The sequence below is a fragment of the Lissotriton helveticus genome, chromosome 3_1 (assembly GCF_964261635.1).
Source record: "Lissotriton helveticus chromosome 3_1, aLisHel1.1, whole genome shotgun sequence".
In the NCBI taxonomy this organism is placed as follows: Eukaryota; Metazoa; Chordata; class Amphibia; order Caudata; family Salamandridae; genus Lissotriton; species Lissotriton helveticus.
In genome coordinates this window covers 511,427,611-511,499,699 of record NC_136061.1, presented here as the reverse complement: position 1 = coordinate 511,499,699, position 72,089 = coordinate 511,427,611, and positions in this window count along the sequence as shown.

Below are 72,089 nucleotides of genomic sequence, written 5' to 3'. Positions count from 1 at the left end.
CTCTCGATATTAATTCTTTTAAAAAGATCATAGGCAGTATTAGATCAGGCTCCCCTTGTGATGTCCTTCCTGTCTTAATACTACAGCAACTTGAATTACCATCTATGATGTTAATCAAAGTGCTACTCAATGCTTCCTTACAAGAGGCTATGGTTCTGTCAAACTGGACACACGCCATGGTCCTTACCCTCTTGAAGAAGGCTAATGCCGATCCTGCCCAGCCATTACATTTTAGGCCAATTTCTTTGCTCCCTATAAACTATAAAATTCTGGAAAAGCACATAAACCTACAACTAACTCAGTTTATTGAATCTTCCAACTTTTTACACCCCTCTCAATCTGGCTTTAGAGACAGTTTTTCGACCGAAAAAACTCTCCTTGGAGCTACAAAAATGGTACGACAACACCTGGACTCTGAGGACATGGTGGCCCTCATATTGCTCGACTTGAGCGCCGAGTTTGACATGGTGTCTCACACCGTGTTAATTCAATCCCTGCAGTCCTTCGGCATTTCAAGCCCAGCACTTGGTTGGTTTTCATCTTTTCTTGCCAAGTGGACATTTCAAGTCTTCTCATCTAATACTACTTCTAAAACGTATTGTTCCCCACACGGAGTACCCCAGGGCTCCATTATAATCCCCTTTCTGTTTAATGTATATATTAAACCTTTGGCAGTGATCGCAGAGGAGACTGGGCAGTCCCTTTGTTCTCACACAGACGACACCCAAATCATCTTCTCCCTTTCAATGCAAAAGTTATCCGGACCATCAGTTCTTCAGGCGGTTTGAGTAACATTGCATCATGGATGCAAGCTGTTTACTCAAACTTAACTTATTAGCGATAAGGCTTAGGTCTTGATCTTGGGTAAAAATAAAAAATCTCTGAGGCCCCCAGCATTGGCCTATCGAAATGGGTACCCTACCCCAAACCACCTATCAAGTCCGCAACTTGGGATTTATTATTGATGAAAAATTATCAATGAAACAGCAGGCGGTGAAGGTGGCAACCCCTTCCCTTACCATTCTAAAATGGTTGAAAAAAATCATCTGGATGCTCCCCAGCCTTACCCAAAAAACTGAAGTACAGGCGCTTGTGACCTCCAGACTGGATTACAGGAACATCCTCTATTTGGGGGCTAATAAGGATGTAATACGGAAGCTTCAGGTGGTTCAAAATTCAGCCGCAAGATTGCAATGCCAGACTCCTAAAACAATTTCTATCTCTAGCGCCCTGAGAGACCTGCATTGGCTTGGGGTCGAAAGACAAGTTTAAAGTCTTTGTATATATGTTCAAAATCAAAGCTGGCACTGCTCCTCAATACCTCCAAAATCTGGGTCATCCCTGTCAACCCTCCTGTTTGTTACGCTCCACTACCCAAGGAAAATTCTCGGTTCCCAGAGTCAAACTTACGAGGATGGGAGGTTGCTCGTTTGCTTACTTGGGTCCATCCCTGTGGAACTCTCTCCCCATAGCGCTCCGCAGTGAAACAACATGTGCAAACTTTCATAAACTTTAAAAAAATTGGTTGTTTAATAAATAATCTTCATTTTTCTGCTCCCCTCTGTTCCTTCAGGTCGGTGCTGGGAAACCCTTGTTGGGTAGCTGTGCGCCTTATAAAACCAACCTAACAACAACAACAACAACAATAGTAGTATCTTTACGAGTGCAGATTCTCCACACACAAAAATATAACTTTGTCCTAGCTTTTTATGTGTGAAAGCTCCAGATTCGTTAAGATACTACCTATAAATTTCTCTGTAAATGCCAAATAATCATAAACGTACACAAAAGTATAAAATTAACTTTTCTTTTTCATTTTTTATTTTTTTTATTTATGCTTTTCAAATTACAGTATAGAACATTTTATAATTTCAAAATCATGTCATTGGTACATTGTACATATCATATATAATCACAGCACATAAATCACATTGCCGCAAAACATAACATCACACGTATGTAGATTGACAGACATGGTAAGAGCAGGCATCAGCCTGTTGGGCGAGGCTCAACAGGGTAGCAATATAAGTACAGTACGGTCATTACACATCTGTAAGCGACATCCGGTAGGATGTGAGTGGTCCCCAAATGTCACGGGGTTTGTATGGTAGCTCCTCTGCCTAGCATGTGAGCTGCGGTACAAAAGGGGGTGGTGATGGCCCACCCCCTTTTGTACCGCATGTGAGCTGGTCACGGCAATATGCCACGTCCTGCAACCACAGTTCCGCTGTACGAACTATTCTACTCTCCCAGCAGATAGAGATCCTGTGTTTAGCCATGAGCAGTGATATAGACATGAATTTTTTACTGGAAGCTTTTACTTTAGTCCCAATCCCCAGCAGACACAACCCCGGGTTACAGTCGAGAGTTTCTTCAATCATCAAGCAAAGAATTTGTACAACTGAGCCCCAACATTCAAGTATTTTAGGACATTCCCAAGCCAGATGGTAAAACCCGGCCCCAGGTGCACCACAACGTTTACAGGAGTCAGTCTGTCGAAGCCCAAATTTATACAGTTATGCAGGAGTATAATACAACTGATGCAAGTATTTGTAATGCACCAAACGTAGATTGCCATTTGTCGTCAGTCGGCCCAGCAGGCAGCAAATATTAAACCAGTCCTCTTCAGAGAGCAGTTCTGGCAGCACAGCATTCCATTTATCTAACGCAGTCGCTACTCCAGGTGTCGTGTCATGTTGCGATGCTCTATAGAGTTTCGTGATTAGTTTGGTCTTAGATTTATCAGTGTGTAGGAGTTGCAGTGCCTCAAGAGTTGGTGGTTCAGAAGGGAACTGTGGATTAAGCGTGCGCATGGCCGAGCGCAACCCAGTATATACAAATATCTGCATGGCGGAGGCCTCGCCCTGGGTGGCCAAGCCTTCTGAGGTTACGATTGGCCTCCAGGGAATGCATCCGCCATAATGGACAAACCCACCTTTGCAAGTGTCTTCAGTGTAGCAGCCTCCTGGGTGACTGAGATCCCTGAATGATGAGCAGCAGCATGTTAGGAGCACATAGCAGTAGTTTATGCTCCCGCTGACCGAGATCATGCCAGGCTCTGAATGTAATTTGTATCATATCGAATTCCACTTTCTCATATACCGTTTGCGAGTTCACTATCATGGCCTTAAGTGGTATGGGATGCACTGCGCCCACCTCCACCGCCACATGTGGGATGTATACCGGGTCATGTTGCCAGTAAAAGGCGTAATGCGCCTGCACACAGAGATAGTAAAGATGGAAATCCAGCACTGTTAACCCGCCCTGTGCTTACAGATGGGTGAGTGTCTCCTATTTCATCCGAGGTTTCTTCCCTCCCCAGCCTAGTGTGATCAGGAGGGATCGAAGTGTCAAAAAAGTGTCTTATGAGACGTACCGGAATATTTAAAAAAAGATATTAAAATCGTGGAAGTACCACCATTTTCATGGGTTATGCGGTCAGCAAATGATAGGGGCAATTTAATCCAACGATTTACCTGCTCTTCCAGCCACGTGATGGCGGTGCCAAAATTAGTTTGTATGACTGTCTGTTGGTCTCTATGCAACCATATTCGCCAAGTACTTGTCAACGTCTGTACACCACGGTAGGGGGTATACCATGTCAAATTGTTGGGTGCAATTGGTGAGAGTCAGCATATCGGATTTGGACCAGTTGATTCCCAGGCTGGAGAATCGTTCAAATCGAATGTCTTCTCGTATGAGTTGTGCCAAAAATTGCGCCGGCTCCTGGACATATAGCTCAATGTTGTCTGCATACATGGAGACTGCAAGCGGGCGTTGGAAAAACTGCAAGGCCGATGCAACATGGCACTGTCTTAAGATACATGCTAAGGGCTCCAGCACTAGCGCAAATAGCAACAGCGATAGTGGGCAGCCCTGCCGAGTGCCATGGTGGATGGAAACCTTTTCCGACAGTTGCCCATTAATTCTTACTCATGCCTCTGGTCTAGTATACAACAGTTTAATCCAGTTTGTGAATACAAATGGATCACCCATACGGTGTAGGACTGAGATCATGTAGGACCAGGAGATCGAGTCGAACGCTTTTACGGCGTCGATCAACACATACCACACGCACATCAGGGCATGTCCGATCTTTCACAAACACTCCACTCTGAGCACAGGTGTACCTTAGGCCTATCTTAGGGGTGACTCACATGTAAGAAAAGAGACTTGCCAGGTCAACATGGCAGCACTAGAATGCACACAGACACTGCAATGTAATGTAATGTGTATACTTGTAAAGCGCACTGTTGCCAGACGGCGTCCTGGCGCTGTATACCGCTGGGGCACCCGTCCTGGCTTTCCCTGTGGGATGGTCCCTGCTGGGAATCCCCAAGGTGGAGCCAGGCATCCCCGGCATTGATGGGGCCGTTGTGGAGATTAGGCAAGCTAATGCCCAGAGTTTGCCGAGTGGGACCCCTGGTTAGAGTAGGCACCGAGGCGAGAATTATCGAGTCCGCTGACCCTGGTCCACGACTCTGCCGCGTCGGGAATCGAACCCTGGTCCTGGGCTGACTTGTGCTTCCGGGTCTGCCGCCTCTAACCAGTGAGCCACACCACTGCAGGCCTGAGATCCTTTTGCAAGGCTGCTTGTGTGGGTGACACAATTAGTGCTGCAAGCCCACTAGCAGCATTTGATTTATATGCCCTGGCACACACAGTGCACAGTTCTAGGGTTTAAAAGTAAACCAAATAGGCAAATTATGGAAACACTAATCCATGACAACAATATACAGAGGGAGCACTTGCACTTTGGCATTGAACAGCAGTGGCATAGTGCCCAAAGCATCTAGACCAGCAAAAATGAAGTCCAACACACAGTAAAAACATGGGAGGCGAAGGCAAAAATACAGGGGAAACCCACACCAAGGTGCCAAATCTAACATATGGGGTTACACTTATGCAGAAAATAGTAAATGAGAGGGGTCCAGAAGTGAATTAGTCAACTTCCCAACTTCCTGACTTAAGGACAGAGGAATAAAGTTAGTCTGGAATGTTTTAATCCCTTAAAAATATGAACAAACCTTTCACAGAATTCAGGTGACATGGGGCTGTTATATGTAAGTTTATCACCATTTATGTAGTTGCTGCTTATACACCCTTTTTTTCCTTCAACAAGATCGAGAAAAAAACAAGGGGTTGAAGGTCTTCTCTGTATGGCTTTTAGGGGTTTGCTAGGGGCAAGAGAATATGCCGCAGACACTAACCATAAATTATTAATTTCTAAATCCTTGTCCATAACACCCGAAAGACTAGGAACACTTTCAGATGGTACTGAGGAAACCTCAGTGGGATCTACTTTGCTGCAGGCTCGGATAGTTTTGTTCCCATTTGATGCAACCCTGAAAGGTGTGATGACAGTTAGACAGCCAACCGGAATGCGGCCATTCTCTGTCAAATTCAGCTCTAGAAGAATTCCCACTGAAAGCCCTGTACTGCGGTCACAACATAAACTAATGTAATTTGCAGGAAATGAAGGTATCCAACAGAGCTTCAGCAGGTTTGTCTTTTTTGACACCAACACGCAGATTAAAATCCCCCATAACTGTGAGTTTGAGTATTGAAGGCACAGTGGGGAGGTTGTCTCATCCAGCAAGTTTATATTAGGCCTGTGCAAAAAATGAACTGCGTCATAGTAATTGGAGTAATTTCAGAAAATGTGTTTTACCGAAAAATTTAGTAAATAGGCCTGTTTGTGTAATTCTGGAGAAAAATTCCAGCATCACATGAACAGAGCATGAATGACTGCTGGCTGCTGCTATTCCTGTTCTGTTGCATTTATCAATCTTTTCTAAGCACAAATGAGTTTGCAATGAAGGGTGCATGTTTTGCTATGAAAATAGAGCTAAATGCAGGGTTATGCTCCTTACATAATTGAACATAATCTCACATAATTTTGCTGTAATTTCTCGTAATTACGCTACCGGAAACTATCCGAGTTACACCCACCCCTATTTATAAGCTCTGTTGTAGATCTCAGAAAATGATAGATGTGAGTTCCTGAAAAGCACACCATCAAGGAACGGGAAATGCAAAGCCCAAACTTCCCCCCCCTCTCAATATATCCAGCTAAAAGGAGGAACACAACAATCAGATATGCAAAAATGAAGGCAATTCCCTTACACCTTGTCCTTTCTATCTCTCTGGTGAATTATATATCCCAGTAGAACTGCCATTGCACTGTCGGTGTTAGAAGAACTATTAAGCCAGGTAAAGCAATATTACATCCAACTGGTCATCTGTCACTAAGTGAAAAATATGTGAGGAATGTTGAAGAAGAGAGCGTACATTCACTAAACCGGCCCGGACCAACAGGCCCAGAGGAAATAATAAGGGATTACTGCCTTCCTGACTAACAGCCTGAGCCTGCCACATTTTATCTAATTGAAATGGCAGGAAGCTGCAAGAATCACTGACAGAAGATAGGAAATAAAAATTATGTGTGGACATAATATTCTAAAAACAACAGTTGATGGACAGAATGCAGAACAATGTCATACATTCACCCTATTACAGTGATCTGGGCCTAAATCCATAGTATTTTTGTTCACCATTCCATTCCAGTTTGAACCCAGCCATATGCAAATCAGTCTTGACCCTGTGCCTCATGGAAACAGTCTAGCCCGAACTGCCAAGCCAGGTCCTCCCTGGACTGGAAACAAGCATCCGAGGACCGGTTTCGTGGATTCATGACACATTGAGGACAAATGACCAGAGAACAAACAGCACTGCTCCTAAGCATTGCTCAAATAGTAACAGACACAGACACACAAGTTAGAACCACTCAAAAATAATCAATTGCAGTAGCACCAAAAAACAACTGAGTCTTGTGCTCTCAGGGGAATTATAGAAAGCTTTTAAAACTATGGAAGGAGTAAAACGCTGTGTTACCTTCATTTTGCATCATACAGTGTCCAGGGTGATTTTCACTGTTTCAGATGAATTTCTTGTTAAATAGTCACTTGGTATTAATTAATTATTGTATTTATTGTGTCAGCTTAAAATCATGAGCAATATAATGTGCAAACAATGACATTCATGTTCTAATGCATTAATACGATGAAATTGGATAATGGTAAGGAACTATATGATCCTGATGAGTGTTCGTAAAAAATTATCTTTCATTAATTATTATGTTAATACATTCAAATCCTTTATTAGGGTTGAAAAAAGATCATTTCAGAGTATTCAACAAGAGTAACTGTAGGAAATTGACCTTTTCCATGTGGTCACCCCCAAATGTTCTGCCTTTTTCTAAACCCTATATATTTGCTGGCTTAGAATTCTGTGTACTTTACACATGGTAACCAAGCATTGAGCGACGGTGAGTCCCCTTTAAATATGGTTAAATTGGTTTATTCCAAATTGGCAAATGCAACTTGCTTCTACCTCCCTATAAAATGGTATTGAAAGTGCACCTAGAGGCTGGAAGTTAAATGCCACTTGTGAACTGCAGCACCTACTGTGCTATTTACAATACTAAAACTGCAAACATGGATTCGGGACAAACTTGCAGTGTGACCTGTCAAAATAGCACTTTTTGATAGGTAATGACTTCCTTTTGAAATTTGTGGGAGTCACGCCTATGTAGGCTGTGAAGCCCACAACAAGGGTGCAGTGTTATTACAAGTGGGACATGTAGGCCATTAGTTTTACCATATCCTTGCACTGACAATGCCCTGTGGCATGCCTAGCTGTCCTATGTAGAAAACCAGAGTGCACTTTAAAATAGTAATAATATATCTCTGAAATGGGACCAGGTAGGAAAATAAATATAGTTGTTTTAATAATTATGAAATATCAAGTTCAATGCTTAAGGTGGATATTTCATAAACATTATGAAAATGTAACTATTAGAAAGATACCCTTTACCTACATGAACTGTCAAAAGCTCTCAGCTTATACACCTTTCCAGGGGGAAGTGTGAATGATGTGTGAATGAAACAATAACCTAACCTGAATGGGCAGAGATGACTTAACTCCACAAAATATTCAAAGTGGGGTTGTGGTCATCCTATGACACCACATTGTCAAATTATCAAACCCTGTTTGACAGGGCTGATGAGGCACATGTAACACTCAGGGTACACTTGAAAGGGATTGAAAAGGGTGCCAAGACAATTCTTGTGGATACATTATCTCATTGCTGAAGGGCTCTGTTTTTGTCCTACTAGACATTTGTCTGGGTTTGATGTTGGTACATTACCTGCTTCAAACAAGATTTTAGTGTTAGATATGGGAGAACACTGCTGATTTACCTATGACCTTCCACACACACTCCCAGCCACCGGAGCCCAAGTTTAGTATTACTGAAGACTTTTGCCATCCTGAAAATGCCCTGAAACATGGCAAACAAAAAACACAGACAAAATGGGTAGGGTTGGCTCTGGTGACTTGTAGCCTATTGGTAATGGAGTGCCTAACAGTCACCTCCAATCACTAGCACTAGCTTTTACCAACAATAAATGTGGCACCTCCAGGCACCCATCAAAACACCTTCCAAATACGAATTAATCTGCTCTCTGTGACCCAAAAAGAGCTCTGAAGGACAGGATTTGGTCCCTCTTGTACAAGGATAACAAAGCGGACTCCAAGTGTCAGTTGGGTGGCATCCTGTGTGGCTACAAGGAGACAACAAGCTGCAAGAGCCTTTTCCTGGAAATCACCAGATGATTAGTGGCAATGGGACCTTGCCTGGACCCTGCTGTTGGCCTCTGCCTCACACCTTGTGAGTCTCTAAGATCCTCCCCTGAAATCCTGGTACTATTTAGAAATGCACTCTTGCAGACCTTTAGCCTTCCCCTCTCCTATTTTTGCTGAATTAGTTTTAGGGCTCTGTGCACTTTAATACGGATAACCTGTGCTCACTTCCTAAAGCAGGATAACATTGACTTACATCTGAGTGGCATATTTTTTTTACTTATAAGTCCCTAGTAAAGTGGTATACCATTTACCCAGGGCTGGTAAATTAAATGCTACCATTTTGCCTGCAGCACCTTTTGTGCCACTCAGGTAAGTAGCCCCTTACACCATGTAGCAGGTCTGTCATTGCAGCCTGAATGAAGTTTGTTTTAAACTGACAATTGGACTCATCAAATAACCCCTTTGAAAATCCTCTTTTTCTTTTACATATATGTCACCCCTAATGTAAGATCTGGGTAGCCCATAGGGCAGGGTGCATTGTAATTAGAAGGTTGGACATGTATTTAGTGATGGCAAATGGTCTTGCCAGACAGTAATCGATGTCTGCAGCCACATGTAAAAAGACTGAGGGGCATTTGTTCGAGGAAGTGATGGAGTGAGGCGTTAGTCATCATGGCTTAACGCCTCACTCCGCCACTTCAGAAACGCAAGGCTGCACCATATTTACAACAATATGGTGAAGCCTTGCGTTTCCCTCTGCATTGGTGCTACACATAGCAGAGCAGCACCAATGCAGGTACCCTTGCACCATAATGCAAGGGTGTCTGCTTGCAGGGAAAATATTGTTTATGTACAGGAAGGTCATCTTCCTGTACATAAACAATCTTTGAATGCTATTTTGTGACTTGTATATGTGCTGCTTAACCCATTAGCTGCTTATGTCAGCCAACCTCCGTAGAGTTACCCACGTAGTGCTGCCCACGTCCGTTGGCCAACGCGGCCCCACCCATTCTTCAAAGCCGGCGCACTGCGGCGGATTTTCGGCCGCGGTAAAGGGGTTAATGCAGCACACATTGAAGTCACAAAATTGCTTTTTTTAAAGATTATAAACAGGAATAGGAACCTTCCTATACATAAACTGTCCAGGCATTTTGCTTTTTCCATGTATGCTGCACAAGGCAGTACACATGGAAAAGGCAAAAACGAGGAGAAATAATGCATTTCTCCTCATTTCACCAACTTACGACCAGCTGCCTCCTACTAACACTGCCCTTGCAAATAGGGGACAGCATCAAAATGAATGGCTGTTGCGGTAGAAGGCCCACTGCAACACCCACTGCCCACCCCTTTCACGCAAAGCATAGTGTGAAAGGGGGCCTTATTTACAAAGCAGTGTTGAGGCACTTTAAGTGGCTTAACACTGCCTTGTAAATAAGGCAATGCACCTATCTGCATCACAACGTTATAAAAAGTGAGGTCGTGGTGGAGATATGGGCTTGTACATATGCCCCTTAGACTGATAGATTGGTCAGTGCTAGTTGAGAGGGCCGTAATTATTCATCTGCTTCAAAGAGTCTTTTCAAAGAGAATAATATTTTTAATAGAAGGGACACTGACAGAATAAATATTGGTGCATCTTTCATGAAAATAAAAAGTAAATGTCAAGCTATTGTATCAGGGAAGAATACAACAGACGACTGGTTTAATAAAGGAACGTAAAAGAGCTTTAAATTTAATTATGTGCAGGTACATGTAGAAGGTAAACCAAGAATAAAAAGAGCAAGCCATGTTTTAAAAATATGTATATAAGAATAGATTTTGGCAAAAGAAATTGGGGCTGTAGGTTATACCTGAGATTAGCACAAACGATAGGGGTTTTATATTTTACAAATGATCTAGAATATATAAAAATATTACAATAAGAAAAAAGTAGAAAACCATGGAGAATATATACAAATATTACAATAAGACAAAAGTAGAGAACCTTGGCAGCCCGGATGTAAAGCGAACCTTATTTGGGTGTGTGCAGTGGTGGTGGTGGTTGGGGCGAGGGTGATTTGGCCTTCATATATAACAGTGATTTTTGAAGAAACAGAGGTTGTTTTTCCGATCGCTGGTCAGAATGAGAATTGCAGCCAATTTTTTGTAAGTCATTGCGCACATGGAGAAAATAGACATGGACTTGTAAAGGCAAATTGATAAAGAAATGATATAGAAATTTAGGGACATATGTACAGGGACTTAATGTTATGGCGGCTAGTTTTTATTGCCTTATTTACAAGTTGCTGCTAATTACAGTTAGCTGCCCTTTTCCGGCGAAAACGTGAATTTTATTGCAAGGTGGGATTTCCCGTGCAAAAACTGCCACTAACCCCCCTTTGCAATATTTACTATTAATTACTTGTATAGTGCAAAATCCCCAAAAAAGTCTCTAAGTTCAGTTAATGGAAGTTTTTTAAGACCAGAAAATAGCTGGTCTTAAAATTGGTGCAAACAGTTGGGGCCTCATTTTAGATGTTTTGGTGTTGGACAGTGCAGTAAAGAATATTGCTGTGCTGCCCTGTGCCAAAACAAAAGTTCAGGAATGCGCCTCACAATGAAAAGTGTTGCATCGCTGCGACAAAACATTGTTGCAACACTATTCACTGTGCCCTCCTTCCGACACCATGGATACGCCATATTTATTGTAAGGCGCTCCATGTCCCAAGGATACACAGATATGTCAGTATTCCTGATGGATCTGTTGGCACTAAAGTCACGCATAGCTGCAATTGTGTCGCAAGTGTGACGCAACTCCAACAATGCTTGGGGCAGGCATATCCCTTTGCCACTGCATCACCCTTATGCCCGCTATGAGACAGGTATAAGGTTTTGATGCAGTGGCATCCTAGAATTGTCTCAGTGAAATCTTATAGATTTTAGCTCACCACTCCCGTTGTTGCATGGGAACACCCACCCTGCATACATCCTATCTGAAGCAGGTATAATGTGGCATAGGGGTCTTACAAGGTCACGCATATGCTTAGATGCGTCCCTTTGTACAGAGTCTCGTTTGGCAACCATGATGTCTGCTGTCACCTTCTCTGGCTTCCAGCGACCCCCAGATGATCAGTCCACTGACACGGAGGAGATGCCATGGTGTTGCCGCAGTTGGAGCTCCATCTGTGGAGTTTGAATACTGCGGTGTTGAAATCTGTAATTGTTGGTGGAGTGGTAGTTCTGAGGGAGTTGCTAAAAAGTTATTTGATGGACTTGATCCAGCTGCAGCTTGGTGGGGCGATGATATCGGTTGTGTACATAGGGCATGGGAAGGCGTGATATTATGATGGTCGGTCCAGGAGAGTTCGGGGTAGTGGCTGTAGTTGAAGTTCCCACTGGCGGAGAAGACGGGGTTGAGCGTGTGTCAGGCTATTTGGATTGGTGCAGTGACAAGGTTCACCAGGAGGGTGGTGGTGTTCTGGTCACTAGGGTAGTCCAAGTGTTGCGATGAGGTCTACAATGGCTTCGGTGAATGGGGTCTCATGGGCCGGGGGCATGTAGACGAGAGTACTGTGATGGGTGGGGTGGGTTTGGTCCGGATCTGGATGTGGAGGTGTTCCATGCTAGCTGTCAGGATATTAGAATGTGTGGTCTGTCAGAGTGGGCTTTTTTGGACAATGGCAATGCCTCCTCCTGTGTGCTCGGGTGGTCTGTGAGGGTGGATTTGTAGCCGTCGTGGATGGTGATGGCAATGCCCGGTCTGGAGCAGAGGTTGGTCCAGGTTTCTGTGAACAAGGCGATGTCTGAAGAGGTGGCGTTGGGGAGGTACCAGATTTCGGTTGCCTCTTTGTGAAGAGACCGCATGTTGAGGAGGATGCAGTTGAGCTTTTCTGCTGCCCTGTTGGTCAGCTGGGTAGCTGGAGGCGCTGATGTGCTGATGCGGCAGAAGGTGTGTTCGCAGTTTCGGCTGGCGCAGGGTGCAAGGAAATTCTACAGTATTGCTAGATGGCAGGTGGTGTGGCATTCAGGACTGATGGCGCGGACGGTGCTGGAGTTGTAGCAATTAGAGTGTCCAAGAGGAAGTGTCCTTGGTGCTGGGCGCTTTCCAGGGGTTGACAGGTTCAGACAGGCTTGCCTTAAGATTGCCTTTGGCACCCCAGTGGTACGCCCGCTGCAAATGGCCACGCAGCGGCCACTTTTAAGTAATGTTGTGGGGGCGACTGTCCAGCTGGAAGGTAGGAAACACAGGAAAAGACACTGTAGGGGACGAGGACACAGTGGGGGAGTAGAATTGTAAATATATATTTTTTTATCTTACCTCAATGCCGGGTCCTGCGTCTTCTGGGCTCTTGCTCTCCTGAGTCTGCTTCCAGGAACAGGAAGCAGGCAGCCAGGCTCCCTCCCCTAAGTCAATCACAATACTGCAATGCGGCGTTCTGATTGTTCTTGAGTGCCTTGACAAGGTGTTCAGCCAGGGGCCGCAGGGATGTGCATGTTCTCCCTGCAGGCTGTAATCCCAAGGAGCGACGTATTTTAAATACATCACTAACAGGGCAATAGTTTTTGGTGCTAGACTGCTGCTAACACTAGTTAGCGGCAGTTTTTGTACACATACCCCCTAGTGTAGTGCATTCTTTTTAGCGTAAAACCATTTTATTAAGCATTGCGATTTTGAGAAGACTGCAGAAACAGGAAATGTTACTGGTACACTGAAGTGCCTTTCAAAAAAAAGAATTACTAATTCAGTGTATGAAATGGAAAACCATTTAGAAGGCGAGATGAACGTTTTTATCCGTTTAGTTTTGTGATTGCAATGCTGCCTTCATGACATGTTTTGTTTAATTTTGCAACACCAGTGACAAGAAGTGCAGACAATGTATTCATGTAGAGCAGGGCAGTATGTTTTTCTAATGATGTAGATGCCCACTAGTAAGGAATTCAAAATTCAGTGGATGTAAGAAAATTCGGTCCAGACCGCAGAAACGGGGTGCATTTTCCCTAACAGTCTATTTTGACTGAATTGTGTAAAGACTGGAGTTAAATCCCAAAACGCATGTGGAAAAGCAGGCAGATTCCACACCCAGAAGAAACTGAAATCAAATTAATATTCAACGTACTGATTTTTATGAAGGCGATAAATGCATTCGTTAGTAAGTGGAAAGCCTTTTATTTTGTTTATCATGGTTAATCAATTTGATCAGATTGGTTATTGGAATTAAATATAAGGCAAACTTCCTGCCAATAATTAGACCTCATCTGGAATTTAAAAAATGCCCTCATGGCTGAGCTCTGAGATATCTTTAAGTTGAGATTTTCTGGGGAGACAAAACTGATACATTCCTTTGAAAACTACAGGATAAACTGGATAAATTTGGCCTACCCAATGGAGAATTGAATACCTTTTGAAACAGAATAGCTCTGTCTAAAATGAGGCTCACAAATTCTTTAACAGAGTAGACTATTCTCTAAGGATATATATCAAGAGGTGTGAATAGTGTAACCAAAGCACATGAAACAGTTAATAAATCATCAGCTTTGATCTTTTCAATCTAAAAAGTAATTTCAAATGGTATGAAAATGGACCCTCTCTAATGAAAAAAAGCAATGGGAAAAGATAAAAAATCAAGGACAGAAATGCTCCTGTGCGGTTCCTGACGTCTTAGGACATATAGGATGTGAAATGAATGCCTTCAGGATAACTGTTTGAACTTCCAGGCTGAACCTTAACCTTTGCCCATCTTTGAAGAGTAGGGGCTCTATTTTGATCTGAAGTCTCAATTGAGATTTCTTGTGAACTGGGCTAATCCATTAGACTGACCTACTCAGGTGTTTCCATGGGAATAGGCGTTATACCTTTTCTAGACTTTAGCACTCCAGAGAAGATTCTTCAGATCTTCTATTAACAGTGAGGTGGAAACATTTGAGTTTCAAGGTCTAGAGTACAGGCCAGGCTTCCACTTCATTGTGCGCCGCTCTGTGGAAAACTTTATCCCTTTCTGAAGCCACACTGTCTATACTGGATGCATCATAGGTTGCAGAGAGGATGCCCTCTTGAAAGTAGAGCCAGGAAGGGAAAGCATAACTGCTCAAATGTCGTGCTAGCTCCTGCGTCCCAGCTGCTGGAAAAGCTCTTGCACAGCTGAAGTTGTGGATCGGGTAGGACCAAAACTAGAATAAAGCAGAAGCTGGAGGACTGGAGCAAGGGTGGAGCTAGCAGAGATGAAGCAGGGGTGAAGAACAGAATAGAAAACAGACCATCCCTGCTCTTTGAATCCCAGCATCCTCAAAATACTACCTGTAAGGTTTTGTCCTTATTGGCATCTTCTGCATTATGTCTATAAACTTGCTCCACTCCCTTTGCTTTCCACCCACCATGCTGTCTATGACTGTACCCCATATGCTCACCATTGACCCAACTGATATACCTTCACACAAGCTGTTATTTAGTTTAATTGCAGCCCTTCTGTGCGAGTTTCAGTGTTAGACAGCACGGGTGATGCAGGTGGGGATCGAGTGAAGATGCACTGGTAAGGCTGGGTATGCATAAATGCTTGGCTAGTCGTGGCTGTCACTTTCTTAGCATTAACTGCTCTGCCAGACATTTGTGATTTATCTTATTGTTAAAAATTAGCTCCTCGTATTTTAATGAACACAAAAAGTGGCAGGTCGCTTTCGTTCCTTAGAACGGTAAGCAGGCCATGCCCCACTATTAAAGATTGATTGGTTTTCCATCAATCTTAAAAACACAATGAAACGTGGTTAACATGTTGTGGGATAGATATTATGGGCTGTAGTGGACTGATTTCAGGGATTATTGACAACATGTGGGATAGGGTACAGGGGTTTTCCATTGTACCGATTTGAGAGGTTAGATGTCATTGGATACATAAACTTGCCCCTCTAGTGCAGCACTGGTTGTGCCAACCACAGAAGCAGCCTTGAAAAATGTGTCTAAGGCCTGCCATTGCAGATTCGGTGTGCAGTCTGGTACTGCCATGCTGACTGGGCAAGTGCATCCACTTGCCAGTCCCTAAACCTTCCCTTTTCTTCATATCAGACACCCCTATGGTAGGACCTGCGTTTTATATTGTGCCAAAGATCCACAAAGCCCAATTTCCAACTCCGGGCCGCCCCATAGTTTTGGGGATCCAGTCAGTACAGGAACCCCTGTCTCAGTTTTCCGATTTTTTCCTCAGAGAGTGTGTCATTAATCAACCCTCTTACCTGCAGGATACGACAGACGTATTGAACATCGCAGGAACATTGGAGTACGACCCAAACAACAAGTCCTGGTTACGATCGACATTGAGTCGTTATACACTAGCATACCCCAGGAGGCCACGCTGGAGGCAGCAGCGCGGGCACTGGCGGGATGCGAGTGGTTCTACGACACACCTCAATCCTTTGTCCTCCAATGTGTGGAGCTAGCCCTCACTCGTAATTACTTCCAGTACAAAGATCAACTGTATCTACTGATATCTGGAACTTCAATGGGGGCTAGATTTGTCCCCAGGTTAGCCTGTATATATGTCAGACAGTTTGAGACACATTACATCAACCATTCGTCAAATCCCTTCCAGAAGAACATTAGTCTCTGGAAGTGATTTAATGGCGATGTCCTCTGTATATGGACAGGAACCGAAACAGAGCTAAACAATTTCTTCGTATGTTATGTTTGTTATGTTAGCCTCATTTATTAGGCGCACAGCTGCTCCAGCGAAGGAGCGTCCTGGCGCCAGCCAAGGTAGCAACACAGCACAACAGCACAAGACGGGGCCAAAAGAAGAGCTAAGGAAACAAGAAGGTTTTTACTGCTCGCCGAAAAGAGAGCAAATCCCTGAGGGCACGAATCTCAAGGGGAAGGGAGTTCCACAACACTGCGGCGCGTACTTGAAATGAATGACCACCAGCCCGGCAGCGTTTGAACCGGGGAACGACAGGAAGTTCCAGATCCGAGGATCTTAAAGCACGCCCCGGGACATAACGGGACAGAAGGTTGGAAAGAATCACTCTAGTGCTCTGCCCCGCCCGCCCCTGCCTGCATAAAAACTTGAGAAGCCCGGCACTCGCGTTGATCTCTAGCGCGGCTGGAGTGTGTCCTGAGGCGGAAGCCGGGACTGTGTTTTATTTGTTTTACTTGTTCCAAAATTGCTGCTAATACTGTCAGACGGACTGTGTGCATTTTAAACTGTCAGATATCTTTTAATTGAATTTTGTAAATTGTGCATTTCGCAGGGCGCGAACCCGCGTTCCCGCCTCACCAGACCCGCCATATTGAGTGAGGGGGACGAGCTGGGCGAGCACTCTAGTGCTCTGCCCCGCCCGCCCCTGCCTGCATTAAATGTCACCCAGACCTAGGGAGCGCAGCGGACGGGCGCAGCGGGAGCGCCGGGCGCGCGCCGAAGCCGCGCCTAAGCCAAGCCCGTCTGCGCCCGTCCGCGACCGGACACGGCCAAGGGCCACCCCCCCTGTCCCGACCACCTCTATAAAGTGGAGTCGCAATGAGCTTGTTAAACTTTCCACCATTGTTTGCAATCCTGGCCTCCATACCATACACGCAGGGGTGGAAACTGACTGTAGACATTGCCAATTTCAATTTACTACATCAATAGCCGATACCCCTAGCTGTTCTACCCTGTCCTGCGGCTTACTCAATGTAAGATCACTCCGACGCCATAAATTTGACATCCACGACCTATTAGTCGACAGACAACCGGACCTGATATTCCTTACAGAAACGTGGCTGGATGGTCAATCCGACCCCGACATCATCCAGGCATTACCGCAAGAATACCTGATGACAAGGCTGGATAGACCTGACGGCAGAGGCGGTGGCATAGGTATTGCATTTAAACAACAACTCGCCTGCCAACTGGAACAATTAGACATGGCAGATTGCGAGGCCGGCGTCTTCACCATAAAAGTCAATGGGGGGACTACGGTAAAGGGCTATTTAATCTACCGCCCCCCTGGCCCCCCGGCAAGGTTTAAAAATAATTTAATAGAAAGTGTCACTGAGATGGCGTTGAGGAGAAATAAATTCCTATTACTAGGGGACCTAAACATGCACCTAGAGGACCAGACGGACAAAGGAGCTATGGAGTTTTGTCAAGAACTCCAGGCCCTACAACTAGAGCTAAAGGGTCAGCTCCCTACTCATCAGCACAACCATCTGCTCGATCCAGTGTTTGCTAACTGGGAGGATGTCACTACGCTTCCCCCCGTGCCTCTCCCCTGGACCGATCATTTCCTGGTACCATTTGCAATCTCCCTCCCAAAACAGAAGGTGCTAGATCCCTCCCCCCTCAACTACCCCAGGCGTAATTGGGCCAGGTTCTCTTTACCTGACTTCAACGAAGCCCTTATAGCAGAGGGCCCCCCTGGGGGTGACGACGCGGATACGGCAAACAAACTGCTCAACGCTCGTATTACTGCGGCCCTTGACCTCACGGCCCCCTTGGGCCACTCAAAGGGGGATGGTCGCAAACAAAGAACGGCACCCTGGTTCAACAAGGAACTACGGAGTGCCAAGAAGAACTGTAAACGGGCAGAAAGGCAGTGGCGGTCAGCCTATGACAGCCTAGTAAGAGAAAAATATCTCACTAACAGACGACTATACCACAATCTAATCAAAAAAGCTAAAACGGACTACTATGCCACTAGAATTATGGATGCTGAAAATTCAGCCAAGGAATTATTCTGTGTCTACAAATCCCTGGCTGTCCCCCAGTCCTCGACAGAACTAGAGGACCGATCAGTCACAGCATGCAATCGCATTGCTGAGTATTTCAGCGACAAAGTTTCCAAAATCTATTCAGCATTCCCTATCCTACCGGTGGCAGGAGGGGAGATTAAAATCCATGACAGAGAGGATGAGGGACAAAATGTGTTGCTTAAATTCTCCACTCCACCAGGAGAAGACCTGATCAGAATTTGTAAATCAGTAAAGTCAGGTTCCCCACGGGACCCATCATCTCCCAAACGGTTGGGCGATAGCTTGACGACACTCGAACAATACATTAGGCATCTGCTGGATACTTCTTTTAACTCCAGCAGTTTGCCTATGGAATGGAAACAAGCTGTGGTGCTTCCCCTCCGCAAGAAGCCCAATATCAGCTTCGATAAGCTGGAGAATCTGCGTCCCATCTCCCTTCTACCCTACTTCTCCAAAGTGGCAGAGAAGGTGGCCAACTTGCAATTAATGCAATTTGTGGAGAACACGAGCCTCCTACACCCTACCCAGTTTGGATTCCGGCCCGACACTCAACGGTGTCGGCTCTCCTCATGGCAACCGAAACCATCAGGCAGGGTGTTGACGAGGGCCACACCATGGCCCTGATCCTATTAGACCTGAGCGCCGCGTTCGACACTGTAGCTCATTCCATCCTGCTACAGTGTCTGAACAATGGAGGGGTAGGAGGCGCAGCTCTAAAATGGATCCAGTCGTTTCTATCCGGACGTGGTTTCCAAGTCAGACTGGGTGACTGTTACTCAGAGCGAGTGGCCCTCGATCAGGGGGTCCCGCAGGGCTCGTCTCTGAGCCCGACACTTTTTAATCTTTATGTTGCGCCGGTTGCCACTATAGTGGAAAGTCACGGCCTGCGCATGGTATCGTACGCTGACGATACACAACTCGTCATCTCCCTATCGCGAGCGCCCGGTCTGTCGGCAGACATCTTCAGAGCATGCATGCAAGATCTTGCTGCCTGGATGTCTGCCAACTGTCTCAAGCTCAACGGAGGCAAGACTGAGGTGCTGGTGGTGGGGGGAGACCAAGCAGCCTGGACATCAGAGTGGTGGCCACCCTGCCTAGGACCCACACCAGTCCCATGCCAGGAGGCAAGGAATCTCGGTGTTTGGTTCGACTCTAAACTCACTTTCGGACCTCAGGTCAACCGTGTGATCGGCTCATGCTTTGGGACCCTCAAGACCCTTAGGAAGGTCTTGGAGTTCATTCCCATCAAAGCCCGCCAAACACTTGTGCATGCCTTAGTCACCTCCAAAATGGACTATGGCAACCTGCTCTACTTGGGGACCCTCGAGAAGAACTTAAATCGTCTGCAGGTCTTACAAAATGCCGCAGCCCGGCTGGTCCTCAGACGGCCTAGAAGATCAGCCTCAAAATCCGCGCTTCAAGCACTCCACTGGCTCCCGGTGAGAAACAGGGTGAAATTCAAAGCACTCTGCACGTGCCACCGGATCATCAACGGTAGGGCACCTCTCCCCTTGCAAGACCTTCTGACACAATATGAGCCTGTGCGTTCCCTCAGATCATCTGGCACGCGACGCCTGGCCATTCCTAAGGTGTCCAAAGCCAGGATGGGTGGCAGGTCCTTTAGGTACCTGGCAGCGTCCAGTTGGAATGAACTCCCTGTGGCGCTCCGCCTGGAACCCTCAGAGGCCACCTTTAGAGCTAAACTGAAAACACTTCTCTACTCCCAATAGTGATTCTCCTCCCTCCCCTCCAGCCTGCACTAGGATCTCAGCGCGGGGACACGCCGTCGGCGTCACCATGCGCTCTATAAATCCCCCTATATATATATAATCAAGGCAGGAGATCCCTTGACGATCTTGTAGGCAACACAAAGGACCTTAAACTGGATCCTTCGAGCAATCGGAAGCCAATGCAGCGCGCGCAAGGTCTTAGTTGTAGGACAGAATCTGGGCAGGCCCACGACAGCTCTCGCCGCAGCATTCTGTACACGCTGCAGGCGGGTGATTTCAGCCTGATTTAGGCTTAACAACTTAGACCAATGCCTCAAATTCACCTGGCAGGTCAGTAGGGACACAGCAATATACCTGGATCTGGCTATAGTAGCACAGAACCATCGACTAAGAACAAATGTCCATCAAAAACCGACAGACAAGAAATCCTTGCTCCACTATGAATCATTCCACCCACGAGCCCTCGCCGATAATTTACCGGTAGGTCAATTCCTCCGATATCGGAGGAATTGTAGCACCACGGAAAAGTATGTGGAACAAGCGAATGAACTAGTGGAGAAACTTGGACATCACGCCTATCCCAGAAAGATAGTGAAGACAGCCTGGAAGAGAGCAATAAATACACCAAGAGAGGCATTATTGGAGAGAAACAGCAAGGAACGGGGAGAGTGTCTACCGGTGGTCACAACATTCGATCCACTATCAACAAAAATTCGCCGAATAATCAAGAAACACTGGCACCTGCTTAGTACCAACACCTTCAGGATGCCCCCCCCCTAGGTTCACATTCAAAAATCACAAAACCTTAGGGACAGGTTGGTACGTTCTCGTACCAAGCAAGGGGCAAAGTCACTGGTCACATTAGCAGGACACTACCCATGTGGAGGTTGTTCAGTATGCAAATTGACGGAACGAACAAAAAGTGTGTAATTGGTGAATGGAAAAATGTGGCATCTCAATAAATTCACCAATTGCAACACAGCCAATGTGATTTATCGTTTGACGTGCCCTTGTGGCTTGAATTACATTGGCCTTACAACTAGGAAAATCAAGATCCGCATTCAGGAACACATAATTACCATCAAGGCCAGCAGATTGATAACGCGACTGGTTGAACATTACCAAGAGTACAAACACAATTTCAGAGAGATGCAATGGGTTGTTCTTGAAAAAGTCTGGGGTGACCCAGCAAACATTGATAACCGATTGATTTCTAAAGAAGCCCGATGGATCTATCAGGAACGAGCAGATAAGAGGGGCCTGAATGATGTGATCGAATGGAATAAAGTCATTACACGCAGATGATCATACCATATTCAGGGCCCTTTTTACCACGAACTTCGATGGAGTGTCAATCCTGAGGGATTCTCTATGACAATAATCACAAAATAGTTTACAGAAAACATGTCCTCTGAACTCCCCCAGTTATAGAGCCCAGTGGGACCACTGGACAAAGAGGGTTAGTAGCCCGTGACTGCACCATATATCCTGCACAGTGGGAATAGACTACTTTGAAAACTTCCACTTAGTACAGACATGTAGGGTATTCTTTTCCACTGTTCCCAAGGATAATTAATAAAGTTTTCCTGGGTAAATATCTAGCATGGGCATATGAATGTCACTAATCCCGGCATAATACACAGGAGCCTATAACGTCATGATGTCCTGTCCCTAGCTAAGATGGCCGCCACAGAACAAGACCATGTGACTACAATACGAATAGTATTGATAGTGAGCTTCCGATTTTATGTGGTTAAAGGCAGGTACAAATATAAAATAACAGCAGGCAAAAATTATGAGAACTTTATAAGTGGAAACAGCCTGAATCTGAATACAAGATAGCGTTTCACCACTCAAAGATGGCCGCCATGTGGTAACATCACGTGATAGCTACATACACGTAACGACGGCGACACGCCCCAAACACTTGCGGGTTGAACACTCGCTTTAAAAACAAACTTGCGGTCATAGTCCAGCAGGACGGGAGCCCGGTAGAGCAGCAGCATATTGAAGGTGCCGGTAAGAGGGGACAGTTACGGAGGGGAAAATGTGTTTTTGAATTAGACCAAACATAGCGGTTGTACCAGCAGTGCCACTACTGCGAGCAGCATGTCAGAGATTGATTTAGTGTACGGACAAGCCATAGCCGATATCGCTGCAGTTTTAACAGGGATTGACGGACGATTTGGCTTATAGAAAAGTGGGCTGAGTCTGGCATAACACCCATGTAGGGAGTGAAAGAACAGAGACAGTAGTCATTTTAAGTATGTAAATCGGGGTAGCAGTACAAAGCAAGAGTCACATACCAGAAATAGGGGAGAGAGAATAATCAACGATATTGTACGCAATATAATGCCATATAATGTACATAATATTACAGGTCAACATACAGCGACCACTAGCAATATATATGAGGACACCCATTGAAGTCACTGGTGGCCAAAATAATGCCAGACAGTGGCCACTCACAGGTAAATTAGAAATGTCCATGAAACAACTGGTAAACATTATAAGAAGCTGTGATTTGTGCATTAACCAATCAGTGTCACTCTATGTTTTTATTGTTGTCTGTGTTTGTGTTTTTACAGGTTTGAGTGCTGAATATCACAGGAGTGTATGTGGCAAAACCTCCTGCCCTGAAGAAGTTACCGAACAAGTAAGACAGGCAACGAAACATGTTGGCTTCTTATAGGTTAAAACGAAGCTCAACAGGAGTTTGTAGGTTTTAATAGGAGTAGATACCCAGCAACAAATAAAGAATATCATTTAGCTAGTGGTATCTAACCCCTTTTTAGCTGGTTAGAGCATCAAATAGCGGCTCTCTAACCCCAGGGGGTGGGTGAATATAAGATGTAAGCAGTTAGGATCACATTAAAGTTCTTATGAATCACTTACACTTTTTCACATCTGTTAGACCTGTCAGCCTTAGGGTGGTCTTCCCCATTTTTTTCTCGCTTTTGCCTCATTTTTCCCACCTACTTTTTGTTGGCCATAGGTCTTTGGGCACCTTCCCATTGCTTATCAATGCTAAGGTGCAGGTGCTCTCTTCCCCCAACATGGCTGCCACTGATCCCTGCTACTGCAGCGTGGTCGTTATAGGCACACTCTACTAGCCAGGAGCTGGCTGGAACCCTTAAACAATGTTGCAGTACCAGCCTGCCAGCCTGCCCATAGCTAGAGTGAGGAAGCTCCTGGAACCTTCCAGAATAGGGGAGTGGACACCAACTGCCACTGCCAACTGCCAACTGATGCTATAAAAGGAAAGGGAGGGAAACTTTCTAGTCAGTTGGGGCATCACTGACCTGGGGGACCCTACGCAGGAGACTTAGGCGGTAGGGCCTAGTCAGGAACCTATGCCACTGGGGGTGACAGGGTTTAGGCGCTGCCCACCAAGCTGTGTGAGGAACACTGAGCTAGCTCACTGATCTGGCCCAGCAGGAGGGGAACCCAGGGACCACCTGAAGTGATCTGCTGAGGAAACTTGACAAGCCTTCAACTCAACCCCCCCTCTCTTCAAGTAACTTCTAACAAGGGCGTAGGAACCAGCTAGCGCCAAGAAGACCTTCTCACTGCCCACAGGACTGGTGGGGAATCAACCAGGTATTGGCGCTGTGTCACCCCCTGCGCTCCCTGACTTCACCTGGGTACCCTCTGCTGTTTTGCCACTGTCGTGTGGCCTGTCCTGGGCTATCTGACCTGCAACTCTGTCTGATTCCCCTATCCAGCGCTTTCCTACGGTCCCTCTGAGAAGCGCTGTGAACTGTTGACTGGCAAGAGCTGTGCCCCCCTGAGAAGCGCTACTGCGTGGAGACCCTCTGTGGGCCCAAAGAGAGCTGCCCGAGGTGCGATCGTGAATTGCCCCCAAAGCGCTACGAGGACCAAGCGCTTTAGCTACCAGGCGCTTCACAGCTGTGCCCCCCACCTCTTTTTGGGCTTTCCACCGAGTGCGTCCCTGAACTTACTGCTTCAGCCCAGGGGCCCTCCGAGCCTCACCGACATTGCCGCGGCCCGGCGCGTTCCCCGAGACGCCAACGCCGCCTTCTGCATCCCCTCGGCGGTCCCCGGAGCCAGGAGAGGCCCGCCGTGAAATCTTGTCAGGCCGCAGTAGGCCTCGCTAGGCCTGAAGCCTGGATCTACCATCACGTGAAGCGGGCGCCCGTGTTCACTCCGCTCCGCCGTGTGCTGATTGAGTCCCTGTGCTGTGCCCCGTGAGCCGTTCTGCTATTGGCGGTCGCTGGGCGCCTGGGCCTCCCATTGGTTCCCTGCAAGCACTGAGGGAGGACCGGGACCGGCTCTGACACCTGCGCTGGGGGCTCGCGAAATGTACCGGAGCCCCCGCCTGTCCCCGACTTCACTGGAGAGCGCAGTAGTGAGAGCGCGCCTCCGGGTATCAACCTCAGCATGTTGAACCTGCGCAAGGGCCCGAGAAGGGGCCGAAGAAGTAAGGTAAACCCCTGGGGAGGCTCCAAGACTGCCCTCCCCGCGGGAGACTCCAGTTGGGCCCCATTGGCCCGATAAGTACTGTGGACTGGGCAGGAGCCCTGTGTCGTTTGAGGAGCCTTCCAGGGGGCTTTTGTGACTATCCCTAGGGAAAAGTTAACCCCTTAGTAGGGGAAAGGTTATTCTGTTATAGTGGCCTGATTGTTATTGGAATTGTCATGCTTAGCTCCTGAGAGTAATGTCCTGCCTATTCTGACCAGAAGAAATGCTCATTTTGCCATCAGGAAAGGTTGTTAGTGCCTGTTGTCCATCTAATGGACTGTTGGAGTTTACCTAAAAGAAACACTTATTTCTAATTATTGAACTGCTTTATTCCAGCCTTGTGAGATGCACTACATTTGCTGATAACTGGCTTATCTTTGCAGCTAGGAAAGGTTTACCCCCATTTATTGACATGCCGATTCCTGCAGCGACGAAGTGACTGTTGCTGAGTAATGAAATGTTATTTAAATGTCTTAAAAGGGAAATCCTTGCAGGTGCTGACTAGGAGCAAGGCTGTTACCAGGCCTACTGTTATTTAATATTTAATATTTATTTATTTAAGTATTGATGGCCAAGAAATGGAAAGCATGTGTTTTTAAGGGAAAGCAATGAGTTAATGCTGCTGATATTTTTGACTGACCTGATTTTGAACCCAGATAAAACGTATTTATTTGAAACACGCATTCTGGTGTGAACACAGTCTTTGCATGCACTTATTGTCTCAGTGGATGTGTGTGTTGTATGGTCACTTAACACCTAAGCTTCGGGTGCCTGCCTGCTCGGTCCATGCTACCCCCCGGGGACCTGGCGAACGCAGTTCCTACAACATCATTTTCATTAAAGGTTGGAAGGAGCCAATTATGATAAGTGGAACAAACTGACGAGTACCAGTCAGCAGTTCCCTGGTGGTCACTCCTGTGAGGTTCCTTCCTTCCTCACACACATTTTTCTACAACACCAAGTGTAGAGTTTGGAAGATAGTAAAACACACAGACACACAGGATTTTTTAGTAAACAGAAGTGAAGCACACTCTGTCCATGAATGTAATATGTGTTGCAGATCAAACATATCTCCACACAGTAGCAGGCAGGTGATGTTATAAGCGAGTTCCTCTGACAATCAGGACCAGGTTTTGTTGTTGAGAATACTTTGAGTGGAGGGAAACCTAGGTCCTCTGTTTTCCCTCTATGCTCCTAATTGAGAGGACCCCTATGGTGGCCCAAGGGCAGGGTGCATTGTAAATATAAGGTAGGACATGCCCTGGTGTGTGTGGCATGTCCTAATAGTGAATTACAGCCATTTTCATGTTTCACTATTGCAAGGCTACCTGTTCTACGTAGACCAGAATGGGCAGTTAGATTATTACATTTGAAATGAGTTAGAGCCTGTACTTGGGACATTGTGCTTCTGACCAGGAATTTGCCTTCACGAACTCATGACTTGACGCACCCGCTTCGCGGGTGCCGCTGCGCGGGTCGGAGAACTACCACCCAGGACCATCGTTGCCTGCCTGGGAGAGAGGTCGGAGTGCATCAGGGGTGGAGCGCTGCAGGGAGTCGCATTCCCAGGAGTCCCTGCTTGACCTCTGTCACCTGGTCTGCGCCCCCTGGTTGCCCCGCCCCCTGGACGCCATTTACACCTATTTAACAGGAATACTTCCACACTGGGCGGGAGCGCCGGGCGAAGCCCGGGCAAAGGGTGGGCCGTCTGTGGCCGTCAGGGGCTGCAGGAGGCTGGGCTGGGCCCGACCCCTAACATTTTGTCCATGACTTTACCGTGTCCTTACGACTCTGCACCAAGTAAGCTGTTTTGGTGACTGACATTAATTATCTACGGCTATCTGGATATTTTTGACTATTTGGGGTTTTTATCTGATTTTTCCTTATTAGGATGTCTATACGTGTGGAGAATTATTTACCCCCTACTGTAGGGGTTTCCATACTTGGACCTCTAGATAAGTACTTTCTCAGGGCAAACAAGGAAATAGATAGGGAAATTGCGCTGGCCGAGAAACGTGCCGAGCGCCGCTTCTCTATTGAACTCCTTAAAAATAAGCCCCAGTCTTGCCCCAGAAAGAGCTACCAAATCTAGATTCACAAAATAACACCTCACAAAATAACACCTCTTTACCAACGTATACAGATCCAGAGCTATTTAATACTGAAAACATCCCTCTAATCTTTCAAGATAGATCATGCCCTCCACATATCATTGAAATAAATGAGGATATTATTTTCAATGGTCCCCCCTCTATATCGAACTCTCTTATCGATTTAAATTCACCAACAGTGTTAGATATAGCCTCTCAGTCCAACTTAAATGCTACATCTCCCGTATTTAATTTACTTGTGGAAGTGGCGACACCTGTGGAAACGCACTTATTGACAGCAGAAAACGCTCCTAAGGAAAATATACAAATGAAGAGACATAAGGGAGCACACTGTTCTCCACCTAGAAAAAGAAGGAGAAAGGGAGGGGTTAGAAAAGGGGCCAAATCCTCGAAAACATCTTTATCACCCGTGATCACAACAACTATGATATCTAAGGAAGTAGAGAAGGACGCACAAAGTGGGCTCAAAACAAAAATAACTTTGGAGCCAGAAGCTCTGCTGGCAAAAGGGATGATCCTTCGATTTGCCACTCTTAGAGAGAGTAAAAAGGTTAGGGGAAAACATGGATCGTATCGTAGCAGCTTTAAGTCTACATGAAACCCCAAAAGAAATCAACCCAGGGGAAACCCACATAGCAACTAAAAATCCAACACAGAAAATATCCTTGCCACAAGTGGTTAACCCCCCTAGACCAGTGGCTATGCAAGCCTTACATAAAGAGAAGGTTAAATCAGGGGTCCTGAAAACTTATGTCACCAGAAATCCTCCCCTAATGAAGGCACCAAAAATGAACCAAGTAAAATCAATTCACAGAAATAACGTTGATTTACCACCAGAATCATCGAACTACGTTATTATCCTGACTGGAGTTCCTGTCGTGCCAGTAGGAGGTATAGAATCCAACATCAGCCTTAAAAATAAAGTTATTCACTGGTTGCGGAATAATAGACCCCTTCCATCATATCTGAACGGAGACATAATATCTGTAAGAAGGTGCAGTTGGGTGGGTGTGCGACCCAAAGACATTGAGGGGGATGTGGTGATAGTAAATTTCAGGGACCACTGAGTAGTCACGCACATCAGAAGAAAGGAGGGTAGTGTATCAACTCGTAACTTGAGTTATTTTTATCCTGAAACCCTGATGATGCCCCCGAACTATCCATCAACACTGGGCCGCCCTGATTCCCTCCAACTTCCCTACCGTAAACAGCATCTCGCTACCCCAAGACAGTATATAAACAATTACCCGCATTTTCCTTCACTTCAACGCCCAAATAGGTTTTTTCTTCCTTTTGGTAATGATCATCGCCCTACAAATCCAAATGAGTACTGGAACATTCCTTTACACAACTTATTTGAACCCCTCTCAGGCTTAGATATAAACAAATGACTCAATTCATCTGCTCTTCAAATATGAAGCACATGTGAGTGCTCGAAAAACTGTAAAACAAGAGAGGAATTATTTCTCCCTTCTCCTATTCCTATGAGCAAAGTGTCTGAGCCTTTATTAGATATGGGGGGGGGATCATAGTGCATCTAAATTAGACCTGAATGTGAGACCAAAGATTGGTATCGAGCCCTTGAATCCCACGATATTACAAGACACAACGTATTGTATGTCTGATTTTGAAATAGATAAAAATTTACCAAAACCAAAATGCACCAGAAAAACAGGTAGTCAAGTTAGTGTAGTGTCCTGGAACGTGTGTGGGCTAGTGAACAAAGTACAAGAAACAGCGTGGGGAGAATTTGTTAATAACATTGATATTTTTTGGGTATACAACCTTTACAACAAAACTTTTACAACGAACTACCATTACAACGCAACTTTTACAACGCAAACTATTACAACACATTGCTCTGGGGGGCGCTCTAGAATAGGGAATAGGTTAATTTACTATCCAATAACCTTCCCTACTATCCACGGGGACTGGAGTTGGAATAGTAAATTAAACTATTTACTATCCAGCGCCCAAAAGCATTATGCGTTGTAAAGGTATGCGTTGTAAAACTTACGATGTAAAGGTAGGCGTTGTAAAGGTAGGCGTTGTAACATCATACATCCTATTTTTTGTGTTCAGGAGACCTGGGTTTTAACTGAAATACATCTAGACGGATTTAGAACCTTCCATGTCCCAGCGGTACGTTCTAGCCATGGTAGGCATAAGGGGGGATTATGCGTATATGTTTCCAACCTTTTGAACGCTAGCATTACCCCGGGAAGAACAAGCTCACATTATTTTCAATTGGTCACTATCTCACTAAATTCTTCTGATGTACTGGTCGTGGTTAATTTTTATAACAATATTAAGAACTCTGACTTTACAGAAGTATTAACAAATTTGACACATGAATTAAGGGGCATAAAAAGTGTAAAAGGGAAAAATTTAATATGGGCTTGGGTAGGTGATTTTAACTTAAACCTATGTGATAGTGAAACATGTGGGTTTCAGGAATATGGGGTGGGTGAGACTGCGGGTAGGAGTCACTTTCAGCATAATGAGAAAGGGGAAATATTAAATAACATCATGGCCAACTTTGACCTTGGCTTTGCAAATAGGTTGTGCTCCCCTAAAATGGAGTTCGCCTCTACCTTTTTAGCAAGGGGGTCTCACTCAGTCATTGACTATATTATCATGCCAAACAGGTTTGCCGGTCGGGTGGTCAAATACGAGATTCCTACCATCGGACTGAGCGACCATTTGCCTTTGAAAATGCATGTTAGTGTCCCAGGAAATAAAAGTACCTCCACTATTGAGACCCTTGTATGGTCGCAAGACCTAGTAGTTGCACGACAAAATGGTCTCCCTCTGAAATGGAGCTCGGTAGACCAAATAAAAACTTAATAAAATAGTGGAAAATGCCTTGGTTCCCATATTGGTATGTTTAGAGGAGAAGTCATCAAATGAGGAAATTCTGGAGGCATTTAGTAACATCACTACTACTATTCAGAGTGTTCTAACTAGGTCCTGTACCAAAAAAATTAATACAACTAAGGGCTGGTTCCATTCTCAATGCACAAAGGCGTACACGGCCCTTAAGTTAGTATTAAGTAAAAAACCGAGGGATCAAGAGGAAATAATGGCACATAGGAAGGCATATAATCTAGCTAGGCGCCAACGAAAGACGACAATTAAAGATAAAGCATGGCAGGATTTATTGAGGGCTGCTGAGTGTAAAGATGCAAAATTATTTTGGCAGGTAGTCAACACACCTTTTTTCAACAACAAAGAGATGGCTAGGATGGAAATAGCCATTGACGAAAAATCCTGGATAGAATTTTTTTCAAATGTCTATAGTAGCTGCCAGGGGGAATCGCAAACACTGAATAATTTTCTCCCGATTCCACTTGAGTTTACCCTTGAGGAGATACAAACGGCCATAAGCTCAACTCAGAATAATAAGCCCCGGGACCAGACGGGATACCCAGTGATCGTATAAGATGAATATTGATCTATGGGCCCCACTTTGTTCGCGGGTCTTGGGTGCATGTTGTGCCAAAGGCTTCATTAAAACATGGGCAGAATCAGTGATAATTCCCATCTATAAAAAGGGCACTAGGGAAAGCCCATCAAACTACAGACCCATATCTCTCCTGGACTCATTAATGAAAATTGCAGGGAGAGCGGTCCTGGCTAAAATACAGACGTGGGCCGAGGAACACGATATTTTAACCCCTGTACAATATGGGTTCCGTCCAGGGATGGGCACGGTAGAGAAAGTCTTAAATTTTGTATTGCTACAAGGGAAGTATACCAGGGCCAAAGATGGTTGCTTGTATGCAATATTTGTCGACCTCTCCTCTGCCTTCGATTGCGTAGTGCACACAAAACTTTGGGAAATATTAGAGGAGATGAATGTGGACCCAGCTATTGTCCTTTTTTTGAGACAATTATACTCAAGTGCATCGGCTAAAGTAAGGTACGGATTGGGGGGGGAATGCACAGGGTCCTTCCGCATACAGAAGGGGGTGAGACAAGGCTGCGTGCTGGCCCCACTACTTTTTTCATTATACACGAACAGTCTAGAAAAGGAATTGGTGGCCAGTAACATCGACTCACCAAGGTATGGCAATAAGCAGATAGTTTCCCTCCTGTATGCGGACAACGTAGTGCTGATGGCTAGGACTAAGGTGGGCGCACAAAAGGTCCTAACTAAGTATGTCGAATTTATGGAGGATAGAGGCCTTAGAATTAATGCCAAGAAGTCTTTTGTGATGTGCTGTGGTAAAGGCGGTGGCAGGTGCAAACAACTTAAAGCGGCAGGCCTCCAAGAAGAACATAACAAAACATTCCATACTTGGGGGTTGTTATTGAAAGTTTGGGCGCCTGGGGCCCGGAAGTGAAAAATAGGACTCTAGCTTTTAAGCGATTGATCGTGGCTGTCATAAACTTCGCAAATAAACTGGGTAAAAAACCGCCTGGAATTATGCTCAGTATTTATGTGGCAAAATGCAGAAGCATTGCTCTCTATGGTGCAGGGATTTGGGGATACCAGGACGTAACATCACTTCATATTGCTGAAAACAATTTTTTTAGATATCTGCTGGCCCTTCCAAAGGGCACATCGGTTTATAATTGCCACGCAGAATTAGGTATGGATTATCTAACTGACCCGATTAGAATCCAACCAATTTTGCTGTGGCGCAGAGTCTGGGCGACACAAGAACTTGGCCTAAACCAGGGAATAATTAGAGATGTCATGGCCCTTGATAACGTTAAGCGCATTAAATGGCTTGAGTATGTCAGGAGGGTGCTAAACGATATACAAAGGCCAGAATGGTACAGTAACCCCAAATTAATAGGGGAAATCCCAAAGAAAGTATTGAAACACCTATTCATGGAGCATTTTAACACAATAAGGCTTGGAGGGGAAGTTATGAAGAAAACTGTGCCCGAACATCAACTCCTGCTGATCACTAACAGAATACAACCCTATCTAAACCTTGTGACTCTGGGGTTTGAACGTTTCATTTTAACTAGATTCAGATTTAATCTATTCCATCGCCTAGTAACGTTCCCAGCTAAAAATGATTGGCATAGAACTCTGGCCGTATGCCCATGCGATAACATGTCATCCCAATCCACTTTCCATCTGGTCATGTTCTGTAAACTATATAAAAAAGAACGTTGTATATGGATTAAGCAATATTTGAGAGATGGTGCATGGCGGCAATGTAGGCCAGCGTATCTGAACTTGCAGCAATTAGGGAACCCTGCATGTATAATGTTTATGACAATGTTTTTAAAAAATGTTTTAAGATTACGGAATTTATTATGAACTGCTAAATATTCGATAGATTTACTCTAAGGATTTAATACTTTTTAAGTCAGATGTTATTTATTGGTGTTAGATTGTATGGATGTATTTTTGTATGTACTTGCTTTTATGATTTTTAATACTGTGAAAATCGAATAAAGCTTATTGAAATTAAAATTGAAATATTACATTTTATAATCCTAACTGACTCAGGAAACATGGTAGAAATTCGAGTTTAGTATGCCTGAACTCAGAATGAGCAAATACATATTTTAGTGAAGTTGGTTTTAACATTCTGTGTTTGAAAATACCACTTTTAGAAAGTAGTTATTTTCTTGTCTAACTATCCAAGCCTGCCTCTGCTAGATTGTGTATTCCTTGTCTGGATTTTGAGTGACAGGGGCTGTTGGATTCCAGGAGACAGGGTGAGTCGGCCCAGTGGTGAATAGAGAGATATGCATCTAGATGGGAGGGAGGAGTCGTACCTGGGACCTGAATAGGGCTGTGCCTTCCCTCCACAATGCTGGCTTCACCTCCCGTGGTGTGTCTGATGTCTCTGCCCTGGACTGTGAAAGTAGAGAAGGAGTCATGTCAACAGAGTGGTCCAGGACTGACCAGAAGTGGTTTGGACTAGGCAAATTATTTTGGGGTATAGGTATTGGGACCCTGATCCCAAGAATTTAGACTGCTTTTTGACAACAAGAAGAAACCTTTGCTGAGGAGTAGAACCAGAGAGACTGAAGGGAGACTATCCCTAAGCTGAAGTGCTGCTTGGGGGAGTGGCCTGCAGTGGTTGCCTGACTGCCAAAGGAAGGAGAAAGGAACTTTCTGTACTTGATTTAAACTTATAAGGATCCAGCAGCGTGTCGCCGAACTGCCGCTGCCGCATCACAACAGAGTGCCTTGCATCGCCTGAGAAAAGGATCGACATCGCAGCAGATGCCGCCGCATCAACGGGAAGTGTTTTGCAGGAGAAGAGGATCGACGTCGCATCAGACACCGCCGCATCTTCGAGAAGCGTGTCACAGGGCCTGTCATGGCTCATCGCCGGAGAAGAGGATCAATGTCGCAGCAGACGCCACTGCATCACCGGGAAGAGTGTCGCAGGGCCTGTCGCGGCTTGCATCATCATGGAAGCAACTCGCATTGCCAAAAGAGAGGATCGACGTCGCAGCAGACGCTGCCGCATCACTGGAAAGCTTGTTGCAGGGCCTGTCACGGCCCGCATAGTGTAAAGCATCTTGCATCGCCGGAGAAGAGGATCGACGTCGTAGCAGATGCCGCTGCATCACCGGGAAGCGTGTTGCATCAAGGAGAAAGCGCCACGTTTATTTCTTTGCACTGGATCTTAGCCGCATTTCCATCTTGCAACACTTTCATTGACCTGCGTGTCGCATCTTAAGGTACATTGACTCAAAGTGTCGCATTTTAAGAACTAAGGAGAACTAAGCTTAAACTTCCATTTTAAGTACAGTATTGTGGATTTTTGTTGTTTGTGGTCTTGTGATAAGTCTATATAAAGAATACTTATGTTTGATATAAAAACTGTGTGGTGTCCATCTGTAGTGTTGTCACTCTGTATGAGTTTACAAATGCTTTACACACTGCCACTGAGATAAGCCTGGCTGCTCGTGCTAAGCTACCAAGGGGGTGAGCAGGGGTTATTTTAGCAGTGTACCCCCATACCCTGACTAGAGGGAAGGGTCCCTATTTGTCACAAGTACCTACCTGTGCCAACTAGAGACCCCCAAATCTACCAGGCACTTACTCCAGAGTGTGGATGGCTCAATACGGTCGCAAGGGTCAGTGAATAATTTGCTGATGGACATTAGTTTTAGGGCCAGCACAACTCAGTTGACTGCCATTGATTACTGAATCCTGCCAATCCAGGGAACGTGGATGGCGGGAGATGCTCAGAGTAGAGCTGGAGGATTACAACATACATCAATGGCTTTCTGGCTCACTAGATTGGTATCCGAGAACAGACCAAAAGCACGTCCATGATCCTAGTGATTTAACTGCATCGTTTTTAAATGGTTGGCACATTTCATTGTAAAGGGTCTATTTTTTGGTGGTGTTATTCCTGGATGGTGCGCTAGGACCGGACTTCAGATCCCCTTTGAACTGCTTCGAAAATAAACTTCTTTAGATATTTTTAATTTGCACTTCTTAGCGCAACTATTTTCAAAATGTTCCTGGTAGTAGAACTTTCTAAAACACATCGGCAAGATGTAAATGATAGGTTTCCTGTTACCATCTTCATGTCTCAACGTTCTTCAGCCATCACTAAGCGATATATGTCATCTGCGGAATTTGACCTTTGAAAAATGGGTTTACTTATTTCTCAGTGTAATGCAGGTTTCATGAAGATAACATATTTGCGTTTTTTACAGACCAAATGACAGCTTAAATAACTAAAGGTGATTCCTGGCGACTGTGATTAGGGCGATGAGAAAAATATACACTGATTTCCAGTGGCTCTTATAGACAATAATTTTAAACACCGAATAAAAAATGTTGATAACAGCGTTTTGAATGAAACCTGTAAATCCTCCCATTTGAGAACTGCAGCTTTGCATACAGCTAATTATTTGGTTGTATAATTTCATTGCTATTCTTCAGATGTAGATCAACACAAGTGTGATCAAAGAGTCACATCTGACAAATTGCATTCTTTGAAAGCAATTTTTTTCATTTCGAATGTGCATAATGAAAAGTAAAAAAATGTGTTAACAGAACAAAGGATATTATTCAGAGAAATGTGTGACATATGTGAGATATAGTTCAGTAACCAGAGTTGAGCATGACTGTATTTTGCAGGCTATGAGAACACTTATGCCTTTTGGCCTACCTGTAAATTAGTTCGGGCTTGGAATAAAGGGCAAATGCGAGGGCAGGGTATATTATTGCAGATGATAAACTGTGCAACTGATGGAGTGAATGGACAGAAAAGACCGTATACACAATGTGTCAGAATAGCTTGCAAAATAGTCTGCAATTTCAAAGACTAAAAATGATGTATTAAATGCTGGCAAATGAAATTTCTTACATATAGCAGAGCTTAGCAAAATGTTTCAAAAGCACAAATCAAGAGACACAATTGAAACTCTCAAATACTATACCTTGATTAAAGTTCAGAAAACGAATTTGAAAGAATTAATAAGTAGTGAGTAGTTGTAGAATTGATGAACGGTACTACTTTGAACTCATAGCAGGTGGCTAGCAGGCATAATGTATAAAAAGACTCCCAAAAATAAATAACTCCCGATGCAACAGCCCTCTATATCATGGTTAGACAGATGAGTATTTTGGAACCCAGGAAAGGCAAAGACAGAAAGAGGGGCAATTGTTAGACAAAGAAGTATGTCCACTTGCCCAATCTGAGGACGACGAATACGGGAGGTTCAGACTCAGATAGCAAGTCATTGATCATCTACAACTAATTCTAGCCCGTCAAAGACCACACAGTCATGCAATCCCACCAACATGAGTTGTTTTATATTCAATACACCTGCTACCTTCTGGTTGCTTCCAATCTTGCATAGTTGTGGCTGGGGGCGCATCTGGAATGCTTTATCAAAAGCAATTAGATAACGTTTATATACATTGCCTTCCCAGGGCCTTATTTATAACAAAGTAACACAGAGCAGTGCTGCACTGCTCTACTTTTGAAGCAAAGGCATGTGTCATATTTACAATGATATGACGGATCCCCTTGCTCTCCACAACGGTGCACAATTGGCTGCCATGAGCCGATTCAGGCACCCTTGCACAATGGTGCAAGGCAGTCTGCGTTTCAGTAGAGATTGTTTTTGTGCAGAAAGTGACAGCGAGCAAGGGACCCACGTCTGGGCATACCCTTGGCCAGTTATGACAAACATAGCAAACAAATCAAGATGATGGACAGGATGCTGAACATTTTCAGCCATTCACTCCGAGTCACAAATCTGGGATTAATCAATTGTGCTCATCAGAGCCAACAATTTCATATTGTAATTGCAGATTAACCAGATCCTTTGCTTAGATGAGATACTGTTAATCATTTTTGGTGATTTGATTCAAACCTGTTTAATAATTGTATTACTGGATAAATCACTGGCAATTGTTTTTGAAATGTGAGGAAGACCCCTTACACGGCCGTTTAGATCAATAAGTAAAGAAAAGCTACTAACTTCCAAACGCCAATAAACCAGTGAACAAATCTTTAAACTAGACTCGCAATAGTTTATTCCCCTTTTTCCCTTCCTAAATTCTGAAGCTGTTGAACCCCCTTTGGCAGTAGATTCTACGTGCATAGAATATTTCACCTGTACATATTGTGATATTTATAAAAGCAATGCCCACCTCCACCTCAGATCCTTTTACAACTGCTCAACACCAACCAGTCTCACCAAGGAGCACCTTCAACCTCATATACATCGACATCACGAGATCTATTTATGTGTGCTGCACGTTGTGCTACTAGCATAAGGTAATTACATAAAATGACAGTAAAATAGCTGACATGTAGAAACGAACAGGAAAGCGAAAGGGCTTTTTCCAAGTCCGCCTGGGAACATTCTTAACGTGATGGTAGCATCTTTGATAAATAATGCACAATAAAAAAATCTATCACAATGGTACACAGCCTATGTTGACAGACATGGCAGCACCCGCTGTCGAATGCTGATCTCCAATGCAGACGCCACACACTGGGTCCAGGCAAACAATTTCCTGGGGGGAGTAATTATCATAAGGAGAAGTCAGGAAAGCAGTAATACTATGTAGGTGTATGCAATAATAATTGCGTATTTGCATATGAATGCAGACACTATTAAGCAATACGACAAGTACCAACATGATTTACATAATGGATGTAAAAGAAACAATATGCAACAAAAATGATGGGCAACATTAATATACGTCTGCACAGTGTGTGTTCTTCATGCAAGACGTGTGCATGCATTAGTTACAAAGCTCACAATATTACACTGTTTTGTCCTCGGGGAACATTCTGCCAGTTTTGTAGCTGATCATTAATTTTGAAGGTCTGTGGTGTTTATGCTCTGAGAGAGCTTAACAGAAGGTCACAGCCAGCAAGGCTTTCTTCCCAAATTATTTCCCGTAGTGCTCTGAGTGGTTTGCTTTTATGGTTTGTTGTACTTCATTCCACTAAATGTTCCATTGAGATTTAGAACAGGATCCAGGTCTTAAGAGTTTGTGATTGCTCTGTTTTCTCCTTTAGCTTTTTCTGTCTCGTTATAATTTAAAATTGTATACTTTTGTCACAGCGCGAGCTCAATTTAGACACTGCATGTAGAAAACAATGTACACTACTATCTGGTCAAGCATACACAGATGTTTATTTATTTTTGTAGTTATTTATTAACTGGTTAATTTATTAATTTGTCAAGTCTTTATGAGCGTAGGTCCATCGGAGCTTGTGGCATATGGAAGACTGTATTTCATGATTATATGTTCATTGGTTTATTACCATTCAGAGGTGTTTGTTGCTTACTTTCAAGGTTTTTCATTATAACTGGTCCATTAATATTCCTGTTATTTGCCCAATGGAAATACGGACTCCAGATTTCTGGTAATTCCTCACGGGTCATAAGTATTTTAACTTCTCGTAGAACAGCATACTGAAACACGGCTTTCTGCGCTGATTCCTGTATATTTCCCCTTTTTCCATTCCACGCAACGACTCCGTCTGCATTCAGAATATGAAATTACTGAGTGAAATACCCCAGACCTGTTTTTTTCACTAAAATGATGATTTCGAATAGGCTGGTATCTTCCCTAATTGGCTCTATGAGAATTGTTGAACCAATCATATTGAAGGTGTAAGTGTTCAGTAACGTCAGTCTCCAAGATAGGGTTTACGGTAGTTTGTCTGACTGCTTTGGGTTTGGGTATGTTGAGTAAGGGATCAGTTACAAATACGCGGGGTGTTTGATTCATTGATGTTGGAACCTTTGTTCACCTGTAGTTATTACTAGTTAAAAATAAAACACAAACTTGCGCAGGATGCAACTGCAAATATATTTTGATAGTAATGTACATGGGGGCAATGTCAGTGGAGGAATGAGTCCAAGATATAAAGTGTAAGAGGAAGAGGAACCTGGTTTCCTCTTGAGTGCCAGAGGCGGGAGAGCTGGGGGAGTTCTCAGTAGGTTGACCACCTCAATCGGGGTCATCACCTACACATTATTGATGGCATGTCTGTTAGTCTAATTAGTTAAATGGTGGCAAAACAAGACTATTCTAACCAAAAGGCATGTATCTTGTGTATTTATTTTTGAAGTATGTGCTCGATTAACACTGAATACAAAACATTGCTAAATGTGATAGTTTTTGCATTTACTATCATGTGATAGTTAAATAATTAACAAATACATAGTTGTCAATGAAGCTACAGCAATGATATCTTTAATCAGACCCACATTTTCTAATAATCAAATATCAGAAAGAGAGCGAGGGAGAGAGAGATATACCCTGTAGTAAGACATTGGGTTATTGGTTGAGATGGATGAGAGCCCCGTGAACCGCAAAAGTCACCAAATTAACCTGTGCTTCACCCTCTTAAAGACGGGCTCTGAAGCAGTTCGGCTTAACTTAAAGGCAATGTCTAAATTATTTATGCAGCAAGCAAATAGTAATAAAGTGAAAAACACACCACAAGAAAAATCTCAAATCAATTTAGTAAAAGAGAATATATTGTAATACATACAATGGTACCAGAACAACAAAACTCCATCAATAGATATAAATTTTTTAAGTTTTAGGTGAAAACAGCACCAAGAATCACAAAGCACCACTTGCAGTTCTCTGGTTGCACTAGACTGGGGGAATGTTGCAAATTCAGGATTACCACAATGGAATGTGGATAAGACACAGGGACCTAGCGAGTCCCGCAGAACAGTTATGTATTCAATGTCTGTACAAATAGTTTTACTCGCATGTACAGGAGCTGCAACGAGGAGATTTTCATAGCGAGGAGCAGGTTGAGGGTCACGGAGAGTCATTGCTGTACAGCAAACAGCCATTCATAACTGGATCTTTGCATCGGTTGACCATCTATATTGAGTGCTGGTCTTGCATTGCCAGTTGTTGCCGAAGGTCACTGTCAGCACGAAAAGCAAATTCAGCTGGAGCTTTGCATTTGCGGTGGTCACAGGCAGTAGATTCTTGGTGTGTTGAGGTCACTTATCTGTCATGAAGAGCACAAACCTTAGAATTTTCACCTTTTCTCCTGGGTATCAGAATTCACTTGAGTAGAAGCCAACAGCAGGAATCAGGCAGGTCCATTTGCTGGTCAGCTGGCCAGTTTCAGGGAGGACTCTGAAATCTTGTTGTGTCCCTGTGGCTTACCCAGGAGACCAGTCAACTGGCAATTAGAGTCACTTTGGATAGCCTTGGATCGATCTTCTTTCAAAGTCCTTTCAGCAGCAGGACAGTACTTCTGGCAGCAGGGAGGGAAATCCTTTTTCTCTTCCAGTAGAGTTCTGATGAGAGGTTCTGAAGGTTCCATTTTTATCCTTGGCATTAGCATTCCTCTGTGGGACGGAATTCCCTGACCTATCCTCAAAACGTGTTCTGATCAGTTCTTTCCCTTCCCCTGGTCCTGGCTCTAAACTACCTAGGATGACAAAGGCAAGGTCAGGTTTGGTGTCAGGTTCCTCTGTGTGTCCTGCAGGCAGAGCCTTTTGAAGTCTAATTAGGACAGTATGCAGCTCCTCCAAGCCATCTTGTCATGAAGACCTTCTCCCTTCACACCTAGGATTCTTATGCCTCATTGTCTGAAAGTAATACAGAACCTACACCAGCAGAGCCACTCACTGTCTTGGGACCGAAGACACTGGCAGAAAGGCACAGTTGGTTTAGGAAAAAAAAGGAAACATCCTAACTGTGGCATAATTTTAAGTTGTAACTTAAAATCCTCCTTCTTCATTAAAAATTATTTAATTTGCAATCCATTTGAGAGTAAACATAATTTCTCTATCAGTACCAATCTGAAGTTAATATTTATTAAAGGTAATAAAGTACCCCAGTATTTGTCTATGGGAGAGATAGACCTTTCAGTGAAAATGGACTTTAGGAGTTTCTCATAAACATTTCCTACTTTTTCAATACCATGCACCATTACCTGGGGTGGTAAGGGCCTGCTTTAGGGGTGACTTATATGTTTTAAAAATAAAGGTTTAGGCCTGGCAAAAGATGTTTTTTATAAATAGCTGGTCAACAGAAGGGGGCCTAGCCCAAAGTGCACAACTATATTGGTCTTACGTCTTCCAATGTAATCAGTCTCTGATGCTTTTCCTCAATAAATGAAAACCTCTTTTAAATAAAACAAAAGTTTTTTTCACTGTTACAGGCAGTTTATTGTAGACAAATGACATTCTCAGATGCTGCAAAATAGATACAAATGTTGCACCACACTTGTAAAGATGATGTGACAGAATGTATCGCTTAAACAGTCTTCTTATAGAAATGATTGATGGCTTGACCCAATATATTTTGATGAAAAACCCTTCATCAAGGGTAACTATGGATAATATGAGAAACATGAAGGTCAAAAAGGGGCCGTAGATAAAGAGCCTGAAGAGAAGAAAAATAGAAAAAATAAGAGAAAATAGATGCTTACGTATTGCAACATGTGAGAGTGAGCGTTGCACTAGATGAAGAAGGAGAAGAGAAAGGTTCCCTGTATTTTGAAGCATTTTGGTGTATGTCTTATGTACAGTAAAAGTGTCCTAAGCCTACAGGCTGCGCTCATTTGAGGCTCATAATGTGACAGCATATTGATATATAGCACACATGATTGAAGTCACTATTATGACGACTCAATCGTTAATTTGACATCTATTTATTTGCATTGCATGAGGTTTATGTAGTTGTTTTCAGTTTTTTCTGATAAATACATTTTTTAATTAGCATTTTTTCGCCACCTTTGTGTATCTTAAGAGGTGATGAGTTCTCATTATGACTATGTGATATGACACAGCTTGCATTATTTTTCACAGTTTGTGGACTTTCAAATCACAGTTTGATTGTATTTCTTTTGTTCACAGCTTTTGGTCACAGCTTTTGACACTTTGACTGCACGTAAGACGTACACTAACATACTTCTGACTACAGGAAATCTTTTTCTTTTTTCTTTTCATCTAATGCAACATCCACTTGCACGTGTTGCCATATGTAAGCATTTACTTTGTCTTCCTCTTTCATTTTTTCTTCTTTTGTCTCCCTGCATATTGTCCCTTTTTCATTTTTATGTTTCTCTTTTCACCCTTAGTTACCCCTGATGAAGGTCATGTTGTTTACCATTTCTATAAAAAGAATATTTAAGTTAAGGTATTATTTTTACATCTGGCCTCACTATGGTTTCATACGCTGATGACATCCAAATTGTTTTCTCTATGGCACCTAATATCAGTCTAATGGAGGGAAAACTATTTACTTGGAAGAAGTGTACAAATGGATGGCAATTAGCTGTGTTAAACTGAATGGCAATAAAACAGAGGTCATGGTGGTTGAGAAAAACCCATCTATTTGGGACCATCTCCTCTGGCCTTCATGCATGGGTGAATGCCCTTCCCGTAGACCAGAAGCAAAGAGTTTGGGAGTCTGCGAGGACAAAGTTCTCACCATGGCCTCCCAGACTAAGAAACTGAAGGGACTTATTTTGGTCTTCAGAATGCTCTCATGAAGATACTTAAATGGCTCCACGCCTTGCACTCGTGAGCTTAGACTATCTAGGTAGCCCTGATTATGTCACAAGGAAATTGAAGGTTGTTCAGAAGGCCACAGCGGGATTCCTGCTGAGCTTCCCTAAATCACAGTCTACTGATCTGGCCCTGGCCTGCCTTCATTTGCTGCCAGTGGGAAAAAGGACAGAATTTAAGGGCCTTTGTATCGCAAATAAGATCTTATCTGTAACATAACATAACATAACATAACATAACATAACATAACATAACATAAGTGATACATTCTGTCACCTCATCTTTACAAGTGTAGAGCAACATTTGTATCTATATTACGGCATCTGAGAATGTCATTTATTTACAATAAACTGTCTGTAACAGTGAAAAAACCATTGTTTCATTTAAAAGAAGGTTTTTGTTTAATAGGAAAAATCATCAGAGACTGATTATATTGGAAGCCATAAGGCCAATATAGTTGTGCACTTTGGACCCGGCATTCTTCTGTTTAACATCTATTCATGAATTACTCACACAGGAATTGGGCAGAGACCACACCAACACTGCACACTGTAACTTTTGTTTGTTTTGATTAACATTGGGATCATTGTCCTTTTATTGATCGATTGTTTATGTTTAAAAACTTTCATGTGTATTATAAGACTTCCATGAAAAGGCTTATTTTGCCAGGGTGACACAGCAGTTTATATCTGCACTATAGGCCTCAGAGGCAGGATTGAGATATTTTGCAGTGCTACATTAATGGGTGGCACAATACGTGCTGCTGCCGACAAGCAGCATTTAATTACAGGTCCTGGGTACATGGAGTACTATTTATTAGGGATTTATAAGTAAATAAAACATAGGTAGGCCAACGTTACCATGTTTTAAGGAGAGAGCACAGCACTTTATTTCTGGCCACAAGGGGTAAAGATCACAGTTATATTGTCAACAAAAACACGTTCAGCCAAAACTAGAGAGTCAAGGCAAAGAAGTGTGGGGGAATACAATGCCAAGAATGTCAGATCTAACACCTGTGGAATAAAAAAAACGACAGTACATATTGGGATATTACAAAAACGCTATGAAATATACTGACATATTACTAGTTATTAGATCCAGGACAGTCTTACATTCATTGTAGAACATATTTGCTATTCATCTATAACATTATATACATCTGTTCAGCTGCTGTCATCTGTTACTTTGTGACTTCCAGATGCGAAAATGACAAATCCACTTTTAGTTGCAGATCCCTTTTTCTAACAGAGTAAAGTAAAATGTTATCTCTTCCATTTTTTCCAAATGTTGCACTCGACTTTTCACTACCTCTTTATAAAAGAAAGAAAGGGGCAGCCATTTTATTCAATTAAGATTTCATTATAAGATTTTGATGTGCTAAGTATCCTTAGCACATCACATAATTGGATCTAAAGACATGGAAAACCTGACTTTATAATATTGATACACCTTGGCCTAAAATGACTTTTTTTATTTTCCTACAGATTATCCACTCTACTTTGATGTTTCTTTACCAATCAATGTTTTGGACTCACAGAGGTGAGACACACTTTTGTCATTGACAGAGAATGTTAGCATTCTAGTTGTCCATTAGAACACTGTGGTAAAACTGCAGTTGATCACAAGTGACCTGACTAGCAGGCTGCTTCTGGTGTTGAAAATGCGTTTCAGTCTGGATGTCAGAATGCTTTACTGAAAAGGATGGGGAAGATATTTGAAAAATTATAAAGCATGTGTCTGAATTTTCTTTTCAACAGCATAATCCATACTTTCTATACAAAAGAACCCTCATTTTGTTAGTTTCTAAAGGAAATGTTTTAAGTTTTACAGCTTTGGTTCACAACCTTAGCACTCTAGTTGTTCATTAGAACTCTGTGGGATGCTTGAGTACAACATTTGTGAATCAAGGAACAGAATGCTGCTTCCATTGGAAGTAGATGTTTTACTTAGTATGTCAGACTTAATTCTCAAAGGACTGAAGAAGATAGTCTTCATTTATAGATAAAATGCTGTCAGTTTGGCTTCTGGAGTACCCTGCATAACCGCTATTAGAAAATCATGAAAGTAGTTTTCTCTCAAACATGGTTCATTTGCATTTTGCACAGGGTTAAATCATTTTAGAATATACCACAATTCCTAAAAATTAGTATTGCACCACCAACAAATGATTTATATTGTGATTAAAATATGATTTCACCCTATATGCTCTTTTTTTCTAACCCTCAAAAACAGGGTTTTTCTACAATGTACCAGTGTCATATAATGGCTGCTACAAAATGTTGTCCATGCTGTGGCCAGTCAATCAAGTAGGGTCACAAAGGCATGTCCCGTTGCAAATATATTTTCTAATATATTTTCAGGACAGTGGACCATAATCCTGAGTAGGAACACATAGACTGGACAGTGGACCAACTAGACCGCCGTAGGCACCAACCTCAGAAAGTGTACCAGATGTTTTAAACAGAAGTAAAGTAGTATTGTGTGCAAGCTTCAAAAATGCCCTCTGTCCAAAGGTACCACCCTTATCCCTCAGGGTCAATGATATACATACATTGATATTAAATTTGCACCACATTCCAATTTGTGTACAATCAACTCAATGTGTATCCAGACCTTTTTAACAAGGTGATTGAAATGTCTTCTTTATTGCTTTCTTTTCTTTCTTTTTATATAGGCCACAGCCCATGCATTTAGTTCTGCGAACAGAACTTCTTCAGGGCTGTAAAGTTTAAAAACACATATGAAACAATACATATAAGAACAATGATAAACACAGACATTGTATACCACATTTAACATGACATACATGCTATAAATGAGTGCATACATGACAACACATCTTGCATGTCAGATACAACCATCATGAATAATAAAAAAAAAACGGAAGGTTGCATATAAACAAGGAAATGTTTTCTCTGTGTGTGACCATACACCAGATAATAACATGATATTGACTAACAGACGAGGGTTTATACAATGACAGCAGGAGGAAGAAAAACATTAGAACCAACAACAAGAATAATACAAAAATATCATGAAATTGTGATAAATATATTATGATATATTTTATGCTTATATGGTGTCAAAGGTTGTTATTTATTTGTTAGATATAATATTTTTGTATTATTCTTGTCCCCACTAGAGGGCGAGTATATTTTTTGCATGCAGTTAGAATATGGGAGTTGGTGCCTCTGCGTTTCATCAGTAAATGCCTATGAATAAGAAGCTGCTTGCTCCGAAATGTGTCTGGTGAGGGAACAAATCGGAGTGCGAATGTTGATTTTGAAAATAAAGGACTTGGATAAGTCATCTGTCATTGGGTGTGTAATAGCGCGCCGCACACAACGCGAGATTGCCAATAGCGCCCGGAAACGGAAATACGCAACGCGCACAAGATGGCCGCACCCATGTACGACCGCATGAGCAACTTCGCGGTCGGTGCGCTACAAGGGGTCCGCTAATACGCAAAAAAAAACACGAACCCGCAAAAAATAAATCCGCAAATTCGCACAAATTCGTGCATTCGTGGACCGTGAATTCGCAAATTTCGCCCATACTTAGTCAACACAAAACCTCATCTCTCTCTTACCACCTTGGGTGTGAGGTTTAGGTACCAAGACCACTGACTAGCCCAAGGGCTATCTAAGGGTTGAATAACTCTCAAATCCAACATTTTCTGGACTTCTGTCCTGATACATTCCCTGACATGGTCAGGTTGCCTCTGAATCTTATTTTTAATAGGCAGACTATCCCCATTGTCCACTTCATGAGTGCACCAGGTAGTCTGACTTGGAGTCAGAGAAAACATATGTCTGAACTGATTGAGCACCTGTCTGCAATCAGTTTGCTGCTAGTCAGTGAGGTTGCCTGCCAAGGCTACACCATCTATTGACCCACCATCAGGGTTCTGTGAGAGCAGGTCAGGGAGTTGATCACTCTATTCCTCCTGTGCCTCATCAGTAGCCATGAGCAAGCCCATGTCTGCCCTGTCAACATATGGTTTCAGTCTGTTGACATGAAGCACCTTATGGGGGCTCCTGGGAGTACCTCGGTCTACCAAATAGGTAACCTCTCCCTTCTGTTCAACAATAGTGTGGGGTCCACTCCACCTGTCTTGCAGAGCTGCTGGGGCCACAGGCTTCAACACCCACACTTTCTGTCCTGGCTGGTAAACAGTCAGTACAGCCTTTTGGTCATGCCAGGCTTTCTGTAATTCCTGGCTAGCCACAAAGTTTTTAGTTGCCTTTTTCATTTACTCAGCCATCCTGGAATGGAGACCAAGTACATAGTCCACAATGGCTTGTTTAGGGTGTTTGAGAGGTAACCCCCATCCCTCCTTTACAAGACACAATGGACCTCTCACAGGATGCCCAAACAGAAGTTCAGAAGGGCTGTAGCCAACCCCCTTCTTAGGAACCTCACTGTATGCAAATAAAAGGCATGGTAGTAGGGTGTCCCATCTTCGCCTAAGCTTTTCTGGGGGACTGTTAGATCTGGGGGTCTCTAGTTGGCAGAGGTAGGTACCACTGTCCAAATAGGGACCCTTGCTTCTAGTCAGGGCAAGGAGATAACCCTCTGAGATAACCCCTGCTCACCCTCTAGGTAGCTTGGCACGAGCAGTCTAGGCTAACCAGAGGCAATGCGTAAAGTATTTGTACCAACACTCACAGTAACACAGTGAAAACACCACAAACTGACTCCACAACAGTTTAGAAAAATAAAGGTATTTTTAATCTAAACTACACAAGACCAAAACGACAAAAATCCAACATACACAGTTCAAGAATATGGTTTCAAAAAGAGTTCTTAAGGTTGCGTTAGAATTCTCTACGTTGCGATAGAATTCTCTGCTGATGCGTGAAAAGTTCACAGTTGCGTCACGTTTACTCACAGTACCTTTTAGTTGCAACAAAGTTCCAAAAGCAGAAGCTGGTGCAGTGGAAAACAAGCGATGCGTTGCTCCTGAGACCCTGGGGAGGCGATGCGACAGCCCCGCTGCAGCAGCGGGCGTGTTGCGGCGAATCCAGTCTGTATGGGGAGGAAGGCCACTTGTATGGATTCCGGTGCGTAGGTTGCGTAGGAAGTCTGTTCTCGCAAAGGTACGATGTGACGATCTCATAGGGGCTGCGACGATCTCCGGGGCGACGATGCGCGGTCCAGCGGTGATCCTTTCTCTCGCAGCTCCTCGATGCATTGATTCAGCGACGATGCTCGCAGCGACGTGATGCGGTCCGCAAGCAAGCGGTGCGGCAATATCACCCAGCGACGACAGGCTCTGCGACGATACTCGCAGCGTTGTTCGATTCTCCCGCACCGGTCTGGTGCGTCCCGCAAACGAAGGATGCGGCGTCTCTGGCAGCGGCATCAGGCGCTGCGACGATCTCGACCTCCGTAGCGGCGGGAAACTTCTCGCACTGTCGGGGATGCGCTCCGCAAGCGAACGATGCGACACTTTTCAGTTTCAAAAGTCACTCAAGCTTAGTTTCAAGCTTCCCAGCTCAGGTACAGCTTCCAGAGGCCCCACAACTGGATCAAGCACTCTAGGAAGTACAGAACTCTCTCAGCAGAGTTCAGGGAAGCTGGGGGTGAAGTCCTTTTGTTCCTGGGACTTCAAAACAGGGAGCCAGCTCTTCTCAGGCCCTTGGAGATTCCTTCAAGACAGGGGACACAGCTCAGCAGCAAAGTCCTTCCCCTCTCCTTGACAGCAAAGCAACAGGTCAGTCCAGCAGAGCAACAGCAGGACAATCGTCCTTCTTCAGTTTCAGCTTTCTCCTTGGCAGAGGTTCCTTCTTGATTTCCAGGATGAACCAATTTTCTGTTGTCAGGTGTCCTGTTCTTATACCCCTAAAGTCTTTGTTCTCTTGGTGCATGTGGGCCCTGAGCCCGGTCTGAATCAGTTCTGGGTGGATCCTGAGCACTTTGTTTTGCTGGCTGCATCTTTCCTTTCAGAGTGAGGGGCAGGGTCCTCAGCCGCCCAGCAGGGGGGTGGAGCCAGCATTGTGGAAGGCAGGCACAGCCCTATTCAGCCCAGGTGCTAACTCCTCCCACCACTCCAGTTGCAATTGCAGTCATTCAGCCTAGTGCTGACTCATCCAGCCTCCTGGGGAATCCCCCAGCCCCCTGTCACTCTCAAACCAGACAGTCAATACACAAACAGGCCCAGGCACACAGAAGGGTCAAACAAGAGAACAGCAACTTTCTAAAAGTGCTGTTCTCAAACACAGGATTTAAAAACAACCTTTCCTAAAAGATGTGTTATTAAATTCTGAGTTCAGGGATACTAGATACTTATGTCCTATCTTCTTCCTATGGGAAGAAATGCTGTTAACCACTGTAGCCAGCATCCCCCATGTTAACCTATGGAGCAAGATAGCCTTACAGTAGTGAAAAACGAAAATGGCTGCCAGTCACTACCAGAGCATGTCACCTGCACTAGTACATGCTCTACCTTTTACATACACTGCACCCTGCCCAGGGGGGTACCTTGGGCCTTCCATAGGGGTGACTGATGTGCACAAAAAGGGAAGGGTTAGGCCTGATCAGTGGGGACACTGACCAGGAGGACATGGCAGTTCTAAACTGCCCATAGGCACTGCAGTGGCAGGCCTGAGACACCATTTTAGAGCTACTCCTGTGGGTGGCACAATCAGTGCTGCAGGCCCACCAGTAGCATTTGTCATCACCAGCCTGGCACACCCAGTGCACTTTACTAGGGACTTCATAGTGATACAAATATGCCAAACATGTATATTCAATCAGAATAATAATTTACACAGGGAGCACTTACACTCTGGCACTGATCAGCAGTGGCAGAGTGTCCAAAGCATCTAAACCAGCAAAAACGAAATCCAGCACAGCATCAAAAATACAGGAGGTAGAGGCAAAAAGATAGGGGAAGCCACGCCAAAGATGCCAGGTCTAACACGTGTCCCCTCCAGCTGAAAGTGGGGAGAACTGCCCACCCTCTTGGGAGTTCTCTTCACTAAGGCGGAAAAACCTGGACAGACCATCAGCATTGGCTTGTTCTGTGCCAGGGCGGTGTTCCACCGTGAAGTCCATTCCCTGTAGGGAGATGGACCACCTGAACAGTTTTGGGTTCTCACCCCTCATTTGCATTAACCATCTGAGGGGCCTGTGGTCGGTCTGAACAGGTAGGGCCTCAACTTTTTCAGAGCCCAGACCACAGCAACTGCCTCTCTCTCAATCGCACTCCACCTCTGTTCCCTGGGGAGTAGTCTCCTGCTAATGAAGGCTACCTGCTGGTCTCTTCCCTCCTCAGTGATTTGTGAGAGTACTGCTCCCACACCATGCTCTGAAGCGTCTGTCTGAACTATGAACTCACTGGAAAAGTCAGGTGCCTTGAGCACCGGCGCTGTGCACATAGCAGTTTTCAAGGTTTCAAAAGCAGTTTGGCAGGCGTCAGTCCAGTCAACTCTTTTGGGCAACTTCTTGGAAGTGAGTTCTGTCAAGGGGGCGACAATGGTGCCATATCCCTTGACAAAACGCCTGTAATACCCGGTGAGTCCTAAAAAGGCCCTCACCTCTGTCTGGGTCTTGGTGGGCTCCCAAGCCAGAATGGTATCAATCTTTGCCTGCAGGGGCGCCACCTGGCCGCTCCCCACCTGGTGTCCCAAATACACCACAGATCCCTGCCCTATCTGGCACTTGCTTGCCTTGATAGTGAGGCCTGCCCTTTGCAGAGCCATCAACACTTCACAGAGGTGTTGCAAGTGTTCCTCCCACGTGGAGCTGAACACAGCAATGTCATCCAGGTATGCGGCGCTGAATTCCTCTAGCCCAGTCAGTACCTGGTTAACCAGTCTCTGGAAGGTGGCAGGGGCATTTTTCAACCCAAAGGGCATGACTCGGAACTGGAAGTGCCCCTCTGGCGTTGAAAATGCTGACCTCTCTTTGACCCCATCAGTTAAGGCAATCTGCCAGTACCCAGAAGTCAAATCAAATGTACTGAGGTACTGGGCAGCTCCCAACCGATCCACGAGCTCATCAGCTCTGGGGATGGGGTGTGCGTCAGTCTTCGTGACCGCCTTGAGCCCACGGTACTCCACGCAAAACCGGAGTTCTGGAGGGCCACCGGGCGTAGCAGCTTTCTTGGGCACCAAGACCACTGGGGTAGCCCAGGGGCTGCTGGAGGGCTCAATCACCCCTAGCGCCAACATCTTGGAAACCTCTTCCTTGATGCTGGCCCTGACCTTGTCAGCCACCCTGTAAAATGTTTGTTTCACAGGCGGACTGTCTCCAGTGTCCACATCATGGACGCACCAGTTGGTGACTCCGGGGGTCAGGGAGAACAGGGAGGAGAACTGACCCAACACTTGGCGACAGTCACTCTGCTGTTCTGGGGTCAGGGTGGGCGAGAGGACCACACCATCCACTGACCCATCTTGCTCCTTAACTGCCAGGAGGTCAGGGAGAAGATCACTATCCTCTTCCATTCCTGCATCTGCAGCCATGAGCATGGTTACTTCAGACCTCTCAAAGTGTGGTTTGAGGCGGTTTACATGCAAGACTCTCAGGGGCTGCCTGGGAATCCTCAGGTTAAGCAGGTAGGTTACCTCACTCTTTCTTTCCACCACCTCATATGGCCCAGTCCACTTGTCTTGGAGCGCACAAGGCTCCACTGGCGCCATCACCCACACTCTCTGCCCAGGTTGAAATTCGACCAAAGTGGTATTCTGGTCATACCATCTTTTCATTTCTTCCTGGCTTGCTTCCAGGTTCGCCTGAGCGAGCTTCCTGAAGCGTTGTGCCTGGTTGCTGATGGCCAGCACATAGCTGAACACATCCTGGGGGGTTTTCCCACGGGACTTTTCCCAACCCTCCTTCACCAGTGAGAGAGGTCCTCTAACGGGGTGGCCATACAGTAGCTCAAAGGGACTGAACCCTAAGGACTTCTGAGGCACCTCCCTGTAGGCAAACAACAGGCATGGTAACAAGACGTCCCACTTGCGTCTCATGGGCTCCGCTAGGCCCATAATCATACCTTTCAGAGTCCGGTTGAACCTTTCAACCAACCCATTTCCTTGAGGGTGGTAAGGAGTGGTGAACTTATAAGTTACCCCACACTCCTCCCACAGAGACTTCATGTACTTCGAGATGAAATTGGTACCCCGATCGGAGACCACCTCTCTGGGGAACCCCACACGGAAAAAGATCCCCATCAATGCACGGCCCACCACGGGTGCTGTGATTGTCCTGAGAGGGACTGCTTCCGGGTACCGGGTGGCATGGTCCACCAAGACCAGGATGAACCTGTTGCCTAAGGCTGTCTTGGGGTCCAGGGGCCCTACAATGTCTATGCCTACCCGCTCGAAAGGGGTGCTCACTACTGGGAAGGGTTGAAGGGGTGCCTTCAACTTTGTTCCAGTCTTGCCACTGGCTTGACAGGTTTGGCAAGATCTGCAAAAGGAACCAACGTGCTTTCTCATCTGGGGCCAGTGGAAGTGGGTGACAAGCCTGTTTAGGGTCTTGTCTTGCCCCAGATGTCCTGCAAGAGGCACATCATGAGCCAGACCCATTAGGAAGTTTCTGAAGCGCTCGGGTACCACCAGCACACGGGCTGCACCGGGCTCAGCAAACTTAGGCTCGCTATATAACAAGTCATCTTCCCAGTAGATGAAGTGATCTTTGGCTGCTCCACCTGCTGCCTGATCTACAACCTGTTGCCGCAGACCAATGAGGGAAGGGCACTCCTTCTGCGCCTTGCAGAATTCCTCCCTGGAGGGACCACCTTCCTGCTGCCAATGGGTCAGCTCAGGCAAGTCTCCCAGTTCGGCTACCTGTTCCCCTGTAGGTTCCAGGGCATCCCCCTCAGGTTCTGCTTCCTCCTGGACCGTGGGAACGGCTGGGGCTGGTTTCCCGCGCCCTCTGCCTCTTCCTCTCCTGGCAGGTCTCTGGGCCACTGTTTCAGGCTCCAGTTCTGCTGACTCCTGCCTACTGGCTGTCATAGCACGTGTGGACACACAGATCCACGCAGGCAAACCCAACATCTCCAAGTGAGTTCTGTGTTCTACATCCTTCCATGGAGAACTCTCCAGGTCGTTACCTAGCAGACAGTATACAGGCAAGGCATCACTGACAACTACCTCCAAAAGACCAGAGACTCCCCCCCATTCAAAGGGAACACGCGCCAGCTTGCTGAAGCGCACTGAACTGTCAGCTGCCACTACAGGGCGGAGTACACCAGGGATGATTTGCTCTTCAGACACCCACTGACACCTCACGGATGTCACGCTGGCTCCTGTGTCTCTCAGAGCCTCAATCTCCCTCCCATTGATGGTCACCTTCTGCCCATATTTCTTAGTGTTAGAGGGCAGTAAGGTTTCTTGGACCACCTCTTGGTCTCCTAGAGAGACAAGGGTCATAACTGCTAGCTCCCCCCAATCACTAGAAACCAAACCCCCTCCCAAAGCTACACTAGCTAACGCTGGGGCGGGGGCACCAGTGGGTGCTTGCTTCTTCTTGGGACATTTTGGAGCTATGTGGCCCACCTAATTGCAGTGATACCAGGTAGGTGGACCCCTGTTGTCTTTATTGTCCCGCCTGCCCTTAGAGGGCCATGGCTGTTTAGGTTTGGGGGGTTGGGATTCCTTTCCCTGGGAACTATTTTGGGGCCCTTCTGAGAACTCCTTTTGGTTACCCTTGTCCCCCCCACTCTTCTGCTGGGGACCCTGCCCACCTTGGGCTGTGGTACCCACAATTCCTCTGTGGACCCTGGTACTGGTCCAGCGGTCCGCCTCCTTAGCAAGCTCAATGGGGTCTGTCAGCTTGCTGTCTAAAAGATGCTGGCGCAGTTCTGGAACACAAAGACTACTCAAGTGCTCCCAACTGATTAAATGCAACAACCCCTTAAAATCAGTTACTTTACTGCCCTTCATCCAACCTTCCAGTGCACGCGAGTACACATTTAAACACTCCATCCAAGTCTCAGACTCTCTCTTCTTGGAGTTCCTAAACTGCAGTCTGTACTGCTCTGGAGTAAGGCCATACCTGAGACATAAGGCCTCCTTCATATTGGGGTAGGTCATGGCACCTGCTAATTCTAAGGGCTCTAGAGCACTCCTCCCAGAAGCCTCAAAATGTTTCCACAGGCCCGCCCCTAATGCTGTTCAGGCACACCATTCATCCTCAATGCAATCTCATACGAAGTGAACCAGGCATAAATATCCTCACTCCTATGGTAATTCTGCACTAGGTCCTTGGGAATGTATACTTTACCCCCCTGCACTGGCTGCGCGCTGCCACCATTAGAACTGGCATCCACCTCCTTGGCTTTAAGATCCAGTTCTCTCATGCTCAACTCATGAGCCAAAAGCAATTTCTTCTCTTCCAAGGCGCGGGCACATTTGCTCTCCTCCGCCGCCTTTTCTCTCTCTTTATCCATTTCAAATTGCTTCATTTTCATTTTCAGAACTTCCAACTCATATTCTCTAACTCTCTGATTTTCCTGTAACTCTTCTGGGCTGAGGCCCCTGCTGGAATGGTTGCTGCCAGCTCCTGAGCCTCCTCTGCCCACTGGCAGATCTGCAACTTGAAAACTATTCTCTACATTCACATCATCATTTCCCTCTTGCGCCTCCCAATGGGCTTTCAAGATTTTCTGCAGCTCCTCTTTCCTGGCGCCTCTTGTGGGGCACCCAAATTTCTGGCAGAAGTGCTTAAGATGTTTTGCTGGGTAGGAATACAAATCCTCAATGGAAAACTCTGGCATTACTTCTGCCCCCTCACTGAGCGCCATTCCTTTTGCAGCCATGTTGCTTTGAAGAGTTACTCAAAAATAGAATCAAAAATCAAAAACCAGTAGTATGCGGTGGTGTAGTGGTCTGCACTCACTAGTGATGTACACCAATTACTGTGGGTCAAGTACAAATACAAGTTCAAATCCCACCGCCTGACCACCAATGTTAGATCTGGGGGTCTCTAGTTGGCAGAGGTAGGTACCACTGTCCAAATAGGGACCCTTGCTTCTAGTCAGGGCAAGGAGATAACCCTCTGAGATAACCCCTGCTCACCCTCTAGGTATCTTGGCACGAGCAGTCTAGGCTAACCAGAGGCAATGCGTAAAGTATTTGTACCAACACTCACAGTAACACAGTGAAAACACCACAAACTGACTCCACAACAGTTTAGAAAAATAAAGGTATTTTTAATATAAACTACACAAGACCAAAACGACAAAAATCCAACATACACAGTTCAAGAATATGGTTTCAAAAAGAGTTCTTAAGGTTGCTTTAGAATTCTCTACGTTGCGATAGAATTCTCTGCTGATGCGTGAAAAGTTCACAGTTGCGTCACGTTTACTCACAGTACCTTTTAGTTGCAACAAAGTTCCAAAAGCAGAAGCTGGTGCGGTGGAAAACAAGCGATGCGTTGCTCCTGAGACCCTGGGGAGGCGATGTGACAGCCCCGCTGCAGCAGCGGGCGTGTTGCGGCGAATCCTGTCTGTATGGGGAGGTAGGCCACTTATATGGATTCCGGTGCGTAGGTTCCGTAGGAAGTCTGTTCTCGCAAAGGCACGATGCGAAGATCTCGTAGGGGCTGCGACGATCTCCGGGGCGACGACGCGCGGTCCAGCGGTGTTCCTCTCTCTCACAGCTCCTTGATGCGTTGATTCTGCGACGATGCTCGCAGCGACGTGATGCGGTCCGCAAGCAAGCGGTGCGGCGATCTCACCCAGCGACGACAGGCTCTGCGACGATACTCGCAGCGATGTTCGATTCTCCCGCACCGGTCTGGTGTGTCCCGCAAACGAAGGATGCGACGTCTCTGGCAGCGGCGTCAGGCGCTGCGACGATCTTGACCTCCGTAGCGGCGCGAAACTTCTCGCACTGTCGGGGATGTGCTCCACAAGCGAGCGATGCGACACTTTTCAGTTTCAAAAGTCACTCAAGCTTAGTTTCAAGCTTCCCAGCTCAGGTACAACTTCCAGAGGCCCCACAACTGGATCAAGCACTCTAGGAAGGACAGAACTCTCTCAGCAGAGTTCAGGGAAGCTGGGGGTGAAGTCCTTTTGTTCCTGGGACTTCAAAACAGGGAGCCAGCTCTTCCCAGGCCCTTGGAGATTCCTTCAAGACAGGGGATACAGCTCAGCAGCAAAGTCCTTCCCCTCTCCTTGGCAGCAAAGCAACAGGTCAGTCCAGCAGAGCAACAGCAGGACAATCTTCCTTCTTCAGTTTCAGCTTTCTCCTTGGCAGAGGTTCCTTCTTGATTTCCAGGATGATCCAATTTTCTGTTGTCAGGGGTCCTGTACTTATACCCCTAAAGTCTTTGTTCTCTTGGTGCATGTGGGCCCTGAGCCCGGTCTGAACCAGTTCTGGGTAGATCCTGAGCACTTTGTTTTGCTGTCTGCATCTTTCCTTTCAGAGTGAGGGGCAGGGTCCTCAGCCGCCCAGCAGGGGGGTGGAGCCAGCATTGTGGAAGGCAGGCACAGCCCTATTCAGCCCAGGTGCTAACACCTCCCACCACTCCAGTTGCAATTGCAGTCATTCAGCCTAGTGCTGACTCATCCAGCCTCCTGGGGAATCCCCCAGCCCCTGTCACTCTCAAACCAGACAGTCAATACACAAACAGGCCCAGGCACACAGAAGGGTCAGACAAGAGAATAGCAACTTTCTAAAAGTGCTGTTCTCAAACACTGGATTTAAAAACAACCTTTCCTAAAAGATGTGTTATTAAATTCGGAGTTCAGGGATACTAGATACTTATGTCCTATCTTGTTCCTATGGGAAGAAATGCTGTTAACCACTGTAGCCAGCATCCCCCATGTTAACCTATGGAGCAAGATAGCCTTACAGTAGTGAAAAACGAAAATGGCTGCCAGTCACTACCAGAGCATGTCACCTGCACTAGTACATGCTCTACCTTTTACATACACTGCACCCTGCCCAGGGGGGTACCTTGGGCCTTCCATAGGGGTGACTGATGTGCACAAAAAGTGAAGGGTTAGGCCTGATCAGTGGGGACACTGACCAGGAGGACATGGCAGTTCTAAACTGCCCATAGGCACTGCAGTGGCAGGCCTGAGACACCATTTTAGAGCTACTCCTGTGGGTGGCACAATCAGTGCTGCAGGCCCACCAGTAGCATTTGTCATCACCAGCCCTGGCACACCCAGTGCACTTTACTAGGGACTTCATAGTGATACAAATATGCCAAACATGTATATTCAATCAGAATAATAATTTACACAGGGAGCACTTACACTCTGGCACTGATCAGCAGTGGCAGAGTGTCCAAAGCATCTAAACCAGCAAAAACGAAATCCAGCACAGCATCAAAAATACAGGATGTAGAGGCAAAAAGATAGGGGAAACCACGCCAAAGATGCCAGGTCTAACAGGGACCCTTGATAATTCCCTTTAAGGTTTTGGTGAACCTTTCAATTAAACCATTGCATTGTGGTTGATAGGGTGTGGCGAATTTGTAATTCACTCCAACCTCCTTACACATTGCAGTCAAATAGCTAGACATAAAGTTTGCATCTCTGTCAGAGACTACCTCCTCAGGGAAACCCACTCTTGAGAACACTCCCAAGAGGGCTCTTGCCACCACAGGTGCTGTAGTGGTTCTGAGGGGAATTGCTTCTGGGTACCTAGTGGCATGGTCCACCACCCCTAGGATAAACATGTGCCCAGATGCTGTTTGGGGATCCATGGGACCAACAATGTCAATCCTTACACTTTCAAAGGGAACCCCCACCACAGGTAATGGTATCAGAGGGGCCTTTGTTGTACCACCTGCTTTGCCACTGGCTTGACAGGTGACACAGGAGCGACAAAACTCATTGGTGTCTTCAGACATGTAGGGCCAATGAAAGTGAAGGACAATTCTGTCCCACGTCTTGTTTTGGCCCAGGTGTCCTGCTAACGGAATATCATGGGCTAGTGTCAATAGGAAGACCCTGAATTTCAAAGGTATAACAAACCTCCTGACTGCACCAGGCTTGGGGTCTCTACCCTCTGAATACAGGAGTCCATCACCCTAAAAAGCTTTATGGGTGCCACTAGCCTTCCCAGCAGCCTCAGTAGCAGCCTGCTGTCTGAGGGGTTCACGAGAAGGGCAGTTCAGCTGCTCCTGACTCAGATCTGCCCTGAAAGGGCCCCCTGTCTCGACTCAACCTGATCAGGCTCAATCTCATCTGGGACAGTTCCTTGTTCAGGAGCACAATCATCTCCCTCAAGAGACTGATCTTCACTATGAGTCAGGGGGGAAGGCACTGCCTTAACCCTACTGCTCCTTTTCTTGGACGGCACCTGGTCCATTATTCCAGAATCCAGGGCCTGTTCAGTTTTAGACATTTTGGCATGTGACCTAGTCACAGCAAACACATGTGTAGAAATTCTAAACATTTCTGCATGGGTCCTTAACTCCACTTCAGACCAAGCTGAAGTCTCTAAATCATTGCCAAGCAAACATTCTACAGGGAGGGCTGCACTTACCATAACTTTCTTGAGGCCAGTTACCCCTTCCCATTAGAAATTAACAACTACCAGGGTATGGTTGGTCCTGAGATTTCTACCATTGGTCACTTGGTAAAGTTCACCTAGTATGATCTGTCCAGGGTACACAAGGTCTTGTGTCACCATTGTGATACTTGCCTCATGTGTCCCTGTAGGCCAAAGCCTCTTTTCCATTTATCAAAGGCTGATGTTTGTATTTGCCCAAGTTACTGGGACTCACACAGGAGGACATATCCATGCTTCCATCACATATCAGAACAACCTGAGTTGGCACTCTGACTACGCCAGAGCCCACCTAAGTACCTAGGGTTAACCCTACTATACCCTTATGCTGAATACCACCACCTGGAGCTGAACTAGGGGGGACAGTTCTCTTAGGGGCAATGGTGGCTGGAGTTGAATCTTTATTTCTAGTGCAATCGCTAGTCCAATGGCTGATCTGTTTACAGACTTTACACCATGGTTTCTTTTGGCCTTTCTTTTGGAAGATTGGGAATCCCCACCATGAGAAGATTTTTGGGGGCCTTGTGAAGACTTCTGGTCTTTACCCTTCTCCCCACCCTTATTAGGATCTTGCTTCTTCTGGTTACCACCTTGGTTCTGTACCTTCTGCTTCACCCTGGTTCCGACCCATTTGTCTGCCTTCTTTCCCAATTCTTTGGCAGAGGTCAGATCAGAGTTTACCAAGTGCTGATGCAACAGCTGATTCTGACAGTAATTAAGGATCTGCTCCCTCATAATCAAGTTGTATAATCCTGTATAATCACACACTTTACTGCCCAGTAATCAGCCCTCCAGAGCCTTAGTAGCATAATCTACAAAGTCAACCCAGTCCTGAGTCTGAGTCTCTAGGTATCTCTAACTGTATCCTATACTGTTCAGTTAGGCCAAACCCATCAATTAGAACACTCTTCAGGACTTTGTAATCATCAGCATCCTCTTCTATTACATTTCGGAGCGTGTCTCTACCTTTGTCTGCAAAGGAGGGCCACAAGATTGCTGCCCACTGCTCCTGGGAGACCTTCTGTACTTTGCATGCCCTTTCCAGTACAGTTATCCATTTGTGGATGTCATACCCACTCTGGTAGGGAGGGACAATCATGTTTAGGTTTCTATGGTCATAAGACCTTTGCCTACCACTAGGGAAGTTGCTGCCACCATGGGACTCTAGTCTTTTTTTAGCTTTTTCAAGCTCTAGGGACTCCCTTTCTAAGGCTACCTTCTGTCTCATTATTCTCAGTTGCGTTTCTTCAAGCCTCAGCTGTTTCTCTCTCTTCTCCAGGGAGGTGTCCATCCTATGGGAAGAGACAGAGGTCCCTACTGCTGTGTCAGAATGGTTAGATTCCTGTGAAGGAGATCTTGGCCTTCTACGCACACCCACCACTCTTCCTGGTGGGACATAGAGAGGGCCACTTCGGCCTTCATCTTTAGTTGGAGCTGGATTGTCCAGGTCTAGGTCATTGTCACCTGCCTGGTCAGCAAAAGAGTCTGAGTCCTGGTGGGTTAGACCACTGGGCCCTTCTTCCTCTGCTGTTCCCACCCACTGCCTACCCTATCAGGCTCTGTAGCCTTTCTATGGTCATCCAGCAGTAACACATCTCCTAGGTGTTGGGTGGTGGCCTTCTTGCCTGCCTTCAGTTTCCTCATAGTACACAGAGGCTTTAATTCTAAAAAAGGGAATGTGCAATACTTGGATGTCTGTAACATACTGACATCTGGCAGGGACCTACTATTTCCTGGCCCGGAAGACATAACTAGTGAGGTGCGGTGTATGCACTACCTACTCTAGTTGTTTACCTACTAAACTCTCTTGAGTTGTAGAAAGGGTGTGCTTAAGCCCTTAACACACAACTCTAAGTTCAGTAGAATTTACTGTATTTAAGCTTGTATTATATTTACCTCTGGTACCTTTATTGGTTTTCAAATGATCATTCACTTCAGATTATCTGGTAAAACAATGGCAAACTGAAATCCCACCGGCTGCACACCAATGTGAGAAGTTGGCCTGGCATATGCTGTCCACTATTCTAGTGGGCACCTTGCACCAGTCCAAACTACACTTATTGATGGTAGGTTTAAAGACAACCTATATAGAAAGCTATCCTAGTGGCATCTGTGGAGAGCAGCATTCAGGCTAAGTCTTGAAGGAATATAAAGCATCTTGTTTTACCAGTCTATAATCTCATGAATGATCAAATGAAAGGAGAACCACACCAGGCATATATATATAAAATATACTACGAGGCTCACCTTCAACGTGACGAAAAAGACGAGGAAGACCCTGATTTAGTGCAGATTTTAAATATTTATTTTCGTGCTTGCCATATCGTCACGACGCGTTTCGGCAGATCCCTGCCTTGATCACATGAAATATAAAATATAAAATATATGTATTTATTCTAAACACATCCCTCTAGTCTCTTTATGAGGTTAGAGGCAAAAGTACATTCAGTGAACTTATTTAGCACACAGTAAATTAGCACAATATACGTTGAGCCCTAGGGGCGTACCAAACCATATATTAAGAAAGTGGTATAAGAACCATGACTGACATAGATACAAGGCCTAGAGCCTTTAGAACCGTGGGGCCACCAGGAACCACCCAAGGTAGCGACACAGGGGACCCACGGGGGAAACGTACAGTGTCTAAACACAGTCGCGAATCACCATTAACTTCTATGGGGAAAGTCGCGGTTGGAATTTTAAAGACAAAGAACACTTAGAAGAGGACTTGGAGCAAACCCCTTTAGAACTAGGAGGTTCTAGAGTCAACACCCACGGGAGCACCGGAGTACTCGAGTTACCTTGTCCAGGGAAGCCGGGTGCAAAGTGCTGTTGGCACCCAAGTGGAAAGTGTCCGGTTCGATCCGAGGGTGGATCAGAGATGTGAAGAACCTGAAAGCAGAGGGGATAGAGTCTAGGTCACTTGCCAGTGACTAGGTAGGCGATGAGCGGATGCCCACCGATGTCGGGTGCTTTCAGGTGAAGAAGGTGAAGCTTGATTCTTCAGCCAAGAGGACCACGAGGTGTCGACGATGACCAGGTTCTTGATTTGACCTATCACAGAAAAGATGTTGCATGCTGCACTATCGGTTTTGGGATTGGACCCAACAAGCCTTGGCAACAGCAACCCATGCAGAAAGCAGAGATTGGCTTTGGTGCCGACCAGCAAGGTCTGAGGGACTCACCACTTGGTGGGGAGTCAGGGCACATCCGGACCAACCACGGAAGCCCAAAGGAAAGAAGAGTTACCTTTGTGGGGGCCCACCAATCGACGGACTAGGGATCGCGAAGGGGCCTCAAGCGGAAATGCTAGAAGTAGGCTAACGGAACACTTGTGGAGTGTAGACCCACTATCTTCAGTGCAGATGATGCTCGGGTCTTGGACTACAATTAGCACAATGCACAACTTCGGCAAAGCTTGGGAAGTTGATGCACTTGCAAATGTGCATGGTGTCCATGAGTACTGGTTCCACGTCACTCTGCTGGGATCTCATGTCGGCCTCTGAAAAGTCTGGAAGTCCATGTCCTCAGTCACAAATACTTCTGAGTCCGGTAGAAGCTTCAGAAATGCAGACCCACAGGATGCTTCTTTGGTGCCTGTTTGAACAGAGGAGTCACTCCTTGCCCCCAAGGGAGATTCTTCCATCTTCTAGTCATGTAGAATGTCGAAGTTCCAGGATATATGTTGCAGAGTTTCGTCCAGGTGTAATTTGAAGTCCTAAGGACTATGGTCCCATACTTATACTAAGAAAGGGGGTTGAACATACTCTGGGGACCCAGCTATGTTAGGGTCAGGAAAGAGGGGTGGTTACACCCATTTCCTTTGTCCAGTTTTGCGCCAGAGCAGGGGCTGAGTGCCCCTGCAACTGGTTTGAACTTGGGTATGCACAGAGACACCAAGTGTGCCCCCAGCACAGTCTGAAAAGCATTTTCTGAATGCACCCACCCAGCCCCAATACACTAAAGCCTGTCTGCGAGGTGGTAACACCTCCCTGTGATAGGAAATCTATTGTCCAGGCCTCCCCTGCCGGAGATTCGGCCAGCAGCAGGATTTATGGTTAGGGGTTATTCTTTCTCCTTCTCTTCTTTTTGGAAGGTACTGTCCTTACTGTCCTCACACTGTGCATCAGTATACTAACCCTGTTCCCCCTCAGAAATGAAAAGCTCTCCCTATGATTAACCCGGGTCTTAGTCCCTTGCTTTTTAAAATCTATTATTTATCCTATAAATCACAATCTCTCTTGCAATCTCACAATATTTACTTATCCCATTTTTTCCACTCATATGATCTCGCACTAATATTTACACTACATTTCTTTCAACTTAATCCAGCACTTGAAACTGGCAGAAATGCTTCTGTTTCCTCTAAACACAAGACTAACCCAATTGAAAATTTACAATGAAAAAAACCACTTGGTTAATAACTGACTTTAGCTTACAGCGTGTCATGCTGCCCACCGCAATGCGCTACTACTCCTCATCAAAGTTAATAAACACCATATAAATGCAATTGCAATACCATGCAATTGTTATTTAGTGTTGTTGCTCATTGATTACATGCATTTTTCTAGAAAACCCTTCTTGCTTGTGCCAACCTACCGAATGTGAGCCAGGTAGTCTTGAGAGAAAACAAGCTACCACACTGACATCCATCTATGCTTGACAGCCATATTGACTCACAACACAACCAGCAGAACTCTGACATCCTTCCATTCTAACCTTCTTAAGCCCCGCTTATTCAGACTCCAAACCGGAGGCTGCAAATCTGGTACTAGGATCCAAGGCATGGAAGCAGCTCCCCAGCCCTTAGCGATTCACAGAATTGGAAGCCCTATTCAAAATGCACTTGCAGGCCTGGCCCTTCTGGCCCCTAAGCACTCTGTTATTTCCTTATTTAGTTATTTCCCACTTTCCCCTTAACGTATTTTAGGTCTCGGGTAGGCAGCGCATGCGCTGTCTCCTCGAGAGATCCTGTATACAGTATAGTGGTGGAAGCTCTGCCCATTTTCCGCCCATGCTTTTGATTGGCTCAAATCTAAAATGCTGCATTTTGATTAGTTGCCGGCTTATTACTCCCGCCTCCTGACTGCCATGACGTCATTGTTGTCCTTCCATGGCTATCGGCCCCTTTACTCAAAAAACAGTTTTGTTTCCCTGCCTCTCCCAGGTCCCTCCCATAGTCCATAACTTCTTGGACCGCCAACCTCCTCCCACCCCCTCCGGTTCATGCCTTTTTTCACTCGCGCACTGCCATTTAAAATGCAATTGGTCTCGTGGAAATACAAGTCTGATTGCATTTTCAATTCTTGTATGTTATTTCATTTGTTGATGAATTGGCACTCTTTGTCTTGCATGCGTGCGATGCCTTACATCGTACGCATGTGAGGCAAGACAGAATTGCCCCACCACACACACTTCCCATGCCCATCGACTTTGCCCTCGGTCCCAGCTCCAGGGTCCAGTCATCGGCAGGGATGGGACAGGTGAGAGAGGCAGGGCGGCTGCTGTCCCCGGAGAACTGCTGAGCTCCATCAACCAGTTGGATGCAATGCCACTCGCTCCCCAAGTCCTGAAACCTGTACCACGGGGTGTGCTGGCAGCAACCACCTAGTTAATGGTACCGTGCACAACTCGTGTAAATAAAGAGCAGCACCATGCACAAGCCGTTGCCTCGGGTCACCACCCCATGAAGCCGGCACAGTGAAAGTGTCCCACATGCACGCCGAACATCGCACATAAGTGTCTAAAGAGCACCTGGTCGATAAAAGAGGAGGAAGTTCATGAGATATGGAAGAAGTAACCTTTTGGACCTGTCCCTTCTTACATTATACGGAAGCGAAACCGGCCAACAAGTACAACACACGGCGCTCCCCTGGTGTCTCCTCTGCCTGTTCCACCCTGGTAGGACCACTCCCCCTTCTCCACCTGTGCAGCACCTCCCACGCTATAGCACTTTATTCCGGCCCCAGTTCTCAACAGGTGAAGGCGACATATTTGATACCTTTACTCGGGGTGCAACCGAGGCAGTCAACCTCTGAATGTACCTCCAATCACCTAAAGCCTACACCCATGATTCACCCCCCCAAGAAGTAAGCATATGTTATATGTGCGAAACGTACTTCGTGTTGCTTGTGGGAGGCAGAGTTCATTCTATTCATTTCACGTGTGATGGGACCTTCTCTGGCAGCCTTTCCAGGGTTATCCCTGCCTTCCTGTGAAAGGCTGTTTGCTGCACTGCTGCTCTGCGTTGTTTGGTTTTATATATGACTGGGTGATACATGTGAAATACTTCTATGGTGCAATAATTACCCTGTGCGTGCTGCTCTCGGACCTGCGTCAACCATGGTGCTGTGTCATTGTGCACGTGTTGCTGCGTTGGCATGTTGATTTTGGTTCAGGGCCGTCGCTTGGCACGTGCAGTATTGGCAGCTGCCCAGGGCCCACGCCTACGTACCAACAGGCTTCTTAGGTGTATATCTCTACTTACGCAGCTTGCTGCTCATCTCCCCCTAACTCATCCGTTACTACTTGAAAGCAAGGTGTGATATGTTCTTTAGGCTCTTTCTCCCTCACATGCCTGCTCCCCATATGCCTGCTCCCCTGCCTATCCTCCCACACAAATCTCTGTCCCTCTCTTTTTTCTAGTTTTCTTCAGGTGAAGGTTTCCCAGGTGCTCAGTCCTGTCTTTTCTTCATGATAGCAGCGGTATTGTGTGCAGTAGATTCTTCTTGACATCTCTTATTCCAACATCGTATGTCACCTCAGAGGAACGTGTTAGAAGCCAAGATTTATGCTGGACATCTGTTGGCTCGAGTCACAGCGTTTTATGTGAAAGGTAGGTGTTCCAAAAATCCTCCAGCTGAGGTAACCCTCAGAAATACAATCATGGGATCACGGTCAGCGGATTATTTATGGTTGAAGATGGAAATTATGACCACGGACATACTCTGCCAGTAGGTCATGTTTCGCACAGTATTAATATTAGCGGTAGGGCTGGGGCGTGGATTTCCCCAAGGGGGGGAGGAGGGCGGCTATGGTCACTGAGAAGGCAAAGAAAAGTGCAAAAGTAATTACTTTTTTCCAACAAGACTATAACAATGTTTAAATCAGTAATGAACATTTTCGCTAATGTTAAAGCTATGGGTTGTGTAAAATGGAGGAGTAAGTGTAGTGGTGGATACTTATATATGTCTGTTTGGTGGGGCTCTGACCCAAATTATGCCCATTGTTAGTGAGACGGCCTACTGGCCCGTCAACTCAGGTTATACTTTGACAGGTCCTAGTAGCAGTAGACTAATATTGCTGGGGCAAAATACTTTCAACCTGTAATATTGTGGCAATATTGGCTGTCCAGAGCCCCAGTGTCTTGCCTTCATCATGTCTGGAAGCTCAGTAAGTGTGGTTTATTGATACTCATTAAACGGTGGGGTATATTTGATCCCAAGTGCATACTGCACAAGTTGATGGTTCTAGAGCAATAGGCCTTCCTAGTAATTAGAGATGATGTTAGTAAGCGCACAGTGCTTCCCAAGCCCGTGCACAGTGCTTCCCAAGCCCACCTACCTGGTGGATGAGGAAAAAGCTGCCAATCCCTCTATCTGTGCTGAGTCTATTCCGTTGTATGTCTGTCTATGGGTGAATGCATCCTTACAATCTTCAAAAACACCCATTATTTGACAAGGAATAGGAACAAAGCACAGGATGAGAACATGATTTGCCTAGGATCACACATTGTGGGTCATGTAGGACTGCTGACCACACTTGTGCATTAACAGAGCCAATAGCTCTGGCTAAACACTTACAAGGTCCCAAGGCGAGACTGATTGCATTGCAAATGCTAGTTCTACTGGGTATCTGATTCAAGCTTAGAGCCAGAATGCACCATTTTGAGTTGCAGTGCAGTTTACAAATTTTAAATTCATCCATTCGTACGTTTTGATAGAGAAACTGATATTTCCAATTTGAACTTCTTCGGGATTGGTTTAGCTCTTGATCTCCAACTCAGCATTCTTCATTGCGGGCCACTTCTGCTTTATGACTTTGAGCTTGCCAAGGGGCTATAGCCGTGATAATGTACCGTGCTTACCTCATTAATATTTGCTTTTTTAAAGCAATGGCCTCTGACTGAGTCTATAAAGAAAGCAAATCTTTCAGCTTGTTACTTCACTATCATTTTTTCGGATACATGTACACAAAGCCTAGCGCTTGTTATCGCAAGTTAGTTTACTTGATTTGATGCCACTACTACCCCTTGCATACAAGGTTACATTGTTTATTGGTTAACATGTTTTTAATGATTCGGCTTATCAGCTCTTCACAAGAAAATATTGTTATACTGAATATGTATTCTTTCCCATAATGAAGATATCAAACGTCTTAGCTGCCGACCTGTTACTGTAAAACAAAGAGCTGGGAAACATCTTTAACACCAAGTTTTACAAAAAAACATAACTATTGTTAGGAAGTATGTAAGCTGGATTTAGAAAACTGTCATAAATACTCTTGGCAGCCCAAGAGCACTGCTGCATTTAAAAACCTTTCCAGTTGCAGAAATCGGTTCCCTGGAGCAGACCGTGGAGAGGAGAAGGGCAGATTTTAGTAGTAAAGGACAAAGACAACCTCCACGGTGTTTTCACCTCCTTGGCATCTCCTTTTGTAGCGATTTTCACTGTGGCCACGTTGCTTCAGCTTTTGGCCGAGCCCGTTGCATTGTGACCGGTCATTTACCGACCAGCGAAGATATCGATCGATCCCAGGGCCCAGGCCCGCAGGCCTTGACTGAAAGAGTCTATTCTATCGACGCGCCCCTCTGCCTGGCTAACAGGGGTAGATTGCATCGGCCGCTGCGGGCTTTCTTACCAAGGAAGCCAATCTATATATTCCCTTGTAGCTCGTCTCCTTTCAAGGCAACAACATCTCTTGAATAAGCAGACATTGCTGTATCACATTGGTACATGTTTTCATGCTGTACTGTGAGGGGCCGATAACAGGGAAGGCTCAGGCAAAGACCTCCGACCTTTGCGTTGTTAATGTATGGGTTTCCTGCAGTGCTTCTAAGCAAGTTCTGCGGCGCGAGCTTGGCAGGTAACAACAGAGAGCAGATCTCCGTTTGTAACCATTTTAGAACATTCACATTTAAATTACTCCTGGTTAAATATAAATACGGACAAGAAGAGATATGAGCGCACTAAATTAAACATAAATGAAATATATCACATGGCTGTCGATTCACCAAATTGCTTGGGAAGTAGAAGTGACATTACATGCTCTGTGACCCTAGTGACTTCACAAGAAGTGAAATCTTTTAAACTTTGATGCTGGTTTATTTCACTGAAAATAAAGCTACATAATCATTGACCCTGTTGTCATTAACAAAAGTGACATCACTGAAATTAATGAAAAATCAAATCTACAATATGTGATATTGAAAAACAACAAAAGTATATTAATGCAGATACAATTGTGCGTATATATCAGCCACATTCACTAGATTATTGTAATTAAGTTCCATCGGCTCAACCACGAACAGCCAGTTCCATAAACTTGAAAGAGAGCTATCATACCCCAGTAGAACAGTCAACACAGACCAAGAGACAAGCCATCACACACCAAGAGACCAGCGATCACAGACCAAGAGACCAGCTATCATAGACCAGCTACATCCATCATTGTTTTAAACACAGTTTCAAATGCTCAGACACAGGCTCCTACTTCCGGCTCCACCATCATACATCAACCATCATTTTCTAAGCACAACCATAACACGCCTAGACATAGCCTCAAAGATCAAATAGAGCCTCAAAGCACAGGCAGAATATTTATTTGTATGGCAAACCCAAATATGCCTGTACTGACTCATAATGACATAACCATTCATCAAAGGCTGACCTTAGTTATAGTGATAGGATGAAATCTGCACACAGAATGCCTATATTGAGCCCTAAGAGCAAATATACCCACCAGAACATGCACTCACTCTGCTCATATACATTTACAATCCTTTGGTTTCCCTCCAGTCAATTCTGTCTTCATGCACAGAAAATCTGAGCCCCTATTGTGGGAAAAGCATTACAGCTTAATCACGTATTTGTGTATCATTTACCTACTTTTGAATCCTACAAATGTATTTATTTAAATACGTTGATATTTTCAGGATACACACTTTATTTCATGTGCATAGTAAACATCAGACATGGAGGGAGCCTTCCTGGACCCTCTTTGGACATGCATTACATACATGAATTATAGTTTAGGACTCAAATTGAATTGTCTCTTGGTAACTTTACTAATGGGTGGTATATATCAGAACACATTTCTTTTACATTTTAAACTTGTGACAGCAACATGTGTGCATGTATGTCTCGCTGGAGTGCAGCTAGTGCTCGAGCACCTTTCTTTACTAAGTCACATCTCACCTATGTGCATGTTCTGGCTACATCTTTTTTATGTATGGGCATAAAACCCACAGACCTGTGTGCACCTAGCCACATCATGCCTTTTACGTTTAGGCAAATATTCACATCACCTGCATCTACATAGCTCCTGTCATCTGTGTGCAGTCACGAGCCCCTCATTTATTTCTGTGCCTATATAGCTTTCTTCTGTGTGTGCCATGGCTTTCAACAGAAACACCCCAACTACTCAGACTTAAAGTGGACAGTTTGAGATTTCCCGGCAAACCCTGTGTGCCTGTAGTTCCTTTTCTTTCCTGTGCACATTACCCCAGGGTGTAGCTTGGTCTGTAAGATTGGGGAGTTGTTAGCTGCAGATTTCCCAACAATCACACTGGTGTGTAATGTTAAAAAACATTATATGACAAGTGCGGCCCATGAGAGGGGCTTAACGGGCAGCGGAAAGGGAGCGGAATATGGACTGATATGAGTACTAAGGGAGCGAAGCACAAGATTATGTAAAATAAGCAAATTTATTTGAACTTCCAAAAACAAAGGTGAGAGAGTGTGTGTGTGTTTGTCGGAGTGTGCATGAAAAAATCCTAGGTGAAATCCGACAGACACCTCACCATATCCGACTCAAAGCACCTGTACCCCACTATTCATCAGAAAATACATTTATTAGGATGGTGTAACACCTCAAACACCCCCCTTAAGCTACGACCTCACATAACCCCCTCTCATATGTGGGCTTTTATCCATTCTTACTTGTTGTATTAGAACCTTATAGCCTGTATGAACCAATTGTTCTCCAACCCATTTACACAAACCACTCCAGAATACACCCCTACATCTGTTTGCTTACAAGGCCCCCAACCAGGTGCACCTATACCTGTCTCACCTGCAGGAACACAGCCACCCAGTCACAAGAATCCTCTAAATTGTGTCCTGCAGTGTTTACTCAACTGTGGGCACTCTGCCACTACTCAGTTTTCAATCCTATTCTGTACTAGACTGCATCTTGTGACCCATGGCAGGTTGTGTGCGACTCCCTTTAGAAAGTTACCTAGATTTATCTGTTGAACTGTGAGGGTACAACTAAGGGTTCTTTGTGGACTCTATGAGGAATTGTGTGTTGGTTGTACCAATGTTAGAATGTTGAAATAAAGGGGATGGTCCTGTCGAGTGGTAAGGTAATAATATATATATATTTAGTATGCAGAGTAGTCAAGATGCGTCTGTATGTTGAACCTGAGTCTTAACTGCCTCCTCTGGAATCCCGAACACAGCAGTGTTCTTGATTCCAGAAATGACAGCAACACCACACATTCCCCTTCATAAATATTTTTTTTAAATATATAAATAACACTAAGATAAACTAACTTCAGAAGTTAATAAAATACATAGATTTACAAGAACATTTCTTTCATATATAACATTTCACATAACGAAAATTACAGTGAAAACAGGATAGTACTTATCATACAGGCATGAATAAATCGACAGAAATTATTACATACTTCTAAAAAAATATATAATCCTTATACCACACAGGATTTCGTTGTTTTCTTTGTACACATTGGTTGTGAGAATTTTCACCATATGATGTGGTGAACCTTCTCCAATGTTTTGCATTATTGGCAGATTTGGAATCTCTTGAGATACAAGAATCATTACATTTTTCTTTCGGCCATAACCACTAAGGTATCTTAATTATCTTAGACATACTCCACACATTGCAGTCAGATAATTCTACCACCTGTCTTCCAACACGAATTACCTTTAATTGACTGGAGTACCGAGACATTCCTGACTTGACCAATCTGCCTTTCTTAACACGTACCCAATCATTGACACTCACTTGCACAGAAAAGTCTTGACAATAATTTTTTGTTTTGTCCTTGTCCACAAACAAATCTCTCATCCAAGATTGATTCATATTAGAAATACTCTTCCTTCCTCTTATTTTCTCAAAAAGAGATAAATTCACCCATACTCCTAGGAGTATTCCTATAACACCACAAAATGTAACTTATAGTTTGTTTGCAATCCTTTCCATTTTGCAAAGCTAACTGTAGTCCTTCTTTAAATACTCTTATTCACCTTTCCACAATTCCATTGCTCTGTGGATAATATACAGAAGCGCGTTTATGTCTTATTCCATGACATCTCATAAAATCTTTCATCTCAATAGATACAAATTGCACCCTGTTATCAGTTGTAATTGACTCAGGAAAACGTTCTCTTTCAAAGATCTCATTTAAAAATGTTATCACCACACTTGAGGTAACACTAGAAACAATTTTCTTTTTTTTTTTTTATATATTTTTTTATTATTTTCTGGCAGAGGTAGTACATACAAGGATAAAACAAAAATGAGGAGACCATCACAGTGCTATACGGAAAAAAAGAAGAGAAAAAGAAAAGAAAAGGGGGAAAGCAAAAAAACAGCCATCATACAATTTAAATCCAGTTATCAATTGGCGACCATAATTTACGACCGACGGTCTTCTTTTTAACACCTTTCAGTTTATACACTGCTTTATCCAATCTATAAACATTTAGCAACTTTCCCAACCATAGCTCGAAAGTTGGTGGTTCTACATCCAACCATCTGGAAGTAATACAAGCTCGATAAATCGACATTCCCACAAACAAAAAATTTTCTTGATCTGTAGTTAGATTCCGAGGGGGGAAATAAACACCAAAAATAATAATAGTGGGATGGAGCGTGATCCCCACATGTAACAGATTAGTCAAGAACTTTTCAATCTTCGCTATATATGCAGCCAATTTGGAACATTTAAAAAACATATGAATTGAATCTGCAGCTAAGGTACCGCATCGGCTGCAATTTATACCTTTTTGAGCTTTCCATTTTAACAGTTTTGCAGGTGTATAATAGAGATCTAGAGTGGACATAAAATGTTGGCTCTTGAGAGAACTATTAATTAGTATCTTATTGCTCATCTCAAACACTTTAACCAGATCAATCCCTACAATGCCAAGCTTTCGCTGCCATTTCACGGTGTGATGATCAAGATCATTCTGACGCCTATTGTTCATTAATTGGTAAATAATACCAATACGACTATTTTTCCTAGAGCTTTCTAAGATATCAACAGATTCCATCATATCCGTGAATAAGACATTTTTTTTTCCAGAAAACTACGAATCTGTAGGTATTTAAAAAAATCGTTCCTGGATAAACCAAATGTCTCTTGCAGTTTCGAAAAAGACATAAGGGACCCATTTTGATAAAATTGTCCAAGTGAATAGATCTGTTTCGTATGCCACCGATAAATTACCATATCTTGAAAAATTACAGGTAATGACTTGTTATCGGACAAAGGTGTATAATAATTCAATTTTGAGATAATACGTAAAGTTTTATTCATTTGTCTCCAAATGAATAGTGCAGCTATGACCACCTTAAATTTTGTTTTTTTATAGTAGCTGGGTTCAATAACTTTAAGCAGACATTGCCGGGCATGAGTACCTAGAAGCATTTCAAAGATAGAGGGTGCGGTTGCTGGTTCCGATACATAATCATGAAAAAACAGAACTCGAAAAGTTTTCAAAGCAATGGCCCAATAATACATTCTAAAATTTGGAAGGCCTAAACCAGCACAGTCTAAAGGAAGAGTACACCATTTTATGGATCTTCTAGCACGATGGTACCCCCATAGAAATCTAGAAACCATTCTATCTATTCTATTAAAAAGAGACAATGAAAAAAATAAGGGAATAGTACGAAAAAAATACAAAAATTTTGGAAAAATCATCATCTTAATAACATTAGTTCGTCCATATAATGACAGGTGTAAATTATTAAATCTTTCTAGCGTTCTGTTGGTGGATATAAGTAAAGGGTCTAAGTTTAATGCAACGATATTCTCAACCTTAGAAGATAAAGTGACACCAAGATAAGAACCGGTGGTATTTAATGGGATATCAGAAGGTCTGCCCGTTTCCGAGTGTATAATCTGAGTTTTTGCAATGTTTAACTTATACCCAGAAATTTTCCCAAACTCACTGGCCAGATCAATTATTGTGGGTAACGCTGAAGAAACATTAGACGTGACAATGGCCACGTCATCTGCGTACGCTAAAACTTTGTGGTCAACTTCGAAGAGACGAATTGAAGGAATATTAGGTTCCAGAATAAGTCTGCACAGATATGGCTCTATATATAACGCAAATAAAAGCGGAGAACAGGGGCAGCCTTGTCTAGTCCCTCTAGTGATTGGAAAGGGTCTCGAATAATCGGCACCTAATCTAATTATACCCTTAGGGGTAGAGTAAAGCGATCGCACCGCTTGAATAAATTGTGACGGAAACCCCTTCCCTTCTAACACAGTCCAAAGAAATCCCCAGTCGACTCTATCAAACGCTTTTTCAGCATCAAGTAAAATAACCCCGACTGGGGATTCCTTTGCCTGTGCCCAATCTAAAAGTGTGATAACTCGTTTGACGTGATCAGTAGTGTCTCTGCATCTAATAAAACCATGTTGAATATTAGAAACTAAACTAGACATTACCTGATTGAGTCTATTTGCAAGGATTTTGGAGTAGATCTTGCTATC